The sequence below is a fragment of the Apus apus genome, chromosome 25 (assembly GCF_020740795.1).
Source record: "Apus apus isolate bApuApu2 chromosome 25, bApuApu2.pri.cur, whole genome shotgun sequence".
In the NCBI taxonomy this organism is placed as follows: Eukaryota; Metazoa; Chordata; class Aves; order Apodiformes; family Apodidae; genus Apus; species Apus apus.
In genome coordinates, this window is record NC_067306.1 from 5,758,609 (window position 1) to 5,828,515 (window position 69,907).

The 69,907-nt window shown below is 50.0% G+C and overlaps 6 protein-coding genes, 4 pseudogenes and 1 gene segment (V, D, J or C); 9 read left to right on the forward strand and 2 right to left on the reverse strand.

The window, feature by feature from the left end:
- Positions 1-6,189: 6,189 nt before the first annotated feature.
- LOC127394481 (feather keratin Cos1-1/Cos1-3/Cos2-1) lies at positions 6,190-6,504 on the reverse strand. Its single transcript, XM_051640496.1, has one exon. The coding sequence runs from the start codon at positions 6,502-6,504 to the stop codon at positions 6,190-6,192; it is 315 nt and encodes a 104-aa protein (XP_051496456.1).
- Positions 6,505-11,329: 4,825 nt separating this feature from the next.
- Positions 11,330-15,462, forward strand: LOC127394257 (T cell receptor alpha variable 4-like). The segment is given in 4 exon segments: positions 11,330-11,333; positions 12,296-12,307; positions 14,418-14,702; positions 15,398-15,462. Coding segments are annotated over 4 exon segments (366 nt in total).
- Positions 15,463-22,049: 6,587 nt separating this feature from the next.
- Positions 22,050-22,849, reverse strand: LOC127394258 (feather keratin Cos2-3-like; annotated as a pseudogene).
- A 19,714-nt stretch (positions 22,850-42,563) lies between these two features.
- LOC127394259 (feather keratin Cos2-3-like) lies at positions 42,564-43,526 on the forward strand (annotated as a pseudogene).
- Positions 43,527-46,521: 2,995 nt separating this feature from the next.
- LOC127394260 (feather keratin Cos2-3-like) lies at positions 46,522-47,330 on the forward strand (annotated as a pseudogene).
- Positions 47,331-50,183: 2,853 nt separating this feature from the next.
- On the forward strand, positions 50,184-51,145 carry LOC127394261 (uncharacterized). The gene is given in 3 exon segments (XM_051640103.1): positions 50,184-50,441; positions 50,444-50,539; positions 50,816-51,145. Coding segments are annotated over 3 exon segments (684 nt in total).
- A 3,166-nt stretch (positions 51,146-54,311) lies between these two features.
- On the forward strand, positions 54,312-54,960 carry LOC127394486 (feather keratin Cos2-3-like). Its single transcript, XM_051640502.1, has 2 exons — positions 54,312-54,354; positions 54,650-54,960. The coding sequence occupies exon 2, from the start codon at positions 54,652-54,654 to the stop codon at positions 54,958-54,960; it is 309 nt and encodes a 102-aa protein (XP_051496462.1). The 5' UTR covers positions 54,312-54,354; positions 54,650-54,651.
- A 3,004-nt stretch (positions 54,961-57,964) lies between these two features.
- Positions 57,965-58,772, forward strand: LOC127394262 (feather keratin Cos2-3-like; annotated as a pseudogene).
- A 2,852-nt stretch (positions 58,773-61,624) lies between these two features.
- Positions 61,625-62,586, forward strand: LOC127394263 (uncharacterized). The gene is given in 3 exon segments (XM_051640104.1): positions 61,625-61,882; positions 61,885-61,980; positions 62,257-62,586. Coding segments are annotated over 3 exon segments (684 nt in total).
- Positions 62,587-65,437: 2,851 nt separating this feature from the next.
- Positions 65,438-66,398, forward strand: LOC127394265 (uncharacterized). The gene is given in 3 exon segments (XM_051640105.1): positions 65,438-65,686; positions 65,688-65,792; positions 66,069-66,398. Coding segments are annotated over 3 exon segments (684 nt in total).
- Positions 66,399-69,249: 2,851 nt separating this feature from the next.
- LOC127394266 (uncharacterized) overlaps positions 69,250-69,907 on the forward strand; it is a 962-nt gene continuing 304 nt past the window's right edge. Inside the window, 3 exon segments of the mRNA XM_051640106.1 lie at positions 69,250-69,507; positions 69,510-69,605; positions 69,882-69,907. The exon segment at positions 69,882-69,907 is cut by the window's right edge and continues 304 nt beyond it. Of these exon segments, the coding sequence (XP_051496066.1) occupies positions 69,250-69,507; positions 69,510-69,605; positions 69,882-69,907 (380 nt within the window).

Genomic DNA, 69,907 nt, shown 5'->3' on the forward strand with positions numbered 1-69,907 from the left:
AGGTAGAGACACGGCAGTGTTTGTGGCTGAGTAACACGACCAGCAGTGCTGTTCTTCTTCTGTGTTATGACAAATATGACAACATCCTGGCTTTTGGCCAGCAGGATTTGGCTGCAGGCCTGGCACTTTTGGCATGGTAGGCACTGATTGTGGCAGGATATGTCATTGGACTGGTTGTGCACCTGGTACAGAGGGCATGGGAATGGAGCATGGGATTTCACAAGGAGCAGCCTGTTAACCCACAATGAGAGATCCAAGTTACCTGCTGTGTGAGGAGGTGAAGGCTATGCAAGGATGGATATATATTTCAGCGTCTGTAAATCCCAATGACTCTGCAGAGAGCAGCCAGGCCCAAGAAGGCTGTCTAACCTAGAGCTCAGCATCCACTTAATTGTATCTTCTGACTCCCTTCATACTATACCTTTATTCTTCAATTCCATTATAGGCAGTCCCAGGCTCTACCATAGGATTCAGGCAAAAATGCATCCTGGAGGGAAAGAATGGAGCTTTCCTGTTTCACAAGGAGAAAAGGGCCAGCATAGTAGATGATGGAGTGAAGAATGTGCTTGGTCCTGCAATGCTCCAGCTCTAAAGGAATCCTTTGTGAAAGTAATTTTCTGAGCAGTTCAGTTGCAAAACATTCCAACTAATTTTATGACCTAGGTTTCAGATTCCTTAATTGCTATCTTTTGATTCTTATGTTTATGCCATGCTCAGTCTTCCATGGATATTTATTTTGAGGGCTGGAATGCGAATTCCAAGAATTCCCATGGCAGGAACACATCATTTCATAGAATCATAGAATCACAGAATCATAGAATGGTTAAGGTTGGAAGCGACCTTAAAGATCATCCAGTTCCAACCCCTCTGCTATGAGCAGGGACTCCTCCCACTAGACCAATCTGCACAAGCCTCATCCAACCTGGCATTGAACACCTCCAGTGAGGGGGCATCCACAACCTCCCTAGGCAACCTATTCCAGTACCTTATTAATGCAATTCTCTGACCAGACATTCAAGGATTCCTGTGTGTGAGGACAGCTGCTGCTCTACCTACAGAACTCTTCCTTCAGAAGAGGTGTCCTAAAAAAGACACATCAGAGAATTAGTCAGAGACTGGTTCTAGTCTCAAGGGATTCAGAGCTTCTGTACTGGGGCATGAGGTTGCCAACTTCTATGTCCCTGCCTGCTCCCATTGTTCTGTTACACAGGACTGGTGCTCTGATACCCTTGTGGTCTGATTCAGTCTAGTTCTGTCTGGGCTTTTCTGACAGAGCCATAAGAGGAGAAGCAAACATTGCCTGGAATGTGACCATGGGGCCCAGAAGATTGCAGACTAACTTCTGTTTTTCTTTCCCATCCTTCTCTTTTTGCTCCCTCTCTCTCTCAACTCACTTTTCTCTATTTCTCTCTTTTAATCCATTTGGGTCATGTTTCACATCTGTGTCCCTGAGGGAATTCTCTACTGTTTGAAATTTCTGCCCTGACAACACATACTCAGTCAATATTTCGAAGATGCAGCCACTCTCAAGCTATTAACATGAATAGGCAGTCCCACTCAGTCTTCTGACTGACAAAAACAATGAAGCATGCTGTGGCCACTGATTTCTTCTTATATGTCAAAGCTGTCAATGACCACTCTTTCCTTCCTTCTGGCTTTGATTTGTGGATACTGCGAAGGCCTAGGACAACAGTCTGCTACCAACAGTCTGCTGCAATGAAGTCTCCACTGGCCAGCTCTCTGCCAGACACTTTTACACTACTGAGTCTCCACTGAAACAACTGTACACTGATCAGCAGATTGCACTCATTCATCACAGTGAAGAGAACATCAGGCAGCAGGCAGGTCTGCTCATAATGTTCTGATTTTTTAAAGGAAACTGTGTATAAATAGCGGGGTTCAAGTTTACGAATCACACCATTTTTAACATGTACTAGCCAGTTAATCTCATGCCTTCTTTATACTTGGCCATCAGAGGTGTCCGTCTTACTCTGCAATTGTTTTCTGTTGTCTCATGATTAGATAAAGGCAATCCAATCAAACAAGAAATTAAAAATACATAATAAGATACTCAATAAAATGTATTATGAATTGCTTGTTTTGGCTTCCAGTCCTGAACAACACTTTGAAAAACTGTGTTTTGATGTCTTTTAATTACATTTGTTTAACATTACTTTTATAAAATATCTCAAATATCTCACATTTGATTGAGTTGCCTTTATCTTATTGTGCCATTCGCACATTTGATTGAGTGACCCATAGTATCTTCAGAGTATTCTTGCTGTGGCATAGACTAATCCACAGCCAGAGGTGCTTTGAGGTGTTCCACTATGGCCTCGTGCACAGCCACTTTTGCTTCAAGGTGTACCTGCTGTGGCATGGACTTTTCCACAGCCACAGATGCTTTAATATGTACCTTCTCCAATATGGACTTATCCTTGGGCCACAAGCCCTTTAGAAGTATACCTGCTGCAGCACTGAAATAACCACAGCCACAGATGCTTCAGAGTGTCCTGCTCCTGCATGGACTCATCCACGGTTCATGGTTCCTTCAACTCACAGGCAAGAGAGTATGCAGTAGCAGAGCAATGAAGATGGTTCCAGGGAAATTTCACCTTGTCTGGTGTTCTGCTGTGTCTGAGCCCTGATTTCAAATACAGCAGTGTCTTCAGGAGTTACTTTTCTGCACCCACAGGACCATGGATGTGTTAGAGCTGCCAGAATTTTAATCATCACCTTGAGGTGAGACAGAAGAAAGGACTTTTCAAAACTATAATAGGAAATAATACCTAGTTATAGGCATTAATAGTGAATCCATAGGACATTACCATAAACAGACTGAATGTGAACAATGGAAGTTGTTCAGAATCTGTTCAGAATCTGTTGCGTGATCACTGTGGAGACAGGGTGTCATGGGACCCCCACAATGCCTATGGTGCCCCCACAGCCCCATACCCCATTACCATCAGCTCAACATGGACAATAAACCATGGGGTAATGTTGCAAAATTGGGAATTCCTGCACGGGCTTGTAGGAGCATATATTCTGGATTTCCAAAGACTGTAGACCACTACTCACAAGACTTACTGGGTGGCTCTCTGGTGCCTTAGAACCTGGAGATTTGTGGGTTGGATTTTTGGGTGTTGAATCATTCACGTAGCTAATCCCAACCTGCCAAATTCAAATTTAGAGGAAAAAAAAATAATGCTGGCCATGTTACTTCCTCTGAATTAACTGAATTAATAAAATTTCTAATGTCTGGACTCAGGCTGCAGCCCCTGAACACAGGCTGTTTTTCTGGTGGTGTGGACAGACAGGAGACATTTGATGTACATATCTCCACGCTCACCCCTAGGAACTAGTCCTGCCTGTGGTGTTAAATGTGTTGTGGAGTGAGGCACAGCTCTGTCAAGGAAAGGCATAGTTTTGACAAAGGGTAGATGTGAAGGACTCAGCAGAATGGGAACCGCTGACAACTTTATGCCCTAAAGAGGGTCATTAGCTCTTTGCCCTTGGACAATGAGCGAGTATTTACTGTCCACAGGATAGGTCAGGTTGTAGAAGAGGGACCTCCATGCAGACGTAAAGATATTCTGGCTTGTTTTTAACTTCTTGCCTAGGGAAAGTTGATTTCCACAGCCCCAGACATGGATACCTACAGTCTTCCCTTAGACACTTGTGGGAAACTGTTCTTTTCTTCCCCACATAAGTCTAAACAAAATGCCTTTCAAGCCAGCGAAGGCCTCTCCTGATTATTCCCAGCTAACGAACTAAAACAGACTTGCTTCTCAAGGACAACTGAACCCAAAACAACAGCTGTGGCCCGGGACAGAAAGGATGGGCGACAATCCATCCTGTGCCCCTGGCAGTCACCGCCCTAACGTGGGGCTCACGGACGCTCATTGGCTCTGGACAGTGACACTGACTGGACCGGTGGGTCAGGGGGTATAAAAGGGGCGAGGGCAGCAGGTGGGTCCTTCCCTCCTCCCTGAGGCCCGTTTTGATGCTTTCTGCGTGGGACACCCCCCTGCTGCGGACACTGGAGCTGGGACCCTGCCTGCCTGCCTGCCCCGGGTCCAGCCTGAGCCTCAGCGCCGAGCGTGCCGGGGTCCCGAGCCCTGGGGTCGGGGCCGGAGCCCCCTCCCCGTGTTGCTGCCGCTGGAGGGGAAACCAGCGGCCGGTGCACCCGCTGCCGAGAGGCTGCCCCTCCGACACCACGGACCTGCCGTCCTGCCCTCCGGCCACCGACCGACGCTGGACAAACCGCCGGAGGGTAACATCACCTCACACACACACACACACACACACACACACACACATATTCCTTTCCTCATACTTGCACACACAGCGCGACCGCTTAAGGAGGACCGGCGTCCGGTTTCCTTCCCTCCTTCCCTCCTTCCTTTGGTCCTTAGCCCTCTCCCTTAAAAGCACCTTTGCATTGCCTCCCTAAAGGACACTTTCTCACTACACACATATTGATATCCCTGGTAGCCATTCACATTTGCATTGTCCCTAAACATCATCCCTCATTTTGTGTTAACCCTTAATAAACCGATCAGTTTGTGGAGTAAATCTTGGCTTTAGAGGCAATTTCTGAGCGTGGTGGGGTGGGGGTGCTTTCTAACTACCCCCCTGAAATACGGTCCCACGGCGGCCGTTCCTCCGTGAGAGGCAGCGCCGCGTGTGACCCTCGGGCTCATTCACAAACTCCTCCAAATCAGGAGGGGGGTCGCAAAAGCACCTGAAGCCGGTAGCCCCCGGTACCGGCTCACGACAACACTCCGGCAGCTCAATTACTCTGATGTACTAGGTCTGTTGTTCCAACCAGTGTTCAAGAACATCAACAAATCTAGAGACCACTTTGAACCTAGACCTGCCCAAAAGAGACAGCTCACAGATGCGGCTGAGTGCAGAAACATGTCCCATGGTAACCTCCACATCTGAAGGAAAGGAAGAGGGATCTGCTCTCATACAGAGCCTTTCAGGACCAGAACTGACTTCTGGAAGTGATGAGGCTTTAGAGGGTCTCTTCCAAAGCAAAATTACTCTTTACTTGAGGAACAGTCAGGTACCACAGAGCAGCTATGAGCATCTGGGAATTGGCTGGGGTGCTGGATTTGCCCTGACCCATGGGGGTCTTGGGTTCTCATGGAACTGTGACTTGAGTCTCCACTGAGACTGTGACCTGGCCAAAACTAACTAGTGGATCCCTTCAGCCCTGCCTGTCTGAGCAACAGCTGGGTAAAGCCAGTTGCTGCACTAAATGATCACGTTGTTGCATGGAGGCATTATCCCTGCTATGTATGCCCATGGAGTTGGCCATGCTCCTAGCTGGGCGTCGTTTCTGAGGCTATTCACCCAATCCCATTCCTGCTATCCTTCAGGACAATGCTCTGTCTGAGCCTATTCCTCCAGCACAGCTCAACTCAGAGCAGAAGGAACTCTCTTCCTCAACAGCTTGTGCAGCCGCTGACATTACTTTATGGCCTTCCTGCAGTCCCCCGGATTCCCACTAGAGGCCAGCAGAAGACACGGTCCAACCCTAGGATGCCACGGTCATTTGGACAGATGTTGACATCTTCATCAGGCCCAAGGGACACTGCACAAAATTTCCCAGTGCACTATGCCTCAACTTCTTCTTCTTCTCTGAATAATGAAGACAGTCCATGTGCCTTTCTGTCACATTTATTTGACCAGCACAATGCTTTTGTCTGTGGGAAGGTTATGAGAACATGCCAAGAGGGAAGGACTACACTGAGGCTCAGGTTGGGTTGCAACAGAATTTTAATGATTTAACAGTGGGAAATGAGATAAACAAGTGGAGGCTCTGATGCAGTGAGCACCAGATCGTCCCAGAGCCTGTGCCCTGAGGCCAGGGTGGAGTTCCCAAAAGGTGTCCAACTGCCTACACCAGCAAGGGAGAGGTGCATCTGATCCCTCCGGGGCTGACTTTGAAAAAAAAAACAAAACAACAGTGGCCCTGGGGAGCAGAAGGCAACAGAGAAAAGGAGAAAAAAGCTGAGAGAAGCAGGCAGAGAGCCCAGGCATGCCTCTTCCTGCCTTGCTTTCCAGGTAGAGCCATCGAAGCTCAGCCCCTCTGAAAGCAATGACCTAACTCTCTGTCTTCAGACCAGCATAATCTTCTGTCTTCCTTGGTGGTCTTTCTGTGTTAAGTCACCTCTGGCTTTAACAGGGGAGGCACCTCCTGCCACAGTAGCGACTGGAAATGCCCGAGAGGTCACAGCACCCAGAGTTGATGGGCACTCCGTCACAGCTGAGGATGCTGCCAACGGCAGCGGAGGTGGAGGAGCCCACCACGGTGTTCTGTGGGAAGGAGCTGAGGATGGGGCCGGGCAGGGTCACCACCACGGGGGAGGGCTCGATGACAACGGTGGAGTCCTGGCACTGCCTGACACAGGGCTCATTGCAGCTGTTGGCCAGCGGGGTGGGGCCGCAGGGCTGGCATGGCAGGCAGGGCTGGCAGCAGGGCTGGCAGGACATGTTGTGGGGCTGGAGCTGCACCTGGGAGAGAAGGCAGAGAGGACGCATGGAGGCGTGTGAGGAGCAGCCTGTCCACCCACCACTGGGGAGCCAAGGGACATTTGGGCATGGAATCAGAGGCAGTGCAGGGAGGCCTGTTTGCCTCTTTTTCTCTTTCCCCAGGCACTGTGCAAAGAGAGCCAGGACCAGGAAAACTCTTTCATACCCAAGAGCCCAAGAGTGTCATTAGCCCAGCTGCAGCCTTTCTCCATGTTAAGATCTTTTCCCTGATTCCCCTTGCAAGACAGGCAGCCCTAAGCCCCAGCATAGCACAAAGCAGGTATTATCAGACATGTCCACTGAGACACTAGTTCATCCCACAGGAACAGAAGAAGAAGAAGGTACCCTGGACTCACCTACTTCCCAAGGTTGAGAAGGACAATGAAGTGGATGAGAGACCAAGAACCTGCATTGGCTTTTATACTGGTCCTGCTCTGCCTAAGGCCCAAAAGTGGCCCTAGCAGGGTTAATAATTTTCTGACAAACTCTTCTGAAACGTAAGACATCCCAGCTAATGATACAGGCTGTGTTTCATTTTCCTGGTGCCTTTTCATTTTCTTGTTTATGCCATACTTATTCTCTCATGGAAGTTTGTTTTAAATGTTGGAATGAGAGTTCCTAAAATTTCTCAGGCTGGAACATGTAATTGCAGGAAGAAGACTCACAGCCATTGCTGGAGGGGTCCAGTACAGACTAGGGACACTATCCTGGGGCACTCCTGGAGGGTTGTTTTCAGCCCAATTTACAGGAACGACAATGCTTCTCTCAGCTCTGCAATTCTTGACCAAACACCCAAGGGATTCTCATATGTTGGGAAGAGCCATGTCCTTTTCCATGTTTCCCTCCTAGCTCTTTCTGATTGCTAACGATCTTTCTGTTCTGAGGCAGGTGGATGGCACTGCTGAGTTTCAATATTACTACTTCTTAACACAAGTTTTCAGAGAGATTCCCCAGGGCTGCTTGGCTTCCTCCACTGTTTAGGTTGTGTCTGTTTTCCAGCCAATGCATATTTTGGGCCTTGAGGTGTATGGGGTGCTCCAGCCCTGCCAGGGTTGTGCCTAGTTAAATCTACAGGTGGTCATGTCTAGATATTTTTTTAATTGACAAATGCACTTACGTGTATGATAGATTTCTTTGAATGCATGATGTAGACAAATTTGCATGCATTTTCATGCAGGTGACAATGAACATGCCTGTTTATATATACCTGGCCCTCATCACAAGAAGATGTGGTGGGCAGGGCAGGGACCTTTTCCACCTCTCTTCATGAATACCACAGAGCTGCAGCTTCTTCAGGCCAGAAAGAGCCTAACTTCAGTAGAGAAGTGACAGCTCCCCAGTGGAGATGTGCCCCAGCAGCAGGCATTGACATGTGGTCCCTGTTTCCTGTGCCCTTTTTTTTGACCCTCAAATGATCATGCTCTACTGCTGCAGATTTCAGAGACTGAAAAGGTCTCTTTCACTCCAGTCTGGAAATTCTGTATAATGCAATATGACAATGGCTGGAGTTCCTCAACACTGCATGTCCCTGCAGGTGTTGTTGCCTCTCACCTCCTCAGTGTTAAGGAGCTCAAAGAACATTAGCTTTGTTTACAGGGAGAAATGACAAGAAATCCTGCCCACCTTGTGCAGGGAAACCTTGAATGGATTTGTTTCCAGTGCAGTACTGGTAGTCCCTTCTAATGGAGACAAGAACTTTAGCTACACAGCAAGGAAGGCAGGACAGAGGCCACAGCAGACCAGACAGAAGAGAGAGGCCGTCAAGGTGGGGAAGACTGGAAGTTGGTGGTTTCTGGCAATAGAAAAAAGGCTCCTGCTTCATCTGCAGTCTTTATCTTCAGAACAGATTCTGATCTGTTGGGGAACTGATGGGGACAAAAAGAAAGATCAGGGAATTCATCACAGGGAACTGTGCTCAGACAATTTTTCCTTCATGAAGGAGCAAAGTCCTATAACATCTTCAGGAGATTCTCTTAGGAATCTGTACCAGTCTGCTAACCTGGCCTGATGTCTCAGGAGATTTTTTTGTTTGCCAGAGGATATATGCAATATGCAGCAGAAGGACTTTTCATGGCTTTGGAGTATTACCCTTTGCTGCTTTTCATGTAGTACCCATGCTGCTTTTCATAATGCCCAATGTGTTTTGAGAGTGACTGGGGAGCTCTGAGGTTAAGCAGGGTTGTGAGGGCCCAAACTGGAAAGGCTTGAGTAGAAAAGATCTTATCCAGTCATTCAACACCTGGATGCATGCTCTGTGTTGCAGACAGGACTTTGATTTTGATTGCCAGAGATCTGTTTTTGATGAATGAGGACTACTAATCAAGGATGGGAAATACTTGACAGTCATGCAAGAGGGTCTTTGCAGTCAGGCATGGTAACAAGGAGAGGAGAGCTCTAAAGTAGGTATGACAGGGGAGGTTTACCACAAAGAAAAGAGAAGTGAGACCATAAGGGTAGAACAGATAATTAAAAATCTACATCCATGCCTTAATTCTGGTACTGCAATAGTCTCAGTTTTAAAACTTTTTAATGTTCAGGGTTTTTTACTGTTTGTAAATGAAAAAGCCACAACCGACCTGTCCCTTCCTCGTAATTGTAGCAGTTGAGCACATAACAATGAACAGTTGTTCAGTAAGTTATTTCAGTTGAGAGATGCCCCCCACTCCAAACAACTCACAGCTTTGTTTTACCAGCTTGCTTTTATCTCCTTGGCACACACTAGTCAAACTAGAGTATCTAGAGGAACAGCTTCTCCACAGTATCATGAGAAGATGACTCAAGGCTCCCACCAACCAGGTTTTATGTAATGATTTAAAGATATATGCAATCCCCTCCAGGAGACCTAGAGGCTAGCATCACTCAGCCTTGCTCCTGCTGAAGTGTGGAATGTCTTTTACCACTCATTAAGACCTGGAAGAGTCGTCATTCCCATGTGGCTAATTAGGGAGCTTTTCCAGTTTTGTTGGTTTGTTTTAATTGGCAAGGGAAATGGTAAACAGAAGGGTTTTATTAAGCTCTCAAGACAATGGCATTTCTTTCTGTCTTCTTCTGTCTTTTGCTTGCAGTAATGAGAAGACATTCTGATGTTGCAAATTCAAGGTTGCATTATGGGAGATGAAGTTTTTACCTCTGGTGAGAATCTTCTGAGCCTGGATATCTAGTGAATTTTTCACCCACTTTAAACTCCACTTGTCCATCTTGTATCTGCACATTTTGGTCATAAGGATAATCTGGGACAGAGGGCAGAAATTGTAAAGCCAGTGTCAACAAACGCCCACTGATCTAGTTGAATGCTGTGAACCGATTGCATGAAGAATATGCATTGTCAAGTGTGCGGGGCTTGCTTCCTCAAACAATCATAAGTGAACTCATTACCTGCCATACCAGCCTGTACAAGCATCTCCCTCATAAATATGAATCTTGCACGCATGTCCAAAGTACTCTAGGGAGAGAGGTGGCAGGGAGAGGGCTTTTGGTTGCAGGAGAGAAGTTAAGCAGGTTGCTCTGATCAGCTGCATCTGTCACATAAACTACATCACCCTCTCCCTAACTGCACTGAGCCTTTGGACTTGACACAGGGGCTGCAGAAAGTGATTTTGTAATGCACAACATCTCTGTTTTGGTCCTGGACAGTGTGTATACATTACATTCTTGGGTGGAAATCTTCTCAAAAAAAACTGGATGTCTACTGTGCATTTTCTTCTGCCAGTCTTCAAACTCTTCTGACAGCCACTGGGAGAAAAATGGATCCTTCTAAAACATGGCTTGCCTGACCTGTATTGTTACTTTTAGAGGTGAACTAAGGCCTGAGTATATTTTTCTCCCCTGCTGATCAGTGGAGCAAAGAGTAATAAGTCAGATGAAGACACCTTCTCTGGAGTTTTGTAGAGAATGGTCCGTCTTCTCTCCCCCCACATAAGACTAAACAAAATGCCTTTCAAGCCAGCAAAGCCAGAGTGGCGTCATTTTGCTGATTTGGACAATGACAGACTGGAACAGGGCCCTTGCTCTACCAGATAAGTCCACAGCAAGAAAAGAGCATAAGGGTTATGATAACTGTCAGAAAAATGGACAACAGGTTAAAGATGCCTCTGACAGAGTATGTTCCTGACCAATGCTAATTGGTTAATTTGAACAGTGGCACTTTACTTGAACAGTGACTTCTGATCGATAAAAGAGGGCAAGATCTGCAAGCCCAGGGTTCCATGCCTGCCCAGGAGGAGACCCTGCTGCAGCACCAGAAGCCCCTGGAACACCAGCACCACTGTCTGGAGGAGCCAAGAGGGATGGGGGGGCTGCCCCGCGACGGCTGCCCGGAGACACAGAAAGGGGGGCACCTGTGCCCGCTCCATGGTGACCCTGCCTGCTCCATGGGGTTCAAGCCTGCTCGCCGAGGCCTGCCCGCTCCCGAGGGATTGCTGCCTGCCTGAGCCTAAACCAAACCAGACCGCAGTAGGAGCTTCCCCAGCCTGCACTTGCCACCTGCCCCAGGATTAGAGCTGTGTTTGCTGCAGTTGCTGCTGCTGGGAGTGGTCGCCCCTGTGACCAAGACACCGGCCCCCCCACGGATCTCCTGAAGAGCCTGCCAGCCGCATCCCGCATCCACGGGCTACGGAAGGAGGGTAAATACACACACACACGCACACACGCACACATGCACACATACACATTGGTCTAAGTAACAATTTGTGAGTGTGGTGAGAGGGTATTCCAATCTACCCTCTAAGATACGGTCCCGCAGTGGCTGTTCCTCTGTGAGGGGCAAGCTCAGGATCAGAGCGTCCCAATGGGTATGAAATCAAGTAAGGGAGCTAGGAGACCAGCGTGGTTAAACAAGGACTTGCTGGGCAAAGTCAAGTGGAAAAAAAGAATCTATGGATGGGCTGGTCACTTGGGAGGAATATAGGACAGTTGTCAGAGGATGTAGGGAGGCAATTAGGAAAGCTAAGGCCTCCTTGGAACTTAACCTTGCAAGTCAGGTCAAGGATAATAGAAAGGGCTTTTTCAAATATATAGCAAATAAAACTAAAACTAGAGGCACAGGATGGTTGTTGCCCAACCTTTCTGTCCCAGACCACATCTGTTGTTTTGGGTTCAGTTGTCCTTGAGAAGCAAGTCTGTTTTAGTTCGTTAGCTGGGGATAATCAGGAGAGGCCTTCACTGGCTTAAAAGGCATTTTGTTTAGACTTATGTGGAGAAGAAAAGAACAGTTTCCCACAACATCTTACACATATACAGGAGAAAACATACACAACATGCCTGCACAAATATTTCGTCACATGTGAACACACAGATACTGGGTCTCTCTGAGATGGAGTTAACTCGTCCCATGTTAGCACTCATAGTGCTGTACTTCGTATTTTAGCTAGAATGGTGCTGAAAACACACAAATGTTTTGACTAGTGCTGAGCAGTGCTTGCACAGCAGTGAGGCTGTCTCTCCAACTCCCTCTCCCAAAGGTCAGTAGGCTGGAGGTGGGCAAGACATTGGGAGGAGACAGCCAGAACAGCAGATGCAGGCTGACCAAAAGGGTATTCCATAATACATGATGTCATGCTAAGCAATAAAACACAAGAGAAAGAAAGGAGACAGGGGTGGGGCGAGAGGGGATGGGGGAGGGGCACGTGTGTCTCATTTGTTATTTATGTGTTTGTCTTCTGAAGCAAGTGCTACACAAACTCTAGGTGTGCTTCCCAGTTGTGGCTGGACATCACCTGCTGATGAGAAGTAGAGAATAAATGCTTTTATTCAGCTTTACTTCTGTGTACGGACTTTCACTTTCTTCATTTAACAGTCTTTATGTTGACACGAGTTTATCAACTTATTTTCTCCCCTTGTCCCACTGAGAAAGGGCACTGAGAGAGCAGCTTGGTGAGCACCTGATGGCCAGACAAGGTCACCTCACCACAGTCTGTTTGATGTTCAAAGTAGGACTGGAGACAATGGCAGTTTTGCATTAAGCATGCTATAGCTGTAGTAGTTACTACTTGGCAGGCTGGTGCATGAGTCAGGAGTTTGTTTGCTGCAGAGCTTATCTCTGTATTTGGCTGAGCTTGGGAGCATGTTGAAAGAGGCAAAGGCTGTGTGTGCATTGCCCTGGCCTTGAGGCCCTGACTGTGATGGGGGAGCCTTGCTGTGGAGAAGAGGAGGTAATTTTCTTCCCATCTGTGACTGATGTGGGTTGGCACAAACTCCCGAGGCCCTTATCCACCCTAACCTGGGCTGTTTCATGCTATTAATTAGCACTGTTGGCCTATTGCAGGGTTTGTGGAATATGCTGTCATTCTGGTGTAATAGGAGACAAATTTTGGGTAAGGCAACAATGAAATGTGCCCTAAGGTGGCCAGTCCCTGGGTGGCAGTGATTGTGGAAGGGTTTGGGAAGTGCCTAGGGCATTTATCACCTTTCATAACCTGGGATTTTACACTTGAACAGGCTACTAATCCTGGTAAATTGATGTACCACGTGCTAGAAGACTGCCTTGCCTACTTCAGTGGAAACCACTAGCTTTTAGCATTGTGTTGGGGCTTGGCCTGTACCTTTGGAGCCACGATTGAGTTCTACCACAGGACCGTGATGAAGACAGGGTCTCATACCACCTCTGAGAATACCATGATTGAACATGGTGGTTTGGACAGAGACCCAAACCATCTATGAGGACACCATGGCTGAGATAAGGCTCCAGAGCACCACTTCCAACCCAAGCCATTCTATGATTTTAGCATTGTGTTGTCTCCTATGGAAATGTATCTATTTCCATTCCTGGGAGTATTTGGTGTAGACTCAAAGAACAGAATAGGCACCTTGTATCATGGTGGAAGACTTTCTGGTGATAGTTCCTTGGCGTTAAGTGTATTAACACTACACCCACTCACCCCAACTTAAAATCTTAACTTACTATGAAGTATTCTGTCTTGCAAGGCTAAAAAAGTAGTAATTTTATTCAACAATATGTTTCTAAGAAATTAAGCTCATACTCACTGACATCTAAAAGCTGTTGCAACCAAGTCCTTTCTGAGACTTACATTCCTTTGAGAAGTGAATGTCTGATTAGGATCTCCAGGAGGTCCAGATGGCACTGTCATCACGTCAGGCTGCAGTGCTCACAGTCTACCCACCCCCTCTCATTTACCTCATGGTTTCACTGCTTAATTTGTGGAACTGCATGTGTCATTTGTATGAGGTCAAACCAGTCCAGCTGAGCCAATTGAACCATATAATTTGAGTCTTTCTTATAAGGTGAACTCTTAGAGAAATCAGGTTTCTTTCCCCAATCTGCCAATGGAAGTTCAGCTGTTCTAGTACCTTATGAGCTCTGAAGACCAGTAAAGGCAGGGTGCATTAGATTGTGTTGCTGTTCAGATGTGGGTACATGGTCTAGTTTGCCCTGTAAGTTGGGAAAAGTTTCACAGACTCATCAGAAAATGCCATCTGAAAATTGGAAAATATGCTGAACTGTGGTTATCAGAGCTGCTTGCCCTACCACTGGCATGGAATGTGGCCAAGGAGCTGGTGCCCACCTGCATGGGGCCAGGATGAGGGCTCGGCCTGGGATGGCGTTCCCCTCAAATCTACTATGACCTCTGGCTTCTCCACAGACTTCTTTGCCCTGAACTGTCCCCCTGTCCATCCCTGTCTTTGCTCTCCCCCCACCTTCCCTCAGCAAACTCATCAGTCTATTCCTCATCCAACTCTTGCTATTTCTGTTCTTTCCTCTGTGTCTTTCTGTACAATGCTGACATCCTCTAGGAACTCTTCTCCTTATCATCCTCTATGCTCCTGCCTGCTTCTGAGGGATTTGTTCTGGGAAGCAGAAGGCAGGGCTGGGCAGAAAACAGGTTTTGAGGCTATTTTCTTCTTTTTCTCCTCAGCAGTGGCTGCGGGCAGAGCCCAGGTGCAGCAGGAGCCGTCGGCAGAGACCACCGAGGGCATCGGCATCAGCATCAACTGCTCACACCCCAACATCCAAACCGGCGAGTTCATCCAGTGGTACCGTCAGCTCCCGGGCCGAGGACCCGAACGACTCGTGAGCGGTCTCAAAGGGTCCAAAGATGTGGCGGAGCCGCCGGGCCGGCTGTCGGTGGCGGCAGACCGCCGGTCCAGCGCCCTGTGGCTCGCCTGGCCCCGGCTCGGGGACGCGGCGGTGTATTACTGCGCCCTGGGAGACACGGGGAGACGAGCCGGGGCTGCGGCCGCGCAGGAACCGCCGCGGGCGGGGCCGGGCGTGTGGGGCGGGGGGACAGCCCCGGGCGGGCCCGCCAGGGGGCAGAAAGGCAGCTCAGTCCTGCTGCACGATCGGGCATCGCCCCTTACAGTGGGTGGGAGCTTTCTTCGTTGTGGGGTGTTTTGACACCTCTAACATAACCGTGAAAGCCATGAGTGATACTAGAACAAAAAGACCCATCTGACACACTGCTGTTATTTTTTTCCTTAAAGGAAAAAAAAAGGGTTTCTTGTTTAGATATTTTATAAACAAGCTCAGATACACAACATTCGTTTGGTCAGTTGGGTCAGGTGTCCCAGCTGTGCCCACTCCTAACTTCTTGTGCACCTCAAACCTACAGATGCGTGGGGCTGTGTGAAAAACAGAAAAGGCCTTGACTCTGTGTTAGCACTGCTCAGCAGCAGCTAAAACATCCCTGTATTATCAACACTGTTTTCAGCACAAATCCAAAACACAGCCCCAAACAGACTTCTCTGAAGAAGTGTAACTCTATTCCACCCAAAACTAGCACACTCAAGGAGTTATTTCAAGTATAATATCAGCATGAAGAAGGGAACTTAACTTACCAAAACTTTCAAACAATCTTCACAGCACCTAGCTTTTAAGCCAAGGGATTGTTGTCCATGTGCTTCTCAACCCCAAACACAGAACCTTTGGTGTTCACAAAATATTCTGGAGTTTCAGTGAATGCTTGAATGAGAGACTAGTTGTAAAGATCCTTTTTGGGGACTCAGAAAGTTATGTTTATACCTTAAGCTTGAAATATGCTAAGCAGAGATACAGTGTTGAAGACCTGAAAAGCTTGAAAGCTAGAAAGAAGCATTCAGGAGGATAGTCCCGAGTCCTGGCTCCAGGCAGTCCCTGGGAAACCTTGTCTGTGCCTCCATCTGCAAAGTACCTGTAGACAAGGTGGATGTGAATGGCCTTAAAGCAGGCCTTCTCCACTCAAGGATGCAGACCTAATGTCCAGCTGGGTACTATATGGCCAGAGAAAATCATCATGTGTTCCCTGTGGGGTAAGATAAAAGACAAGATGTATACACATAAACCCAAGATTTATTGTAAATAGTTAAAGATCCTAAAAATTGGACTAAAAGGCACAAATGGGTTTACCTGAATGTTAGGATATCAATGTAACAAAACAATAAGGCATCTTAACAACAGAATATCCAAATAACCAAATAACTGGATAACTGTCGTGGTTTGACTCAGGATAGGCAATTAAACCAGTGACAATAATGCTCTTTATCCCCTCCCCTCTCCCACAGGAGGGGAGAAAAGAGACTTTCCAGATTGAAAACTAGACAGCTTTAATTTAATACTAATGATAAAAGAAAATATGTACAAATATATAGAAATATGTTCAGGAATGTGCAAAAGCCTCTTGCCACCCCCCATCTCCAGCAACTCCCACGGCATCTCCTGAGCTGTGAGCAGTTGTTCCAAAATGTCCTGGAGCATTGCAGGAGAGAGTGGCAGAGCAGACAGGAGCTGAAAGCAGAATGATGAGGGTGGGTATGCACAAGCCGAGGGGTTGATGGTGGTGGATAGATGGAGTCCTCCCCAGTCCTCCCATGGCCATAGATGGAAGAGAAAGAGGAAGCAGGAAGGAATTTGACTTCCATGATCTCTGACCTTACACCGAGTTTACGTAGATATATGGAATGGAATACTTTGGTCAATTTTGCTGTCTAGTCAACTCCTCCCTATAGAATGGTTATAGATACAACTCTTCTGCTCCCTGTAGCATCGGAGGCCACAGTTTCAACAAGTAGAGTGAAGTGACCTTGAAGTTCCAGCAGCAACATAAATATTCTAGTGTTATCAGTCCACTAGCTGGAAAACTTGTTGCTAATTTAATGAAAGCTTTCTAAAGAAAAAAATAAAATAAAATAAAAATCAGTAAAAGGAGAATTGGCTTCATCCTGGCTTAAGCCAGGACGCTGTTACACAAAGCCTGTTTTAGTACTAGCAACTTACTCATTAATAGGCTTTATACTAGATCTAGAACAATTATTAATATAATACCTTGAAGGAAGATGTTAAGACAATGATTACAATCTTCCCTCTGACATTTAAAAGTATCCCAAAGTCTTACATTCCAAAGTTTAAAAGCTTAAAAGTTAAAACTTTCTTTAGCATTTAAGGCTAGCTAATGAAGATAGGAATAAGAATTAATATTTAGGGTTATGATATTTCTTATCCTTCCTCTGGATGAGGCCGGGTGTCCCTTTCTCTCAACCTCTTTAAAAGTAACCACTTGAGCAGGTGTCCCAATGGAGAGGAGAAGGTCCAGGAACCAGGCTTTTATAGAATAAAGTGATTGTTTTCAATCCTGAAAGTATCTCTCCTTCATTTTCTCTCTCCTTCCTTACTTGGGGGAGAGGGGAGGGGATCAAGAGCATTATTGTCTCTGGTTTAATTGCCAATCATGAGTCAAACCATGACACCTGGGATAAGCACCAGCCTATCTGGCTCTCTAGAGAGCTTCCCTGGTTCAGCAGTGTTGGGGTTCAAGGAAATCTGCCTGGAGCAGCAATTAAAAGGATTTTCTCTAGTCTCCACAGTGCAGTTCCGAGGCTGCTTTGAGCCAGCAGAGGGAAGAGATGATGGGAACCTGCAAGCAGCAACTCAGGCTTTCTTGGAACCTGTGAAAGGGAAAGAATTACATAATCCTGTTGAGGTTGGTTTTTTTGTGGTGCTGTTTTTTGTTGTTGTTGTTTTGGGGTTTGTGGTTTGTTTGGGTTTGGGTTTTTTTTTCCCCTGTCAGTCTTGGTGGGCCTTGCAGTCTTTAGTGAGATGTGTCTTTAAGGCTGGCAAGGATTGGAGCAAGAGAGGAATTGCTGACCCAGGCCTCTCACACGCTTCTGTTGCTGGATAAAACCAAACCTTGTGTAAATTCATGGAGGTCCTCCTCTGTGCTGTCTGTGGAAAACTTCCAGGAGCTTTTCCATGTGTGGAATGCTGAGCTGCAGGACATCACCACCTATCTCTCTCCACTGGGCCCACATTGGTGCTCACAGCATACAGCATCACACAGAAAGAGGGGATGTGTGTATATTTCATCTGGAATGGTTCCCTCCCAACATTGACCTCAGCTTGTCCAGCAATGGTCTGTTGGGGTTGAGGTGAGGTTGGGTCTTTACCTTCCCAGTCTGTGCAGCAGAGGCAAATGTCACTAATACCGTGCTGGTGTGAATTTTCCATTGGAGTTCAAATCTATAGTATTGGGAAAAGATAAAACCAGTTCAATAAAACTGTCAGATTCAATGAGTGCCTGGACTTGTGGGGGGAAGCTATTGAGGGATGTCACACGGACCCCACTAAGCTCCATCAAACCCCCTGCACTGAAACTAATTGTGGCATAGGAGTGAGTATTAAAAATATGTATCTGACTGGCTTGTCCTACTCTTATTGTTCCCTCAGTCTTCTCTGAAGCACACTGTTGCAGAAGGAAGCCCTTGTTATGAGACATAATTGCTCTTGTGGCTTTATCTCCTAGCCAAAATGGCCCAAGGAAGGAAAATCCATTCCTAGGTGTGCACCTGGGTATCAGCCAAACTCTCAGTATCAGCACCAGGCTAAGACTGGACAAGATTTTCTGTTCAACTGGATTCCCACCCATGCCCCAAGCTGTTCTGTTGCTCTATCTCAAGAGAATCAATTTTGCATTGCTGGGGCAAATCTCTGTGCCTCAATTTCCTGACAGAAAACAGTTGCTCACTCCAGCTGCAGAGATGAGCTTTCCCCTCTGTGCACAGTATCATGCAAAAGGCATTTGGTGGAGAAAAGAGCTGGCCTTGGAGAGCAGCTGTGTTGGAATCTGACTAAACAACCTGTGTTGGCTGCAAAGAAGTTTGAACTGAGTTCTCCTTTCTGAAGGAAAGGTGCAGACAGAGGGTCTGCATCAGCCTGCTCAGTTAACATTTTCACATCCTCTGTGCTTCTTTGTCTATATTTACAGCCAGAAAGCTGGATGGATGTTTTTTTCTGTGTGCAGCCCAGGGGATAATTTTTCCACTTGACCATCTGTAGGATCACCCTCAAGATTACCTTCATGAAGAAGTTTATTGGGTGGTTGACTGAAGGACCAAAATTATTCACTGCCAGAGCAGGCAGAACAAGTGTGGGAATACTTCAGGCAAGATAAAAAGAAATCTTTTTTTCTTCCTCACTTCTTCCTTTACCTTCTCCACTGAGTAATTTCTAGAAGCTTTGCTCTTGGGCCTGGGAGGTAGTTTTCTCACACACAAACATGCAGCTTAGCTCAGTGTGGATCCTACTGTGCAAAAACACCTGTCATTTCTTGCCAGAGTGTCCTCAGAGGGGAGCTCTGTGATGCCCCAACTCCCTGCTTTGTCCCAGAGCCTCCAGAGAACAACCTGTTGTGCCTGGTCCTCATCTACTGGGGCCAGGACACCTCCAGCAGGGTGAGGGACCCAAGGAGCCTTATTTTGGTGAAGCCACTGAGGTGAGGGACAGCAGAGCAAAGGATTGTGCCAGTGGATGCTTTCTGCAGCAGTTAAACTTCAAGGAAACCCTCAGCAAAACTGAGGAAGATAAATAAACAGGAAGGGAGGGAGGGAGGGAGGGAGGGATGGACGGACGGAAGGACGGACGGATGGATGGAGGGAGTCCCTCCCTCTTCCTGGGCAGGGGAAAAGGGCCTGACACCCCTCAGTTTTTGACCTTTCAGGCAAAAAGCCATTACTAGGAGGACAGTGGTGACCCAGACAGAGGTCCCTCTCAAGAATACAGCTGTCCAGGTCTCTGGCTGCAGAGAATTCCTCAGCTTGTCACTCCTATCAGAAGACAGCAGAGAGAGCACCTGTGTACACTGTGATCAGTCAATGATTTACTCAGCCTAGTGGCTAAGCTGAAAGAGAAGGTGAAAAGATGAAGGAGTATCTGGGATTCTGAAAGAGAAATAGATTGGTGGAATAATACCCTACCATCCTTGAGACAAAGCCTCAAGGTGGAGGCTTCACAAGAAGTAGAGGATCCTCTGCCCTCCTGTCACCTGGCAGAGGTAGGGGAGCTGAGAGAAGAAGGGAACTGGAAGTGGGTCCCTGCTTGGGGCAACAGGTAAACCCCCTCCTGGCCTCCCTCACCTTCATATGCACCATTACTGAACAAGTATATGGCCCTGGATTGGGAAAACCAGGTAACTGAGGTTACTGACAAAGGTCTGTCCGGGGAGCTGCACTTACATATGAGAAAAAACTTCTTTACTATGAGGATGACCAAGCATTGGAACAGGTTGCCTAGGGAGGTTGTGGAGACCCCTTCTCTGGAGATATTCAAGACCCACCTGAATGCAGTCCTGTGTAATGTGCTCCAGGCAATCCTTCTTTAGTGGGAGAGTGTTACTAGATGTTCTCTAGAGTTCTGTGATTCCATGATTCTGTGACACTAGGACAACTTCTGGCATCTCACAGAAGTGACCCCTGGAGACCTGTCCACTCACAAAATCTTGCCACAAAAACCCAATGCAACCTTTCAACCTGGACAATTCCATGATTCTATGATCCTCTCAGTAATGTCCTTCAAAGGTGATGTCACCATTTGTGAATAATTTCATTACACCAGTGTAATTGCAAGGAAAAACTGCATTATATGAGTGTATTGTAATCAAGACTAACATTTTTTCAAATAAAATGGCATGTTGCATAGCTAATATCCTTTTCATTTCTTAGCATTGTTTACCTAAATAGACATGAACTGCAGGTAGGGAATAGCAAAGACTGCAGTGCTGGGAAGACCCTGGAATGCTTGTGAGGAGAAGTAGAGATATGAGCAGAGCTGAGGCTGGTCCTCCCTCAGAACCTGTGTGGCACTAGGGAATTTGAGCACAGGAAAAGATCATGCCCAATGATGTTGTCATTGTTGCTTTGGTGTCTGTCCTGTACTGTCAATCATGAGGCTGTCATGAGCACAGTGAAGGGAAGGGGGAGATGCCTGGGTACTGAAAACTGACCCCAGTGCTGGGGCAGCAGGTCTCATAAAGAAGGAGGTGAACCTTTGTTTTCTGGGTGCAGCAAGAAAATGACAAGCATCCAGTGAGACAAAGATGGTGCTCCTGCCCCACGCTGTGTGCCGGAAGAGCATGAATGGAACCTCACAAAATCCATTGCATGCTGTCTGCCTGAACTGTTGTTCCGTGCTTTCAGAAGTTCCACTTCTGGATGCAGGAAACCATAGATACCTGAGGATTCCAGGATTTAGAGCATTACACAGGACCGAAGGCCAAGGCCTAAAAAGAAAGTGTCAAGTATCAAAAGCATATGTGAATGGTCGCCTTAATAAGGAAGCCACAAGTCATTTGGGCAGGGAAGATGGGCCTCCGAAACAAGCCGTGAGAAGGCAGGGGTCATCGGATTGCATGGAGCCCAGGTCACTGCTCTGTGCAGTGCTGCGTCTGCCAAGTGTCCATCTGCCTGTAAGCAACGTGGAGGTTGCCTGAAAGTGGGTCTGTGGGCACTGGTTGCTCTCCTGGAGATGCAGTGGCACATGAGGGTGGTGGGTTCACAGGGAATGGGGACTGTTCCATGTAGCATGAGTGTGGCTGATACCAATTGAACGTGTCTGGAGAGCATCTGGGCCCTCTGAGGAGCTGAAGGACTGTATGAGGTACCTATCCCATCTACCTGTGTTCATGTGTGCTGGCCACGGACCCTAGATCAGGTATACTGATGAGAGGGAAAGGCTTAAGTGAGGCTGTGGGCCCTTCTCAGGCATTTTTATTTCTCCTGCCCACTCCTGCCACCCTTTGGAGCCGTCCTCTCACAGATGGCCATTGCCTGTGGAATAGCCAGGGTGTCTTCCTGAGCTCCAAGGAAAAGGCCACAAAACAAAATCCACTGCAGGGAGTACAACCCTCCTGTCCTTCCACCTTTTCCCAGAGTAGAATGGAAGAGTTGGTGCAGGAGGAAGAATGACTCAGAGGCCCAGGCTTGGATGCAGTGCAGCTTTAATGAGTCAAAAGAAGAAAAGGAGGTGGCTCACAGGGAGCATAGGTGCCTATGTTGCCTCTTAGCAACCACTAAGAGACTGTGGTGAAGCTCCTGCAGGTTGTCCATCTGCCTGCCCTGCAAAGGAAGGGAGGCCAAGAGGTACCTGCTAGGATGGCAGAGGGAGGTGATGACAGGAAAGAGAGAGAAGACAGTAAGAAAACAAACAAAGGCTTGAAATTATAAATATAATGCCATTGTGCTCTATCTTATGTCTAGCACAATATTCTGGGGTTTTGAGAAGTTCCTGCCAGAAGACATTTCCAGCAGCTTCAGCAGGGCTGACACCTGTAGCAGCTGGCAATGCAGGAGAGGTCACAGCACCCAGAGTTGATGGGCACTCCGTCACAGCTGAGGATGCTGCCAACGGCAGCGGAGGTGGAGGAGCCCACCACGGTGTTCTGTGGGAAGGAGCTGAGGATGGGGCCGGGCAGGGTCACCACCACGGGGGAGGGCTCGATGACTACAACTGAGTTCTGGCACTGCCTGCAACAGGGCTCATTGCAGCTGCTGGCCAGTGGGGTCGGGCCGCAGGGCTGGCAGCAGGGCTGGCACTGGTTGTAGCAGGACATGCCTCGGGGAGAGAGGTGCACCTGGGAGAGGGGACAGAGGCAAGCAGAGCAGAGGGATGCATGAGAAGCAGCACTGCACCCAACCACCTCTTGGCCCAACACACACTATCCCGCTCAAAGCCCAGGAGCCACCTCAACAAAGTCACAGCCTCTCTCGCTAGGAAAGACCTTCTCCCTCCTTCCCTCAACCATGAGAAGCAGCTCCCAGCCCTGGGCTAGGACAGCCCATGTCCCCCAAGACACACAGTCAGGAGAGCCCTGATCTTGAAGGAGGAGGAGAAGAGGCTTCGCACTCACCTGATTCCCAAGGAGAAGGAGGCGAGAGAAGTGGATGAGAGAGCTTGGACTTGGGCAGCCTTTTATAGTAGCCCTGCACCGCCTGAGGCCCAGAGGCAGCCTGTGTGGAAGTAACAATCTTCTGACAAGCTCCTGACAAATGCAAACCACTTCAGGTAATGGTACGGGCTGTGTCCTGGTTTCCTGCACTGCTGCCTTTTCATTTCCTGGCTTATGCCACGTGTTTTCCTATATGAAATCTTCCAAAAATGCTGGGGTGAGATGTCTGATTATTTCCAGGACTGAAACATGTCACTAGAGGCAGAAGATTCATCTCACGTGCTGGTGCCATCCCTATGCAGGTAGGTGATTTTATAGGAGGGTCATTCCTGTGGGCTTGTGGCAATGTTGTGCAGGAAATGGGCACGACTCTTGTGCTTCTTGTCCAGATACCCAAGTTCTCCCATGTGAGAAGACATGCCATATCCTGTTGTTCACTAATGCCTGTTAATGTTTGTGTGCAGGTGGGTTTCTGCTGGTTAGCTTTGACTCTATTCCAATAGTAACAATGTTTTCAGGAGAATGTTGCTGGGCTCCTTTGCCTTACTCCCTCTCTGTGTAGTCTCTGCACGTCTTCTGGGAACATGATGAGTGTGCCTGGCACCTAGTCCTTCCCTGAGCTATTGAGGCCTGTTCTGCCAGTATAGGCCTTGACATCTCCTCAGCAGATGCCACAGTAGCTGATGTTCTCATGGCTTCATGTGAGCACAGAGAGTTTTGCATGGTTCTATGCAGGCATGTAAAGCCATTTTGCATCATATTTGAAAAGTTGTGGCACCATGGTGAAGTTCCCACTAACTGGAAAAGGGGACACATAGCCCCTTTTTTGAAAAAGGGACAGAAGGAAGAATAAGGTACTACATGCCAATTAGTTTCACCTTTCTGCCTGGCAAGATCATGGAGCAGATCCTTTTGAAGGCATTGCTAATGCACGTGGAGAATGTGGAGTTGGTTGCTGGCAACCATCATGGCTCCACCAAGTGCATATCTTGCTTGACAAATTTGGTGGCCTTTTACGATGGTGTCAGAATATCAGTGGACAAGGGGAGAACAACTAAAGTCATCTACCTGGACTTGTGCAAAGCTTTTGACACTGTCCCACATGACATACTGGTGTCTAAATTGTAAAGATATGGATTCATTGGATGGTCCACTTGGTGCATAAGGACTTGGCTGAATGGTCACACTCAAAGAGTTGTGGTTAATGCCTTGATGTGTCCAAGTGCAGATCACTGACAAGTTGTGTTTCTCCAGGGAACAAACCCTTTACCAGCACTGGAAGCAGTGTTGTTTAATATATTTGTTAGTGATATGGATGGTGGGATTGAGTGCAGCCTCAGCAAGTTTGCTGTTGACGTCAAGCCACCAAGCTCTGTGATGTGGTTGACATGCTGGAAGAAAGGGACATCCAAAGGAATCTTGACCGGATTGAGAGGTGGCCCATGATAACCTTCTGAAGTTCAGTAAAACCAAATTCAAGGCTCTGCATCTGGGTTGGGGTAATCCCAAGCACCAATAACAGGTTGGGCAGAGAATGGATTGAGAACAGCAGAATAACTTGGGGGTATTTGTTGATGAGAAGCTCAACTTGACTAGGCCATGTGTGCTGGAAGCCCAGAAACCAACTATATCCTGCCCTGCATCAAAAGCAGCACAACCAGCAGGTTGAGGGACACAATTCTTCCCCTCTACTCAGCTCTCTTGAGACCCACATGGGGCACTTTTTCCAGTTCTGGAACTTCCAACACAAGAAGGACAAGGAATTATTGAAGAAAGTCCAGAGGAGTGCCACAAAGATGATCAGAGGGCTGGAGCAGCTCTGCTTTGGAGACAGGCTGAGAGAGTTTGGGTTGTTTAGCCTGGGTAAGAGGAGGGTCTGGGGAGACCTTAGAGAGCACCTTCCAGTACCTGAAGGGGCTACAGGAAAGCTGGGGAGGGACTTTTGACAAGGGCATGTTGTGATAGAATGAGGGGGAATGGTTTAAAGCTGAAAGAGGGGAGATTTAGGTTAGACCTTAGGAAGAAATTCTTGAGTGTTGAGGCGGTGAGACACTGCAACAGGCTGCCCAGGCACATTGTGGATGCTTCTCTGAAAGTGTTTAAGGAGAGCAACCTAATCTAGTGGAAGGTGTCCATGCCCATGCATGGGGGTTGGAACTAGATTATATATCCTGTGTGACATACTCTAGGTGATGCTGCTTTGGCAGAGGCGTTGGACTAGATGATTTTTCAAGGTCCCATTCCAACCCCTAACATTCTGTGATTCTGTGATATTTAAGGTCCCTTCCAACCCAACCCATTCTATGATTCTATGCTTGAGTACAAACGTGTTTGTCTGTATTTGTGTGACCCTCCTCATGAGGGCATGTGCAGGGAGACTCTCCTCTTTCTTCCTGAGCTCTGCATCATGGTGGCTGGTTGCCCTTGCCAGGAGCCCACCTACCACTGAACAGTGGTGCCTTTGGCCTGTCAGGGAAGTGAAATGCAGACTCTGCCTCCATTTCTTGCTGTATATACTGGAAGAAAGACCAAGAAAGCCTGGCCAGTCATGCAGGCTGTTGTCTCTGAACTAGTCCCCTTATGGTGCAGTGTTGCTGGTGACTGGGATGGGGCACAGGCAGCTCATGTCCAGGCCAATGCCAGATGCATTGCTACAGCTCCTCAGCCTTGTGCTGAATGAGGCAGGGGCCAAGACCTTGCACCCAGTGTGTATTGGACTAAAGGGACCAGAATCCAGATATTACTCTGTGTGAGATATAGAACAGACCCTCTGGGTCTCACCAGTAGACTCAAACACCTTTGAGTGAAATTCTTTGATGTTTAAGCATCAGGACTTCCGTACACTCCCAGAAGCACCCTATGTGGAAGGTGTAATTTTAATTAATAACTGTGTCTGAGGACACAGCAACTGTGTCTGTCAAGGCAGGGATAAATGTTTCAGAGCAAACATCTAAAGCTTCACTGCATGTTCAAAAGCAGGTAATGAAAAATCCTGCTTTGCTCAGAAAGGAACTGTTGTAAACTGACCGCATCCCCTCATTCCTCATCTCAATGCACTGCTTGGGGGTGGAAGAAATCAGACAATGTATAATTTTGGTTTAGAAAGACCTTTAAGATTAATTCCAACCATTTGTAAACTATGTTTACAAATATATTTACAAATATTACATAAAGGCGAGTGTCTGGAGGACAGAGCCAAGATTTTTACAGTGATGTCCAGTGATAGGACAAGGGGCAATGGGTACAAACTGGAACATAGGAGATTCCACGTAAATATCAGAAAAAACTTCTTTACTGTGAGAGTGACAGAGCCCTGGGACAGGCTGCCCAGAGAGGTTGTGGAGTCTCCTTCACTGGAAACATTCAAAACCCGCCTGGACACGTTCCCGTGTGATGTGCTTTAGGGGATCCTGCTCTGCCAAAGAGGTTAGACTAGATGATCTTTCGAGGTCCTTTCCAACCTCTAAGATTCTGTGATTCCATGATTAACACAGCACATTGCTAATCTACCACAAACCATTTCCCTAAACACCACAGAGGCATTTCTGCAGCTTTTCAGCCTGGTGTTGAGTGAGGAACTGGCCAAGGGACATTGGGAGCAACAAGGAACACTTTTGTTGGTATGTCGGTGATAACAGGAAGAATATGGAAAGTGTTGGCCCTCTCTAGAAGAAAATGGGAGACCTGGTTACCTGGGATATGGAGAAGGTTGAGTTAGTCTATAATATTTTTGTCTCAGTCTTCATTGACAAGTGCTCAAGTTGCACTTCTCAAGTGACAGAATGCAAAGGCAGGAACTGGGAAAATTAAGAGCCACTCATGGTAGGGTTAGATCAAGTTTGAGATCATCTACAGTACCTCAAGGTGCACAAGTCCATGAGACCTAATTTTATATATATATATATATATATAAATATATATATATATGCCAAACTCATGAAGTGCAAGGCTCTGCACCTGGGTTGGTATAATCCCAAGCACAAATATAGGCTGGGTGAAAAATGGATTGAGAACAGACCTAAGGAAAAGAACTGGGGGGTGATGGCTGAAGAGAAGCACACCATGAGACTACAAGGTGTGCTTGCAGCACAAAAACTAACCATGTCCTTGGCTGCATCAAAAGAAGCGTGACCAAGAGGTTGAGGGAGGCGATTCTTCCCCTTTACTCAGCTCTTGAGAGATCCCACCTGGAGCACTTGTGTCCAGTTCTGGAGTCCCCAGCACAGGAAGAAAATTGAGCTGTTGGGGTGAGTTCGGAGGAGTCCACAAAGATGATCAGGGGCCGGAGCACCTCTCCTATGAAGACAGTCTGAGAGAATTGGTGTTGGAGTCTAGGGGAGACTCCAGGGAGACTTATAGTAATCTTCCAGTACCTGATGGGGCTACAGGAGAGCTAGAGGGGGAATTTTTGCAAAGGCATGCAGTGATAGGAAAATGGAGAACAGTATTAAGCTGAAAGAGGGGAAATTTAGATGAGATATTAGGAAAAAAATCCTTTCCTGTGAGGGTGAGGAGACAGAGGATGCCACCTCCCTGGAAGAGTTAAAAGCCACCTGCTCTAGTTGGAGGTATGCCTGCCCATGGCAGGGGAGCTTGGAACTAGATGATGTTTAAGGTCCCTTCCATCTCAAACCATTATTTGATTTTACAACCTGAAACACCCCGGGTCACTGATTGGGCTTTTGGCTGTCCTCACCAGAAAAGGAAAAGGAACCCTGAGCAGGGAGTTTGTTCCACACAGGGATCCCACTTGCAAGTTGCTAATGTAAAACTTGACCTTGAAAAGCACAACCATAAGATAGAGAGCAGTCCTGTGGAAAGAGACCTTGGGGCACTAGTGGATGAAAAGTTGGACATGAACAATGTCCCAGAGGGCTAATCACATCCTGGGGTTCATAAAAGAAGCGTGGCCAGCAGGTTGAGGGAGGTGATTCTTCCCCTTTACTTGGCTCTTATGAGACCCCACCTGGAGTACTGTGTTCAGTTCTGGAGCCCTCGAGACAAGAAAGACATGAACCTGCTGGAGGGAGTCCAGAGAAAGGCCACAAACATAATCCCAGGGCTGGAGCAACTCTCCTGCAAAGGCAGGGTGAGAGAGTTGAGGTTGTTCAGCCCGGAGAGGAGAAAGCTCCAGGGGATCTTATAGTGGCCTTCCACTACATGAAGAGGGCCTAGAGGAAAGATGGGGAGGGACTTTTTAAAAGGGTGTGTAGTGAGAGGATGAGGGGCAATGGTCTTAAACTACAGCAGGGTAGATTTAGGTTAGGCATTAGGAAAAAGTTCTTTATAATGAGGGTGGTTATGCACTGGAACAGGTTGCCCAGATAGGTGAAGGAGGCCCCATCCTTGGAAACAGTCAAAGTCAGGCTTAACCAGGCTCTGAGCAACCTGATCTAGTTAGAAAGGTCCCGGCACAGTGAGGGGTGGTTGGTCTGGATGACTTTCAAACGTCCCTTCAACCTGACACATTCTGTGATTCAATCTGTGTCCAGACACGTTTTGATTGTCTCCACAGATGAAGATTCCACAATATCTTTGAACAACCCTTTTCAGTGTTTGACCAAATTCCCAGCAAAAAAAGTTTTCTTCATGTTCAGGTGGCATGGTACATGTTTTAATTTTTACCCATTGCCTCTTGTCCTGCCAGTGGGCACTACTGAGAAGACTCTGGCTACAGAAGTCAGAACGTCTGTGCTTCCTGGTGCCCCTGAAGCTGAGGATTGTGGTGTTGCAGACCCACTCACCAATCTGCTTTACAGTGGTCAGCTCCAGTCAACATTGTTCTTGTTTCAATTGCCAGTGCAGCAGGCTGGTACAATCTGGCAGTTTCTGATCTTGCCTACTGGGCAGTGAGTGGAGACAGTCAGATACCTTTTAGTCGTGGTACAAGTCCAGTGAGTAAGGATGGTGAGACACTGCCTTAACTGCATCCAGAGCTCTTGTTTCCTGGGAAACATACCTGAGACTCTTCCTGCCCACAAGCCCACTCTAAAAGATCATCCGGCAGGAACTCTGGCCACAGTGGAAAAGTACTGACCAAAGTCAAACATCTTGGGGCCTGACAAATACTGAGCCTAAGTGAGGCTCTTTGGAGCTCTCTGGGATTGCAGCAGACTGCTACCCCATATTTCCTGACATAGGATTGATGCTGACAAAGATCGAAAGGGTGTGTAATCCCCTATAACTTCACCTTGTGACATTCCTAAAGAATAAGTCATATGTTTATTTTCTTTATTTATTTTTTAGTAAATTTAAGATTCATTCTTCAAGTGACCTGAAATCCTTCTCTCATCCATGATAAATTCATATAATGAGCAGAATGGCAAATCAGTTTATGTGACTGTTTTGAGTGAGATGCCTTCTGCTCATCCACAACAGGGATGCCCTATGCTATGCTTTGATGACCTTTCACCAACTGCGAAGGAGGCAAAGCTTCAATAGGAATGATGGAGAATTTGGCTTTGCAGACTGAAGGCATTAGGGAGCAATCTAATATGAAGAGGTGGGTGCTCCCCTGTGCACAGAGCTCCAGGATCATGCCACATAGCTGCTTCCCTATGCCACTCAGGAGCTGCTCAGTGGTACCCAGATGGGGCATGTTTCAGTGCTGTCAGAGCAGGCAGCAGCAGCACTGATGGAGCTGGCTTGAGGAAAGGGTACAACATATGTGGGTAGTGGTGTGTCCAGGAAAGCAAGTCTGCTGGGAAAAGGAGGCTGGAACAGCCTGGAAACACTGACAACAACCAATAGAACTCGGCAGGAATCACACTGGGGGAGTCAGAGTAGATGGCTGCAGCTTCTCCAAATGACAGGCTTCATTGGGCAAATGCCAGACCATTTTGCCTACGTGTGTTTTAAGAAAAAGCTTTTCAGAGAAGAACCCATGGGGTCATGATGCTATGTCTTCTGCATCTTTGCTCTCATTCCTTTTCCATAACTTCTCGCTCTGTCAAGGGTCAGTGTGGGACCATCCCCACAATGCCAACAGAAGACTGTAACCCTAGAGCTTTTATACGAGTCAGAAGCAAGGACTCTAGGAAGCAGCTCAGCTTCTTGCATCTGCCTGGAGGCAGCATGAAAAGACTTGGTTGCGGTTCAAGGATCTCTTCAGTGAGACCTCAGTACCATGGACTGTGTCTATGTGACCTCAGGCAATTAGGGGCTGAGGCTTTGTCAGTGCCTGGCACTGTAATTGAAAGATGTCACTACAGGCCTTAGGAACTGGTATGAGTCCAGGCATGAGATCAGGCATGAACATGCACACATACATGCACTGACACATACCAAACATGCACATATGTGCACACGGATATACACAGATGCACAGACAGAAAAAAAAAAAAGTGCACAAGGAGAAAGACAGATGTCGCTTCTTACAACCACTGATACCTGTGCAAAAAGCCCCACATTTGCTTAGAAATCTGATCTCACCAGAGGCACAGCGATGTGTGTACACACAAGCATACAAGCACTTAGATGTGCATGGAAATAATTGCACAGGCTGGTAGACAGTCACACTTCTATGCATGTTATTGCAGATGGGCACACAAAGGCAGATATGACATGAAGGGATATGACTGAGGAGCTGCTGGGCAGCTCCCTGCTAGAGCAAGAATGGGGCACTCTAAGCAGGAACAGGCACTGGCAGCCTTGCTAGAGAGATCTCTGGGACTGTCCAGAGAGAGGAGGAGGCCAAAGAGGTTGGCATTTTCTTCTTGAGTGGAGCTTATGATGAAGGAGAGTTGAAAAGCTGAAGTGCAGCCCATCTTCCTGGGAAGACAAGAGCCACTGAGTGTTGGAGTGAGCCAGGAGAGAAGGAAGGAGTGGTACAGAGCATATAGTCAGAAGAGTCCTTGAGGAACAAGCCAAGGACTACAGGACTGGAAAAAGCTTAGGCCCTTCCTGCCATAAGGATCATTAGAAAGCCCACCAGAGTACCCCATGCTGACATTACATGCCTCCATTGGAGCCCTCTGGCACTTAATCCGTGTCCTCTGTCCACACTGGTGCATCCTTGCCCCAGAAATTCTGGGGCCTCTCATCCTAGCACTCAAAATGAATGGGCACAGTATAAAGCAGGAAATGCAAAGGCAGTGTAGAGAGAAAGAGCAACATATCCCTAGCATGTTTCCGTTCACTACAAACGTACAGGAAAAGTAGTATCTATGCAGCAGCTGCCTTTGGGCCTCAGATAGTGTGAAGACAGTACAAAATCCAGGTCAGGTTGTTTTTATCTCTACCATTTATTTCACCTCCTTCTCCTTGGGAATGAGGTGAACAGGAATCTTTTTACCTTCCCCACATCCTCCTCTAGAACAGGGTTTTACCTTGAAGGACAGTTGAATTGATACCTGTTCCCTGTTCTTATTTTTGTACTCTGAGACCATGAACATGGGAGAGAGAAGAGGAGAGAAGGTCTGTCATAGAGAGAGGCTGAGTTTGGGCTGAGGTGGCTCTTTGCTGCAGGCTAGTCAGGAGGATCCCTGGGCCTGGCTGCTATCTAAAGGACTCAGATGAGCTCAAAGAAGCCCTTTTTACCTTGTGTACATACTATACCTCCCCAACAAGCAGGTACTTTGTCTTCCTTTTTGTGGCATTGCAAGTTGTTCCTCATGTGTCCCTACTCTGAAGAATGCCAGCCTTGCCTGCCCTGCCAGACCTGCTAGACCTGCTACCCAACCCTGCTGACCAACAGCTTCAATGAGCCCTGTGTCAAGCAGTGCCAGAACTTCACTCTAATCATCCATACCTCCCCTGTGGTCATGATCCTTACCAGCCTGGTCCTCAGCTGCTTCCCATAGAACACTGTTGAGTGCCCTTCAGCTCTGGGTGCTGTGACCTCTTCTGAATGACCAGCTGCTACTGTGTCAGCATAAAATGCCCCTCTTTCTTAAGCCAATGGTGAAAGATGAAGAAGATGATGATGTCCATCAGAAAATGAAAATTGTGGTTATTACTTTGAGAAGGAGTGGGCCTTTAGAAGGAGCCAGCATGAACTCTCTGAAAACATGGCCAGTGCCTCTCATTCCATGCCTACACTCTCTCTTGTTCTGCCTTTTCCTTGGTAGTTTTCCACTCTTCTGGGCCATGAGGCCAACCAAAGCCAGGTCAGGGGGACCAGCCTGCCCACTCCCTTAGTGCTCCTGATGAACAGAAGCAGCCCAGGTAATGACATGGCATGTGCTGCTTTTTCCTTCTATACTGCATGTGCATTTCCTGGTGAGGAAAGCAGGTCACCAGCACAGCAGCTCCCATTCACTTCTTTCTTCCCACATGGCCTTTGGGGTCTCTTTGTTCATTTGAGGCTATGTCAGGAGGGTTGGTGGGCTGTGCTGTAAACCTGCCCCCAGTTCCCAGGTACACCAGCAGAAAGGTCAGTTGACCTCATTGCCCACCATCCACTGAGAGGAATAATTATTACTATAATTTGTGTCTAGAACAGTCAGCCGCTAACTGTTGATCACCAAGTCTCCATTGGCAGATGGTGCTCACTCAGCACCATTAGCATACCCTTGGGAAGCAGGGGCTCTGCTCATGCTGCTCTGAGTTTTGCAAGGAAAGTGTACAGCCTCTATCTCCCCAAAGAGCAGGTACCTTGATTTCCTTTTAGTGGTGTTGCAAGTTGTACAGGGGAGTTGCGTGTATGCACAGGGGAGTTCAAGTGTGTGAGTCACTACAGTAGCACAACTTACAACACAAAAACTTAATGACATGATAAAAGCAACTTCATCAAATGTGAGAAGGACTTAGGGGCTGTTCAAAGTTGCTGATAACCATCCTGTTCATGGTGATAAGTGAGGTTCTGTACATGGTGCAGAATGAATACTGCTTGCCACTTTGTGCACAGTTGTCCCAGAGAAGAGTCAGTGGTGTAGGAGTGTCAGATAGACAGTTGGCAGCATTCAGATTCTGGCATTCAGTCAGCAGTGTACAGTTGTCCCTTTCTATCAGTTACCTTGATGGGCCAAAATCCTAGACTTTGAGAAGATTAATTTAACTTCTTGCTGATGAAAAGTAGAGCAGGATGGTGAGAGCAACATAAACATGAAATATCTTTACTCCATCCACACCTCTTCTCCACAGACTCAGTTTTCCTGCTTCTTTCATGACTCTTCTATTTCCTCCACCTCCAAGCAGTGAAGTGGGATGTGGACTGGGGGGCTGTGGTCAGCACACAACAGTTTCTTTCTGCTGCTCATTCCTCCTGACACTTTCTCTCTCCTCCAGCATGAATCCTTCCTACAGGCTGCAGTTTTCAATACTAGCTCCAGGGTAGATCCAGTCCACAAGCTGCACTCCTTCTGGACAAGAGTCCTCCAGCATGGGTCCTACAGGCACCACAGTTCTGCCAGGAGCCTGCTTCACCATGGGCCCTGTGCAGAGGCCACAGATCCTGCAGGGGATGTCCCTCTGCTGCACTGGGGGATCCTCCATGGGCTGATCCCATCTTTGAAATGTTCTGGCCTGGAATGTCTACCCCATTGCCTGGAAGACCTCCTACTCCACACTCTTCTCTGACCTTGGAGTATTCAGGATTCTTATTCACCCTTTATTTTTAGTTCATTCCTCACTTTCTGTGCATTGTTTTACACCTTCTCAGGTATGTTTCCAGTGAGGCACCAGCAGCATTCCTCATCAGCTCAGCTTTGGGCAGCAGCGGATCCATTTTTGAGCTGCCTGTATCTGACTCTTTTAGACAGGTGGGCAGCCCAGGAGTCTTCTCATACTGACAGCCCCTGCAGCTTCCTCCCCCCACTAGAAAATCCTTGAACGTACAACCAATACAGGGGGTCCAGTGGAGTATGAGGCACAATTAGATGAATAAAGATTTAAACAGAGAAGATCCAGTCCAGGCTTCACTAACAGACAAATTAAGCTTCAAATAATCTTGAGAAAAATTGTATTGTAGTCATACTTAAAAATTTTTTATAAGTGTTTCAGAAATCTAGACATCCAATGCCTTTGGTACATCCTTTATCAAGTGGAGGAGATGGAGCTAGTTATGCCAAATTCCTTATTGTTATTATAATCAGATATTTACTGCTGTACTTACCATTGCACCTGGGAGTCTTTGACTATCTCAGAGACCTTTCTCAAAAGATTCTGCCTGCCCTGAGGGGAAAAACATCTGCTCTTACAGAGTGCAGGGTTGCAACTCTGCCTTCTATTTTGCAGAGCCACTGCATGCTCAAAATACAAAAGCTATTCCAGCTTTTCCCCAAAGTCCCAGTGAGATCATAGGTTTGCTCCTTACATGGAGTTTTAAATCATCCTGCTTGTGTTGTCCTACATATGTCAGGGCTCAAGCTGGAAAGGAAAGTCAGTGACTATTGTTGTTTTGCCTGGGATTGTGTTATGTTAGTTCCAAGTAGCAAATTTGGGGCTGTGTTTTGGATTTGCACTGAAAACACTGTTGATAATTCAGGGATGTTTTAGCTGTGTCTGAGCAAAACTAACACAGAGCCAAGGCCTTTTCTGCTTCTCACACCATTCCACGCACGTGCAGGCTGGGGCTGCACAAGAAGCTGAGAGGGGGCACAGATGGGACAACTGATCCCAACTGGCCAAAAGGATATTCCACAGAATATAATCTCATGAGTTGCAATAAAACTGAGGGGATTAAACTTATGGGGGCTGCCATTACCTGGGGACTAGCTGAACATCCGTGGTAGGTGGTGAGCACATGTTTTCTTTTGAACCTCTTTTTTTCCTTGGTTTTATTTACATTCCTTAAAACATGTTTAAGCTTAAAAGCTGGTTGTATGTGAAGGGGAGGTGGATCTGTCTGAAGCTTCCTCTCAGAAGTACAACCTTGAGATCTATGACCCCCTGTAGGAGGCTGAATTAGACAGACAGCAAAATTGGCCAGAGATATTCCATTCCATAAATCTACAAAAGCTCAGCGGAAGGTCAGAGATCACAGAAGACAACTTCCTTCCTGCTTCTTCTTCCCTTCTCTTCCATCCATGTCCGGCATCCGGGGAGGACTCTGTCCATCCATCACCATTGACCTCTAGGCTCAAGCTCTCCTGACCCTCATCACTCTACACTATCTCTGGCAGTGCTCCTGGATTTTCGGGACAGTTCACAGCTAAAAAGAGTGCTGTGGGAGTTGCTGGAGCTGGGAGGAGGCAAGTGGCTTCTGCACAGTCCTGAACACATTTGTATATAATTGTACGTATTTTCTTTTATCATTAGTGTTTAATTAAAGCTGTCTAGTTTAGTTTTCAATCAAGAGAGTCTCTCTCTTATTCTCTCTCTCCTTCTCTACCTGAGTGGAAGGGGGAGGAGATAGAGAGCATTGTTGTCTCTGGTTTGCCAATCCTGAGTCAAACTGTGACATGGGTGTATCTGCCCTTATAGCTACCAAAAGTCAGCTCCATAGGGTGGTAGTTCCTGGCATTCTCCCAATCACTCTATTGATACCAGCATCTCTGGACAGGGATCCCAACTGCCTGGCTTCTGTTTCATCTACTTCATGTGTATCAGCTTCACCATTAAAGCATCAGAGCAACTAAGAGAGAAGCGGTTCACCTTCATGGAAGGTAAAGTCATTTCTCATGAGATGCAAGTGGGAAAGGCTGGACAAGATTCTTGTCCCCATTTGCTTGAGAGGTGACAGCTCTTCTATGTGCTTGAGAAGGGCCTGCTCCTCCATCTCCTTCAGAAGGATCTGCCTTATCATTCTCTTCATGGTCTTATGAAAAACTTCGGAAATTTTGAATGTGACTGATGGCTGGGACATTTTGTCCTTCCTTTACCTCTGGTCACAGGATTAACTTTTGCCCATATGGATCAAAGGGAAGTGGCCATAGCATTGGCAGCAGGAGCACTGGTGGCAGCAACTATGCCTGTGGGGCAGTGGTAGTGAGTGGTGCAACAACATTGCAATCTGTATATCCACAATACATTATAAACATCCAGGAGAGAAGCATCCTTAGTGACACAATGCTATGTAGATCAAAAGCTGGGAGACTCAGCCCAAGATAAAATGTAGAGTTAGAACTGAATCTACTATTACCAACACAGACCTTTCTATTCACATGAGAATTCATACTATGCAGATACAGTGCCACCATACAGATCAGTACCAAAACACCTGTTATCACTAGATTGGTTATTACGTAGTTGATTATGGCTACTGCCTTGTCGATAAACCATAAAAAATAACAAGAGCAGGTCTTTGACCTTCAGCAATGCCACTACAGAAGGGTCATCTGAAAGGCCAGCTGCAAAGTATGCCACTGTTCAGTGTCCTCAGTCTCTACAGCTGCTATAACAAAGGCTCACCTGTAACCTTTCAGGTCCTGGAAATATCCTCTCTCTCAGCAACTTTTCTGATGACACAAAGCTGTAAGGATTGGCTGATTCACCTGAAGGCTCTGTGGCCATTCAACAAGGTTTGGACAGGCTGGAAAGCTGGGCAAAGAGGAATATAATGAGGTTCAACAAGAGCAAATGCAGAGTCCTGCACCTGGGAAGGAACAACAAAATGCACCAGTACGGGCTAGGAGGTGATCTGCTAGAGAGCAACTCTGTGGAGAAGGACCTTGGAGTCATGGTAGACAACAAATTATCCATGGAACAACATTGTGCCCTTATGGCCAAGAAGGTCAATGGTATCTTGGGGTGCATTAAGAGGACTGTCTCCAGCAGATTAAGGGAGGTGGAAGGCCAATATAAGGTCTCCCTGGAGCCTTCTCTTCTCTAGGCTGAACAGCCCCAGTTTTCTTAGCCTGTATTCATAGCAGAGGTGCTCCAGGCCTTTGATCATCTTGGTGGTCCCTTCTCTTTCCCCTCTCCAACAGGTCTATATCTTTTTTTGTGCTGAGGGCACCAGAACTGCATGCAGTATTCCGGTTCCAGTCTGACCAGAAGAGAGTGGAGTGGCAGAATCACCTCCCTGGCCCTGCTGGCCACACTTGTTTTGATGCAGCCCAGGATGCAGTTGGCTCTCTAGGCTGCAAGGGCACACTGTCAGCTCATGTGGAGCTTCTCATCTATTACCACCCCAAGTCCTTCTCCTCAGGACTTCTCACAATTCATTTTCCCCATTGCCTGTATTTATGCCTGGGGTTGTGCTGACCCAGGTGCAAGACCTTGCACTTGTCCTTGTCGAACTTCATGAGGCTGGCATTGACCCACCTCTCCAGCCTATCAAGGTCATTCTGGATGGCATCCCTTCCCTCTTGGCTGTGAACCATGTCACACAGCTTGGTATTGTCAGCACACTTGCTGAGGATACACTCAATCCCACTGTCCATGTCTCCAATAAAGATATTAATCTGCACTGGTCCCAGTACTGACCCCTGAGGGACACCGCTCATCACCTGCCTCCATTTGGATATTGAGCCATTGAGCACAACTCTCTGGGTGTGGCCATCCAGCCAAATAATTATCCACCTAGTGGTCCATCTGTCAAATCCATGCCTTGTCCATTTGGAGACCAGGATGTCATTTGGGACATTGTCAAATGCCTTGCACAAGTCCAGGTAGATGGCATCAGCTGCTCTGCCACCACCCACCATCTCTGTAGCCTTGTTTTAGAAGGCCACCAGAGGGTTCAGGTATGACTTGCCCATAGTGAAGCCATGTTGGCTGTCACCAATCACCTCTTTGTTTTCCATGTGCCTTAGCAGACTTTCCAGGAGGATCTGCTCCATGATCTTGCCCAGCACAGATGAGAAACTGACCAGCCTGTAGTTTCCTGGCTTTTCCCCTTTTTAAAAACAGGGCTATGTTCCCTATTTTCCAATCAGCAGGAACCTCAACAGACTGCCATGACCTCTCAAATATGATGGATAGAGGCTCAGCAATCACATCCACCAGCTCCCCCAGGACCCATGGGTGAACTCCATCAAGTCCCATAGACTTATCCACCTTCAGGTTCTTTAGGTGGTCACAAACCTGCTCTACTCCTACAGTGGGGGGTAATTCACTCTCCCAGTCCCAGCTTTCACCTGTTGTGGCCTTTGTGTTGAGGCTGGAGCACTTGACAGATAAGACTGAAGCAAATAAGTCATTGAGGACCTCAGCCTTTTCAATATCCTGTGTTGCCATCTTACCCGTTTCCTTCAGGAGAGAGCCTACACTCTCCTTGGATGTCCTTTTCCCCCCCCAACATACCTAAAGAAGCTTTTCTTATTGTTCTTAAGATCCCTGGTGAGATTTAATTCTAGCAGGCTTTCCTAACATCATCCCTAGCTACTTGGACAACCTCTCTGCAATCCTCCCAAGACACGTGCCCTAGCTTTCACCCCCTGTATGCTTTCTTCTTCAGTTTGAGCTTTTCTAGGAGCTGCTTGCTCATCCATGCTGGCCTCCTGGAGTTTCTACCTGACTTTCTCTTAGTTGGGATGCAACACTCTTGGGCCTGGAGAAGGTGATCCTTAAATATCAGCCAGCTTTCATGGGCCCCTCTTCCCTCCAGAATGTTATCTCATGACACTCTTTTGAGCAGATACCTGAAGAGGCTGAAATCTGCCCTTCTGAAGTCAAGGGCAGTAAGCTTACTGTGAGCCCTCCTTGCTGTCCTAAGCATCTAGAACTCCACCATTTCATGGTCCTAGGCTGCCCTTGAGCTTAACAGCCCTCACGCACCCTTCCTTGTTGTTGAGGACAAGGTCCAGCATAGCACCTCTCTTTGTTGGTTCCTCAGTTATTTGGAAAAGGAAGTTATCATCCTTGCACTCTAGGAACCTCTTGGATTGATTGTATTTTGCAGAGTTGTTCTTCCAAGAGATGTCAGGGTGGTTGAAGTCTCCCATGAGGATTATGGCATGTGAATGTGAAGGCGATTATATCTGTCTATATAGTGCCTCATCTATATTATCCTCCTGCTCAGGCAGCCTGTAGCAAACCCCCACCATGATGTCCCCTTGGCCTTTCTTCCCCTTAATCTCAACCCAGAAGCTCTGTTGGCTCCTCGTTCATCCCCAGGGAGAGCTCCATGCACTTCAGCTGGTCTTAGACATAGAGGGCAACATCCCCACCCTGTCTCCTTTGTCTGTCCTTCCTAAAGAGTTTGTAACCCTCCATTCTGACACTCCAGTCATAGGACCCATCCCACCAGGTCTCAGTGATGCCAATGAAATCACAGCCCTGCATGCTCACTCTCATGTCTAATTCCTCCTGTTATTCCCCATGCTGCATCCATTTGTATAAAGGCATTTAAGCTGCGACTCCAGTGAGGTTGCCTGACTAGCTGACCCGACCACTTGCACGGTTACTAACCTGTTAGTGAGCCCTGTGTGCAAACACAGGGCTTCCTGCTTTTAGGTTTTGTTTCCCATGCTGCGTGTACTGGTGTAAATGCACTTGAGCCGGGTTACCAAATTAATCCCTGACATGGGCACACCACCCCTAGGCTCATCTGTAGTAAGCCTGGCTTTATCCCTCACCCCCTTCCAACCTAGTTTAAAGCCCTGCTTTATGAATGAGCCCACTAACTCCTGCCCTAGTGCCCTATTTCCCCTGCAGAACAGGGTCTTGCCATCCAATGCTAGCCTGGAGTCCTGTAAATAAAACTGTGATCAAAAAAACCAAAGCCCTTTTGGTAGCACCAGTTTTGGAGCCAGGCATTGATCTATCTGGTCTTTTTGTTAACCCATTCAACATTTCCCATGACTGGAGGGACAGAGGAGAACACAACTTGTGCTCCTGTGCTCTTGATCAGTTGCCCCAGTGCCCTGAAATCAATCTTTATTATCCTCAAACCTCTTTTCTCCACCTCTTCACTACCTACCTGAAAGATCAAAAGAGGGTAATTGTCTGAGGACTGTATCAGACCGGGAAGTTTCCTAATTATATCCCTTACCCTGACCCCAGGGAGGCAGCAGACTTCCCTGTGGGAAGGGTCTGGCCAGCATATGGGACCTTCAGTTCCTCTCAGAATGGAATCTTCTATCACCATCACCCTCTTCTTGCTCTTCTCAGAAGCAGTCTTAATACGAGGAGCTGGTTGCTTCGACATCTTCTTAGGAGCAGTCCTATTGTGTAGATCTGGCTGCATTGGCAGCTGCCTAGATGGGGCTTTTTCAGCATCCTCGTTTATCTGGTCCCCTATCTCCAGAGCCCTGTATCTTTTCTGTAAGGGCACTTGGAAATGTGGGTAGGGTATGGTGAGAACTCTCCTGCTACCCATAGCAGGGACTTGCTTCCATCCCCCCCCATCCTCTCCTAGTTCCCATCCTTCCACCTGGTGACCAGAGGGCTGGGGATCCTCTACATCTCGTTGGGCTACCCCCTGCTGCCTTTTACCTAAGGATGGCAGGTGCAGCTCCACTACTCTATTTCTCTTTCATGTTCCCATATGGTCTTTAACCTCTCCACTTCCAGCTTAAGCTCAGCAACCAGGCTGAGCAAATAATTTACCTGATCACAGCATACACAGATGTTGTCTTTACTGTCATCCTGTAAGAGTAACAGACTCAGACATTCCTTGCAGCCCATCACCTGGATAGCTGCATGTCTCTGAGGCAACGCCCCCTGCCATGTCACTCTCTCTCAAAAGAGCTGGTGAGCACTTCTGGCTCTCCCACGAGCTTCCCTGGCTCCAGGAACCCCCCTGTACATCTTAAATAAGTCTTTCAAATTCTTCAAAACATCCTACGAAGGAATATGTACAGGCATGTGCTGCTGGTACAGCCAGCATAAACTTATGGAATATAGGTGTGTCGCACAAGACGTCATCAGGATTTATAATCCAGTGGTCACCATAGATGGCATCTCGCACAGCTAATTCCCTCAAATACCTCATGGCTCTTTCAAGAGTGGAGCTCTGTTTTGGTGACAATCGATTTCACCCTTAGGATCAGGCTTATCATTCTCTTCATGGTCTTGTGAAAAACTTTGGAGATTTTGAATGTGGATAATGGCTGGGACATTTTCACTTTCCCTTACCCCTGGTCACAGGATTAATTTTGCCCCTGTGGATCAAGTGAGAGAGGCCATAGCATTAGCAGCAGAAGCACTGGTGGCAGCGACTTTGCCTGTGGGGCAGTGCCAGCAAGTGGTACAACATCCACAATACATTATACACATCCAGGAGAGAAACATGCCTAGTGACACAATACTATGTAGATCAAAAGCTGGGAGACTCAGCCCAAGAGAACCTGCCATTACCAACACACACCTTTCTATTCACATGAGAATTCATACTATGCACATACAGTGCCACCATACAGATCAGTACCAAAACACCTGTTATCGCTAGATTGGATACAACGTGGTTAATTATGGCTACTCTCTTGTCAATAAACCATAAAATGATAACAAGAGCAGATACACAGAGCAGTACACTCCCGGCTGCATACCACATACAAAACTGCATAGGGGCAAAGTTGCCTAAGTGTCTGAGCAGTGAATATAAATATATGAGCATTATAAGACCTCTGGCTGGAAAAACAGCGGTTACTTTCAGTAAGTATGCTGTTTCAAAGAAACTTCAATGACGAAAAAAAATAATTAAAAAAAAAATTATCTCATCCTGGATCAAACCAGGACATCTGCAGATATCACAAGGGAAATAGGTGGGCCAGGGACAATATGAGGGCCCTTTCCCATGAGCTTCCACAGTGACGGAAAAAGCAAACTTCTAATCTTCCAAGAAGCTGCTTTCTGATCACTGCTGCCCCATCCCAGCCAGCAGCAACACTGTGCCAGAAGTGCACTGATGCAGGGACACGGGGCTGCATGGGCAGGCAGGCTGTCTTGGTCATTCTCCCAGTACATACAGCAAGAAATGGAGGGCACGGGGGACAGAGACGGCGTTTCACTTCCCTGCCAGGCCAAATTCAGCTGTAGACGGGCTCCTTCTGGCAAGGGCAATCAGCCACCATGAAGCCCAACAGAAGTAAGACGTGGAGCTCTTGGAGGGAGTCCAGAGGAGTGCCACAAATTTGTTCAGAGGGCTGGAGCACCTCTGCTACGTAGACAGGTTGAGAAAGTTGGGCTTGATCAACCTGGAGAAGAGAAGGCTCAGGTGACACCTTATAATTGCCTTCTGGCACCTAAAGGGGAACTACAAAAAGCTGTGTGGGGACTTTTGTAAGGGCATGTAGCGACAGGACAAGGGCAAATGGCTTTAAAATGGAAGAGGGTAGATTTAGGTTTGATGTTAGGACAAAATTCTTTGTTGTGAGGGTGGTGTGACACTGGCCCAGGTTGTCCAGAGAAGCTGTGGCTGCTCCATCCATGGAAGTGTTCAAGGCCAGGCTGGGTGGAGATTTGAGACACACGGTCTAGCGGAAGGTGTCCCTGCCCATGCAGAGTGGCATAAAAAATAGAGGATCTTTAAGGTCCCATTCCACCCAAAGCATTCTATGATTCTATGCAATGCTCATGCATACACGAGGGGGGAGGGGGGAGTACCCCCCTCTATGACCTGTACGTGCCGCCGTGAGAAGGGTCACACCAGTTCAGTCTGATACACATGTGCTCATGCCCGCCTGCGTGGAACCATGCAAAACTGTCCGTGCTCACACAGAGCCAGGAAAACATCAGCAACCCGGGCCTCTGCTGAGGAGATGCTGAGGCCCACACTGGCGCTAAAGGACTCAATATGCCAGGGAAGGAACAGGCCCCAGACATGCTCATGCTGTTGCCTGAAGACCTGCAGAGACGGAAAAGAGAGGGATTAAGGCAAAGGACTGTTAGCAACACTGTCCTGTCAGCACCGTTAGTATTGCAGTGGGGTCCAACCCTCCCAGCTGAAGGCCATCTGCGTGCAACAGCGAGCAAACACAAGAGACAGATGAGGGCAGTGGGAGAGCAGGACCTGGAATGTCCTCTCACAGGGGAGAACTTGGGTGTCTGGACAAGAAGCATGAGAGTTGTGCTCATTTTCCTGAAAAGTGCACCAAAAACAAGCCCACAGGAATGACCGACGTGCACATCACCAGCCTGCAGAGGATATCACCGGCTCTTCTGCCTCTGCTGACGTGTTCCAGCTCTGGAAAACCTCAGGCCTCTCATCCCGGCACTTACGGAAGGTGTCATACGGCAAAAAATACACGTGGCGTAAGCCAGGAAATGAAAAGGCAGCAGTGCAGGAAACCAGGACACAGCCCGTACCATTACCTGAAGTGGTTTGCATTTGTCAGGAGCTTGTCAGAAGATTGTTACTTCCACACAGGCTGCCTCTGGGCCTCAGGCGGTGCAGGGCTACTATAAAAGGCTGCCCAAGTCCAAGCTCTCTCATCCACTTCTCTCGCCTCCTTCTCCTTGGGAATCAGGTGAGTGCGAAGCCTCTTCTCCTCCTCCTTCAAGATCAGGGCTCTCCTGACTGTGTGTCTTGGGGGACATGGGCTGTCCTAGCCCAGGGCTGGGAGCTGCTTCTCATGGTTGAGGGAAGGAGGGAGAAGGTCTTTCCTAGCGAGAGAGACTGTGACTTTGTTGAGGTGGCTCCTGGGCTTTGAGCGGGATAGTGTGTGTTGGGCCAAGAGGTGGTTGGGTGCAGTGCTGCTTCTCATGCATCCCTCTGCTCTGCTTGCCTCTGTCCCCTCTCCCAGGTGCACCTCTCTCCCCGAGGCATGTCCTGCTACAACCAGTGCCAGCCCTGCTGCCAGCCCTGCGGCCCGACCCCACTGGCCAGCAGCTGCAATGAGCCCTGTTGCAGGCAGTGCCAGAACTCCACCATTGTCATCGAGCCCTCCCCCGTGGTGGTGACCCTGCCCTGGCCCCATCCTCAGCTCCTTCCCACAGAACACCGTGGTGGGCTCCTCCACCTCGGCTGCTGTTGGCAGCATCCTCAGCTGTGACGGAGTGCCCATCAACTCTGGGTGCTGTGACCTCTCCTGCATTGCCAGCCGCTACTGTGGCAGCAGATGTCGGCCCTGCTAATGCTTCTGGAGTCCTCGCCTGGCAACAACCTCCCAAGACCACAGGACATGGTGGTGAACATGCAACAGACCCTTGTGTCGTTAGTTTTTTTCTCCAGTCTTCTGTCTCTCTCATTCATTTGCTGCCTCAAGCTCCCACTGCCAGCCTAGCAGGGACCTGTGTGCCTCCCTCCTCCGCAGGGCAGGCAGACGGACACCGCGCGGCATCTGCACCACGTCTCACGGCTGCCCCTGGTGCCTCCCACGCGGCTCATTGGAGCCACCTCCTTTTCTTCTTTTGACTCATTAAAGGCGTTCCGCATCCAAGCCTGGGCCTCTGAGTGCTCTTTACTTCTGTGGCAAGTCTTTGAACCTGGTTAAGGGAAAAGGTGGAGGAAGGGGTGGGTGGGACTCCTAGCAGTGTATTTTTCCATTTGGAAACATGGTGAAAAGAGAGGCATTGAGGACGGATATTCGGAGCATGAGATGCAGGGGAAGGGGTCTGTGACATCCAAGGGAGCAGGTGTTTCTTCTCGGTCATCAATTCTGATGTGGGACCTCTGGGAGCAGGGTCAGAAAGAACTGGCTGAAGAAAGCAGGTCACCAGCACAGCAGCTCCCATTCACAGCTTTCCTGCCACATGCCCTTTGGGGTCTCCTTGTTCATTTGAGGCTATGTCAGGAGGGTTGGTTGTTGTAACTCTGCCCCTACTTGCCAGCTACACCTGCAGAAATTCCATTTGACATCACTGACCATTGTCTCCCGTGGGAAGTACAGTGGGAGAAAGAGTCTGCTCCTGGTGACATGGGAAGAAATTTGAAATAACCCCGTAGGTGACTAACACTCACGGCACTTTTGGTGATAGGGTGGTTGCAAAAGCAACGGAGATCACGGTTGGCTTCAAGAAACCTACCTAGCAACTTCATTCCTCTCCCTCCTCTATGGGACAGGAGGAGAAAGTGACAACTGTTGTGGGCTGAGATAAAGAAAGGGGATTCCTTATCACTTGCCATCAGTGGCAAAACAGTCTTCACTTGGGGAAGATCCATTGACATTTTGCCGATGAAAAATATGGGGAGAAACAGCCTCCAAGACCTCAGAGATAATGACTTCATCCCCACCCCTTTTTCCACGGCCTCGCCGTGGAAATTCCATCATTCACAGCTCTTCTGTTTCCTCCTCCCCTAAGAAGTGCCGTGGGATGTGGAACGGTGGGTTGTGGTCAGTACAGGAGAGCTCCTCACTGAGCAAATAGGGATTTCTTGTAACCACTTAGGAAAATGCAACGGAGTTGGAGAGGTTTCGCAAAAGAGCGGGTGCCTTCCTTGACACACACAGTTTCTAGGCCCTCAGGCTGATTTTTCTTTTAATTTTGATATATTTTTTTTTTTTCTGCATTAGGGCATGTGAAAGACCTGGTGCTTGAAGAGCAAGGGAGTTTCACTCAAAGCTGTTGGATTCTACCGGTGGCACAGGAAAGCGTCTGTCCTACGTCTCCCAGCAGGGCAACAGCTGGAGCCCAGACGCTTGTGAGGTCTTGGCCCCTGCCTGATTCAGCACAAAGCTGACAAGCTGCAGCACTGCATCTGGCATTGGGGTGGACATAAGGAACCCGTGCCCCATCCCAGCCAGCAGCAACACTGTGCCAGAAGTGCACTGATGCAGGGACACGGGGCTGCATGGGCAGGCAGGCTGTCTTGGTCATTCTCCCAGTACATACAGCAAGAAATGGAGGGCACGGGGGACAGAGACGGCGTTTCACTTCCCTGCCAGGCCAAATTCAGCTGTAGACGGGCTCCTTCTGGCAAGGGCAATCAGCCACCATGAAGCCCAACAGAAGTAAGACATGGAGCTCTTGGAGGGAGTCCAGAGGAGTGCCACAAATTTGTTCAGAGGGCTGGAGCACCTCTGCTACGTAGACAGGTTGAGAAAGTTGGGCTTGATCAACCTGGAGAAGAGAAGGCTCAGGTGACACCTTATAATTGCCTTCTGGCACCTAAAGGGGAACTACAAAAAGCTGTGTGGGGACTTTTGTAAGGGCATGTAGCGACAGGACAAGGGCAAATGGCTTTAAAATGGAAGAGGGTAGATTTAGGTTTGATGTTAGGACAAAATTCTTTGTTGTGAGGGTGGTGTGACACTGGCCCAGGTTGTCCAGAGAAGCTGTGGCTGCTCCATCCATGGAAGTGTTCAAGGCCAGGCTGGGTGGAGATTTGAGACACACGGTCTAGCGGAAGGTGTCCCTGCCCATGCAGAGTGGCATAAAAAATAGAGGATCTTTAAGGTCCCATTCCACCCAAAGCATTCTATGATTCTATGCAATGCTCATGCATACACGAGGGGGGAGGGGGGAGTACCCCCCTCTATGACCCGTACGTGCCGCCGTGAGAAGGGTCACACCAGTTCAGTCTGATACACATGTGCTCATGCCCGCCTGCGTGGAACCATGCAAAACTGTCCGTGCTCACACAGAGCCAGGAAAACATCAGCAACCCGGGCCTCTGCTGAGGAGATGCTGAGGCCCACACTGGCGCTAAAGGACTCAATATGCCAGGGAAGGAACAGGCCCCAGACATGCTCATGCTGTTGCCTGGAGACCTGCAGAGACGGAAAAGAGAGGGATTAAGGCAAAGGACTGTTAGCAACACTGTCCTGTCAGCACCGTTAGTATTGCAGTGGGGTCCAACCCTCCCAGCTGAAGGCCATCTGCGTGCAACAGCGAGCAAACACAAGAGACAGATGAGGGCAGTGGGAGAGCAGGACCTGGAATGTCCTCTCACAGGGGAGAACTTGGGTGTCTGGACAAGAAGCATGAGAGTTGTGCTCATTTTCCTGAAAAGTGCACCAAAAACAAGCCCACAGGAATGACCGACGTGCACATCACCAGCCTGCAGAGGATATCACCGGCTCTTCTGCCTCTGCTGACGTGTTCCAGCTCTGGAAAACCTCAGGCCTCTCATCCCGGCACTTACGGAAGGTGTCATACGGCAAAAAATACACGTGGCGTAAGCCAGGAAATGAAAAGGCAGCAGTGCAGGAAACCAGGACACAGCCCGTACCATTACCTGAAGTGGTTTGCATTTGTCAGGAGCTTGTCAGAAGATTGTTACTTCCACACAGGCTGCCTCTGGGCCTCAGGCGGTGCAGGGCTACTATAAAAGGCTGCCCAAGTCCAAGCTCTCTCAGCCACTTCTCTCGCCTCCTTCTCCTTGGGAATCAGGTGAGTGCGAAGCCTCTTCTCCTCCTCCTTCAAGATCAGGGCTCTCCTGACTGTGTGTCTTGGGGGACATGGGCTGTCCTAGCCCAGGGCTGGGAGCTGCTTCTCATGGTTGAGGGAAGGAGGGAGAAGGTCTTTCCTAGCGAGAGAGGCTGTGACTTTGTTGAGGTGGCTCCTGGGCTTTGAGCGGGATAGTGTGTGTTGGGCCAAGAGGTGGTTGGGTGCAGTGCTGCTTCTCATGCATCCCTCTGCTCTGCTTGCCTCTGTCCCCTCTCCCAGGTGCACCTCTCTCCCCGAGGCATGTCCTGCTACAACCAGTGCCAGCCCTGCTGCCAGCCCTGCGGCCCGACCCCACTGGCCAGCAGCTGCAATGAGCCCTGTTGCAGGCAGTGCCAGAACTCCACCATTGTCATCGAGCCCTCCCCCGTGGTGGTGACCCTGCCCGGCCCCATCCTCAGCTCCTTCCCACAGAACACCGTGGTGGGCTCCTCCACCTCGGCTGCTGTTGGCAGCATCCTCAGCTGTGACGGAGTGCCCATCAACTCTGGGTGCTGTGACCTCTCCTGCATTGCCAGCCGCTACTGTGGCAGCAGATGTCGGCCCTGCTAATGCTTCTGGAGTCCTCGCCTGGCAACAACCTCCCAAGACCACAGGACATGGTGGTGAACATGCAACAGACCCTTGTGTCGTTAGTTTTTTTCTCCAGTCTTCTGTCTCTCTCATTCATTTGCTGCCTCAAGCTCCCACTGCCAGCCTAGCAGGGACCTGTGTGCCTCCCTCCTCCGCAGGGCAGGCAGACGGACACCGCGCGGCATCTGCACCACGTCTCACGGCTGCCCCTGGTGCCTCCCACGCGGCTCATTGGAGCCACCTCCTTTTCTTCTTTTGACTCATTAAAGGCGTTCCGCATCCAAGCCTGGGCCTCTGAGTGCTCTTTACTTCTGTGGCAAGTCTTTGAACCTGGTTAAGGGAAAAGGTGGAGGAAGGGGTGGGTGGGACTCCTAGCAGTGTATTTTTCCATTTGGAAACATGGTGAAAAGAGAGGCATTGAGGACGGATATTCGGAGCATGAGATGCAGGGGAAGGGGTCTGTGACATCCAAGGGAGCAGGTGTTTCTTCTCGGTCATCAATTCTGATGTGGGACCTCTGGGAGCAGGGTCAGAAAGAACTGGCTGAAGAAAGCAGGTCACCAGCACAGCAGCTCCCATTCACAGCTTTCCTGCCACATGCCCTTTGGGGTCTCCTTGTTCATTTGAGGCTATGTCAGGAGGGTTGGTTGTTGTAACTCTGCCCCTACTTGCCAGCTACACCTGCAGAAATTCCATTTGACATCACTGACCATTGTCTCCCGTGGGAAGTACAGTGGGAGAAAGAGTCTGCTCCTGGTGACATGGGAAGAAATTTGAAATAACCCCGTAGGTGACTAACACTCACGGCACTTTTGGTGATAGGGTGGTTGCAAAAGCAACGGAGATCACGGTTGGCTTCAAGAAACCTACCTAGCAACTTCATTCCTCTCCCTCCTCTATGGGACAGGAGGAGAAAGTGACAACTGTTGTGGGCTGAGATAAAGAAAGGGGATTCCTTATCACTTGCCATCAGTGGCAAAACAGTCTTCACTTGGGGAAGATCCATTGACATTTTGCCGATGAAAAATATGGGGAGAAACAGCCTCCAAGACCTCAGAGATAATGACTTCATCCCCACCCCTTTTTCCACGGCCTCGCCGTGGAAATTCCATCATTCACAGCTCTTCTGTTTCCTCCTCCCCTAAGAAGTGCCGTGGGATGTGGAACGGTGGGTTGTGGTCAGTACAGGAGAGCTCCTCACTGAGCAAATAGGGATTTCTTGTAACCACTTAGGAAAATGCAACGGAGTTGGAGAGGTTTCGCAAAAGAGCGGGTGCCTTCCTTGACACACACAGTTTCTAGGCCCTCAGGCTGATTTTTCTTTTAATTTTGATTTTTTTTTTTTTTTCTGCATTCGGGCATGTGAAAGACCTGGTGCTTGAAGAGCAAGGGAGTTTCACTCAAAGCGGTTGGATTCTACCGGTGGCACCAAGAGCGTCTGTCCTACGTCTCCCAGCAGGGCAACAGCTGGAGCCCAGACGCTTGTGAGGTCTTGGCCCCTGCCTGATTCAGCACAAAGCTGACAAGCTGCAGCACTGCATCTGGCATTGGGGTGGACATAAGGAACCCGTGCCCCATCCCAGCCAGCAGCAACACTGTGCCAGAAGTGCACTGATGCAGGGACACGGGGCTGCATGGGCAGGCAGGCTGTCTTGGTCATTCTCCCAGTACATACAGCAAGAAATGGAGGGCACGGGGGACAGAGACGGCGTTTCACTTCCCCGAGCACCTCCCTGCCAGGCCAAATTCAGCTGTAGACGGGCTCCTTCTGGCAAGGGCAATCAGCCACCATGAAGCCCAACAGAAGTAAGACGTGGAGCTCTTGGAGGGAGTCCAGAGGAGTGCCACAAATTTGTTCAGAGGGCTGGAGCACCTCTGCTACGTAGACAGGTTGAGAAAGTTGGGCTTGATCAACCTGGAGAAGAGAAGGCTCAGGTGACACCTTATAATTGCCTTCTGGCACCTAAAGGGGAACTACAAAAAGCTGTGTGGGGACTTTTGTAAGGGCATGTAGCGACAGGACAAGGGCAAATGGCTTTAAAATGGAAGAGGGTAGATTTAGGTTTGATGTTAGGACAAAATTCTTTGTTGTGAGGGTGGTGTGACACTGGCCCAGGTTGTCCAGAGAAGCTGTGGCTGCTCCATCCATGGAAGTGTTCAAGGCCAGGCTGGGTGGAGATTTGAGACACACGGTCTAGCGGAAGGTGTCCCTGCCCATGCAGAGTGGCATAAAAAATAGAGGATCTTTAAGGTCCCATTCCACCCAAAGCATTCTATGATTCTATGCAATGCTCATGCATACACGAGGGGGGAGGGGGGAGTACCCCCCTCTATGACCCGTACGTGCCGCCGTGAGAAGGGTCACACCAGTTCAGTCTGATACACATGTGCTCATGCCCGCCTGCGTGGAACCATGCAAAACTGTCCGTGCTCACACAGAGCCAGGAAAACATCAGCAACCCGGGCCTCTGCTGAGGAGGATGCTGAGGCCCACACTGGCGCTAAAGGACTCAATATGCCAGGGAAGGAACAGGCCCCAGACATGCTCATGCTGTTGCCTGGAGACCTGCAGAGACGGAAAAGAGAGGGATTAAGGCAAAGGACTGTTAGCAACACTGTCCTGTCAGCACCGTTAGTATTGCAGTGGGGTCCAACCCTCCCAGCTGAAGGCCATCTGCGTGCAACAGCGAGCAAACACAAGAGACAGATGAGGGCAGTGGGAGAGCAGGACCTGGAATGTCCTCTCACAGGGGAGAACTTGGGTGTCTGGACAAGAAGCATGAGAGTTGTGCTCATTTTCCTGAAAAGTGCACCAAAAACAAGCCCACAGGAATGACCGACGTGCACATCACCAGCCTGCAGAGGATATCACCGGCTCTTCTGCCTCTGCTGACGTGTTCCAGCTCTGGAAAACCTCAGGCCTCTCATCCCGGCACTTACGGAAGGTGTCACACGGCAAAAAATACACGTGGCGTAAGCCAGGAAATGAAAAGGCAGCAGTGCAGGAAACCAGGACACAGCCCGTACCATTACCTGAAGTGGTTTGCATTTGTCAGGAGCTTGTCAGAAGATTGTTACTTCCACACAGGCTGCCTCTGGGCCTCAGGCGGTGCAGGGCTACTATAAAAGGCTGCCCAAGTCCAAGCTCTCTCAGCCACTTCTCTCGCCTCCTTCTCCTTGGGAATCAGGTGAGTGCGAAGCCTCTTCTCCTCCTCCTTCAAGATCAGGGCTCTCCTGACTGTGTGTCTTGGGGGACATGGGCTGTCCTAGCCCAGGGCTGGGAGCTGCTTCTCATGGTTGAGGGAAGGAGGGAGAAGGTCTTTCCTAGCGAGAGAGGCTGTGACTTTGTTGAGGTGGCTCCTGGGCTTTGAGCGGGATAGTGTGTGTTGGGCCAAGAGGTGGTTGGGTGCAGTGCTGCTTCTCATGCATCCCTCTGCTCTGCTTGCCTCTGTCCCCTCTCCCAGGTGCACCTCTCTCCCCGAGGCATGTCCTGCTACAACCAGTGCCAGCCCTGCTGCCAGCCCTGCGGCCCGACCCCACTGGCCAGCAGCTGCAATGAGCCCTGTTGCAGGCAGTGCCAGAACTCCACCATTGTCATCGAGCCCTCCCCCGTGGTGGTGACCCTGCCCGGCCCCATCCTCAGCTCCTTCCCACAGAACACCGTGGTGGGCTCCTCCACCTCGGCTGCTGTTGGCAGCATCCTCAGCTGTGACGGAGTGCCCATCAACTCTGGGTGCTGTGACCTCTCCTGCATTGCCAGCCGCTACTGTGGCAGCAGATGTCGGCCCTGCTAATGCTTCTGGAGTCCTCGCCTGGCAATAACCTCCCAAGACCACAGGACATGGTGGTGAACATGCAACAGACCCTTGTGTCGTTAGTTTTTTTCTCCAGTCTTCTGTCTCTCTCATTCATTTGCTGCCTCAAGCTCCCACTGCCAGCCTAGCAGGGACCTGTGTGCCTCCCTCCTCCGCAGGGCAGGCAGACGGACACCGCGCGGCATCTGCACCACGTCTCACGGCTGCCCCTGGTGCCTCCCACGCGGCTCATTGGAGCCACCTCCTTTTCTTCTTTTGACTCATTAAAGGCGTTCCGCATCCAAGCCTGGGCCTCTGAGTGCTCTTTACTTCTGTGGCAAGTCTTTGAACCTGGTTAAGGGAAAAGGTGGAGGAAGGGGTGGGTGGGACTCCTAGCAGTGTATTTTTCCATTTGGAAACATGGTGAAAAGAGAGGCATTGAGGACGGATATTCGGAGCATGAGATGCAGGGGAAGGGGTCTGTGACATCCAAGGGAGCAGGTGTTTCTTCTCGGTCATCAATTCTGATGTGGGACCTCTGGGAGCAGGGTCAGAAAGAACTGGCTGAAGAAAGCAGGTCACCAGCACAGCAGCTCCCATTCACAGCTTTCCTGCCACATGCCCTTTGGGGTCTCCTTGTTCATTTGAGGCTATGTCAGGAGGGTTGGTTGTTGTAACTCTGCCCCTACTTGCCAGCTACACCTGCAGAAATTCCATTTGACATCACTGACCATTGTCTCCCGTGGGAAGTACAGTGGGAGAAAGAGTCTGCTCCTGGTGACATGGGAAGAAATTTGAAATAACCCCGTAGGTGACTAACACTCACGGCACTTTTGGTGATAGGGTGGTTGCAAAAGCAACGGAGATCACGGTTGGCTTCAAGAAACCTACCTAGCAACTTCATTCCTCTCCCTCCTCTATGGGACAGGAGGAGAAAGTGACAACTGTTGTGGGCTGAGATAAAGAAAGGGGATTCCTTATCACTTGCCATCAGTGGCAAAACAGTCTTCACTTGGGGAAGATCCATTGACATTTTGCCGATGAAAAATATGGGGAGAAACAGCCTCCAAGACCTCAGAGATAATGACTTCATCCCCACCCCTTTTTTCCACGGCCTCGCCGTGGAAATTCCATCATTCACAGCTCTTCTGTTTCCTCCTCCCCTAAGAAGTGCCGTGGGATGTGGAACGGTGGGTTGTGGTCAGTACAGGAGAGCTCCTCACTGAGCAAATAGGGATTTCTTGTAACCACTTAGGAAAATGCAACGGAGTTGGAGAGGTTTCGCAAAAGAGCGGGTGCCTTCCTTGACACACACAGTTTCTAGGCCCTCAGGCTGATTTTTCTTTTAATTTTGATTTTTTTTTTTTTTTCTGCATTCGGGCATGTGAAAGACCTGGTGCTTGAAGAGCAAGGGAGTTTCACTCAAAGCGGTTGGATTCTACCGGTGGCACCAAGAGCGTCTGTCCTACGTCTCCCAGCAGGGCAACAGCTGGAGCCCAGACGCTTGTGAGGTCTTGGCCCCTGCCTGATTCAGCACAAAGCTGACAAGCTGCAGCACTGCATCTGGCATTGGGGTGGACATAAGGAACCCGTGCCCCATCCCAGCCAGCAGCAACACTGTGCCAGAAGTGCACTGATGCAGGGACACGGGGCTGCATGGGCAGGCAGGCTGTCTTGGTCATTCTCCCAGTACATACAGCAAGAAATGGAGGGCACGGGGGACAGAGACGGCGTTTCACTTCCCCGAGCACCTCCCTGCCAGGCCAAATTCAGCTGTAGACGGGCTCCTTCTGGCAAGGGCAATCAGCCACCATGAAGCCCAACAGAAGTAAGACGTGGAGCTCTTGGAGGGAGTCCAGAGGAGTGCCACAAATTTGTTCAGAGGGCTGGAGCACCTCTGCTACGTAGACAGGTTGAGAAAGTTGGGCTTGATCAACCTGGAGAAGAGAAGGCTCAGGTGACACCTTATAATTGCCTTCTGGCACCTAAAGGGGAACTACAAAAAGCTGTGTGGGGACTTTTGTAAGGGCATGTAGCGACAGGACAAGGGCAAATGGCTTTAAAATGGAAGAGGGTAGATTTAGGTTTGATGTTAGGACAAAATTCTTTGTTGTGAGGGTGGTGTGACACTGGCCCAGGTTGTCCAGAGAAGCTGTGGCTGCTCCATCCATGGAAGTGTTCAAGGCCAGGCTGGGTGGAGATTTGAGACACACGGTCTAGCGGAAGGTGTCCCTGCCCATGCAGAGTGGCATAAAAAATAGAGGATCTTTAAGGTCCCATTCCACCCAAAGCATTCTATGATTCTATGCAATGCTCATGCATACACGAGGGGGGAGGGGGGAGTACCCCCCTCTATGACCCGTACGTGCCGCCGTGAGAAGGGTCACACCAGTTCAGTCTGATACACATGTGCTCATGCCCGCCTGCGTGGAACCATGCAAAACTGTCCGTGCTCACACAGAGCCAGGAAAACATCAGCAACCCGGGCCTCTGCTGAGGAGATGCTGAGGCCCACACTGGCGCTAAAGGACTCAATATGCCAGGGAAGGAACAGGCCCCAGACATGCTCATGCTGTTGCCTGAAGACCTGCAGAGACGGAAAAGAGAGGGATTAAGGCAAAGGACTGTTAGCAACACTGTCCTGTCAGCACCGTTAGTATTGCAGTGGGGTCCAACCCTCCCAGCTGAAGGCCATCTGCGTGCAACAGCGAGCAAACACAAGAGACAGATGAGGGCAGTGGGAGAGCAGGACCTGGAATGTCCTCTCACAGGGGAGAACTTGGGTGTCTGGACAAGAAGCATGAGAGTTGTGCTCATTTTCCTGAAAAGTGCACCAAAAACAAGCCCACAGGAATGACCGACGTGCACATCACCAGCCTGCAGAGGATATCACCGGCTCTTCTGCCTCTGCTGACGTGTTCCAGCTCTGGAAAACCTCAGGCCTCTCATCCCGGCACTTACGGAAGGTGTCACACGGCAAAAAATACACGTGGCGTAAGCCAGGAAATGAAAAGGCAGCAGTGCAGGAAACCAGGACACAGCCCGTACCATTACCTGAAGTGGTTTGCATTTGTCAGGAGCTTGTCAGAAGATTGTTACTTCCACACAGGCTGCCTCTGGGCCTCAGGCGGTGCAGGGCTACTATAAAAGGCTGCCCAAGTCCAAGCTCTCTCATCCACTTCTCTCGCCTCCTTCTCCTTGGGAATCAGGTGAGTGCGAAGCCTCTTCTCCTCCTCCTTCAAGATCAGGGCTCTCCTGACTGTGTGTCTTGGGGGACATGGGCTGTCCTAGCCCAGGGCTGGGAGCTGCTTCTCATGGTTGAGGGAAGGAGGGAGAAGGTCTTTCCTAGCGAGAGAGGCTGTGACTTTGTTGAGGTGGCTCCTGGGCTTTGAGCGGGATAGTGTGTGTTGGGCCAAGAGGTGGTTGGGTGCAGTGCTGCTTCTCATGCATCCCTCTGCTCTGCTTGCCTCTGTCCCCTCTCCCAGGTGCACCTCTCTCCCCGAGGCATGTCCTGCTACAACCAGTGCCAGCCCTGCTGCCAGCCCTGCGGCCCGACCCCACTGGCCAGCAGCTGCAATGAGCCCTGTTGCAGGCAGTGCCAGAACTCCACCATTGTCATCGAGCCCTCCCCCGTGGTGGTGACCCTGCCCGGCCCCATCCTCAGCTCCTTCCCACAGAACACCGTGGTGGGCTCCTCCACCTCCGCTGCTGTTGGCAGCATCCTCAGCTGTGACGGAGTGCCCATCAACTCTGGGTGCTGTGACCTCTCCTGCATTGCCAGCCGCTACTGTGGCAGCAGATGTCGGCCCTGCTAATGCTTCTGGAGTCCTCGCCTGGCAATAACCTCCCAAGACCACAGGACATGGTGGTGAACATGCAACAGACCCTTGTGTCGTTAGTTTTTTTCTCCAGTCTTCTGTCTCTCTCATTCATTTGCTGCCTCAAGCTCCCACTGCCAGCCTAGCAGGGACCTGTGTGCCTCCCTCCTCCGCAGGGCAGGCAGACGGACACCGCGCGGCATCTGCACCACGTCTCACGGCTGCCCCTGGTGCCTCCCACGCGGCTCATTGGAGCCACCTCCTTTTCTTCTTTTGACTCATTAAAGGCGTTCCGCATCCAAGCCTGGGCCTCTGAGTGCTCTTTACTTCTGTGGCAAGTCTTTGAACCTGGTTAAGGGAAAAGGTGGAGGAAGGGGTGGGTGGGACTCCTAGCAGTGTATTTTTCCATTTGGAAACATGGTGAAAAGAGAGGCATTGAGGACGGATATTCGGAGCATGAGATGCAGGGGAAGGGGTCTGTGACATCCAAGGGAGCAGGTGTTTCTTCTCGGTCATCAATTCTGATGTGGGACCTCTGGGAGCAGGGTCAGAAAGAACTGGCTGAAGAAAGCAGGTCACCAGCACAGCAGCTCCCATTCACAGCTTTCCTGCCACATGCCCTTTGGGGTCTCCTTGTTCATTTGAGGCTATGTCAGGAGGGTTGGTTGTTGTAACTCTGCCCCTACTTGCCAGCTACACCTGCAGAAATTCCATTTGACATCACTGACCATTGTCTCCCGTGGGAAGTACAGTGGGAGAAAGAGTCTGCTCCTGGTGACATGGGAAGAAATTTGAAATAACCCCGTAGGTGACTAACACTCACGGCACTTTTGGTGATAGGGTGGTTGCAAAAGCAACGGAGATCACGGTTGGCTTCAAGAAACCTACCTAGCAACTTCATTCCTCTCCCTCCTCTATGGGACAGGAGGAGAAAGTGACAACTGTTGTGGGCTGAGATAAAGAAAGGGGATTCCTTATCACTTGCCATCAGTGGCAAAACAGTCTTCACTTGGGGAAGATCCATTGACATTTTGCCGATGAAAAATATGGGGAGAAACAGCCTCCAAGACCTCAGAGATAATGACTTCATCCCCACCCCTTTTTCCACGGCCTCGCCGTGGAAATTCCATCATTCACAGCTCTTCTGTTTCCTCCTCCCCTAAGAAGTGCCGTGGGATGTGGAACGGTGGGTTGTGGTCAGTACAGGAGAGCTCCTCACTGAGCAAATAGGGATTTCTTGTAACCACTTAGGAAAATGCAACGGAGTTGGAGAGGTTTCGCAAAAGAGCGGGTGCCTTCCTTGACACACACAGTTTCTAGGCCCTCAGGCTGATTTTTCTTTTAATTTTGATTTTTTTTTTTTTTTCTGCATTCGAGCATGTGAAAGACCTGGTGCTTGAAGAGCAAGGGAGTTTCACTCAAAGCTGTTGGATTCTACCGGTGGCACCAAGAGCGTCTGTCCTACGTCTCCCAGCAGGGCAACAGCTGGAGCCCAGACGCTTGTGAGGTCTTGGCCCCTGCCTGATTCAGCACAAAGCTGACAAGCTGCAGCACTGCATCTGGCATTGGGGTGGACATAAGGAACCCGTGCCCCATCCCAGCCAGCAGCAACACTGTGCCAGAAGTGCACTGATGCAGGGACACGGGGCTGCATGGGCAGGCAGGCTGTCTTGGTCATTCTCCCAGTACATACAGCAAGAAATGGAGGGCACGGGGGACAGAGACGGCGTTTCACTTCCCCGAGCACCTCCCTGCCAGGCCAAATTCAGCTGTAGACGGGCTCCTTCTGGCAAGGGCAATCAGCCACCATGAAGCCCAACAGAAGTAAGACGTGGAGCTCTTGGAGGGAGTCCAGAGGAGTGCCACAAATTTGTTCAGAGGGCTGGAGCACCTCTGCTACGTAGACAGGTTGAGAAAGTTGGGCTTGATCAACCTGGAGAAGAGAAGGCTCAGGTGACACCTTATAATTGCCTTCTGGCACCTAAAGGGGAACTACAAAAAGCTGTGTGGGGACTTTTGTAAGGGCATGTAGCGACAGGACAAGGGCAAATGGCTTTAAAATGGAAGAGGGTAGATTTAGGTTTGATGTTAGGACAAAATTCTTTGTTGTGAGGGTGGTGTGACACTGGCCCAGGTTGTCCAGAGAAGCTGTGGCTGCTCCATCCATGGAAGTGTTCAAGGCCAGGCTGGGTGGAGATTTGAGACACACGGTCTAGCGGAAGGTGTCCCTGCCCATGCAGAGTGGCATAAAAAATAGAGGATCTTTAAGGTCCCATTCCACCCAAAGCATTCTATGATTCTATGCAATGCTCATGCATACACGAGGGGGGAGGGGGGAGTACCCCCCTCTATGACCCGTACGTGCCGCCGTGAGAAGGGTCACACCAGTTCAGTCTGATACACATGTGCTCATGCCCGCCTGCGTGGAACCATGCAAAACTGTCCGTGCTCACACAGAGCCAGGAAAACATCAGCAACCCGGGCCTCTGCTGAGGAGGTGCTGAGGCCCACACTGGCGCTAAAGGACTCAATATGCCAGGGAAGGAACAGGCCCCAGACATGCTCATGCTGTTGCCTGAGACCTGCAGAGACGGAAAAGAGAGGGATTAAGGCAAAGGACTGTTAGCAACACTGTCCTGTCAGCACCGTTAGTATTGCAGTGGGGTCCAACCCTCCCAGCTGAAGGCCATCTGCGTGCAACAGCGAGCAAACACAAGAGACAGATGAGGGCAGTGGGAGAGCAGGACCTGGAATGTCCTCTCACAGGGGAGAACTTGGGTGTCTGGACAAGAAGCATGAGAGTTGTGCTCATTTTCCTGAAAAGTGCACCAAAAACAAGCCCACAGGAATGACCGACGTGCACATCACCAGCCTGCAGAGGATATCACCGGCTCTTCTGCCTCTGCTGACGTGTTCCAGCTCTGGAAAACCTCAGGCCTCTCATCCCGGCACTTACGGAAGGTGTCATACGGCAAAAAATACACGTGGCGTAAGCCAGGAAATGAAAAGGCAGCAGTGCAGGAAACCAGGACACAGCCCGTACCATTACCTGAAGTGGTTTGCATTTGTCAGGAGCTTGTCAGAAGATTGTTACTTCCACACAGGCTGCCTCTGGGCCTCAGGCGGTGCAGGGCTACTATAAAAGGCTGCCCAAGTCCAAGCTCTCTCAGCCACTTCTCTCGCCTCCTTCTCCTTGGGAATCAGGTGAGTGCGAAGCCTCTTCTCCTCCTCCTTCAAGATCAGGGCTCTCCTGACTGTGTGTCTTGGGGGACATGGGCTGTCCTAGCCCAGGGCTGGGAGCTGCTTCTCATGGTTGAGGGAAGGAGGGAGAAGGTCTTTCCTAGCGAGAGAGGCTGTGACTTTGTTGAGGTGGCTCCTGGGCTTTGAGCGGGATAGTGTGTGTTGGGCCAAGAGGTGGTTGGGTGCAGTGCTGCTTCTCATGCATCCCTCTGCTCTGCTTGCCTCTGTCCCCTCTCCCAGGTGCACCTCTCTCCCCGAGGCATGTCCTGCTACAACCAGTGCCAGCCCTGCTGCCAGCCCTGCGGCCCGACCCCACTGGCCAGCAGCTGCAATGAGCCCTGTTGCAGGCAGTGCCAGAACTCCACCATTGTCATCGAGCCCTCCCCCGTGGTGGTGACCCTGCCCGGCCCCATCCTCAGCTCCTTCCCACAGAACACCGTGGTGGGCTCCTCCACCTCGCTGCTGTTGGCAGCATCCTCAGCTGTGACGGAGTGCCCATCAACTCTGGGTGCTGTGACCTCTCCTGCATTGCCAGCCGCTACTGTGGCAGCAGATGTCGGCCCTGCTAATGCTTCTGGAGTCCTCGCCTGGCAATAACCTCCCAAGACCACAGGACATGGTGGTGAACATGCAACAGACCCTTGTGTCGTTAGTTTTTTTCTCCAGTCTTCTGTCTCTCTCATTCATTTGCTGCCTCAAGCTCCCACTGCCAGCCTAGCAGGGACCTGTGTGCCTCCCTCCTCCGCAGGGCAGGCAGACGGACACCGCGCGGCATCTGCACCACGTCTCACGGCTGCCCCTGGTGCCTCCCACGCGGCTCATTGGAGCCACCTCCTTTTCTTCTTTTGACTCATTAAAGGCGTTCCGCATCCAAGCCTGGGCCTCTGAGTGCTCTTTACTTCTGTGGCAAGTCTTTGAACCTGGTTAAGGGAAAAGGTGGAGGAAGGGGTGGGTGGGACTCCTAGCAGTGTATTTTTCCATTTGGAAACATGGTGAAAAGAGAGGCATTGAGGACGGATATTCGGAGCATGAGATGCAGGGGAAGGGGTCTGTGACATCCAAGGGAGCAGGTGTTTCTTCTCGGTCATCAATTCTGATGTGGGACCTCTGGGAGCAGGGTCAGAAAGAACTGGCTGAAGAAAGCAGGTCACCAGCACAGCAGCTCCCATTCACAGCTTTCCTGCCACATGCCCTTTGGGGTCTCCTTGTTCATTTGAGGCTATGTCAGGAGGGTTGGTTGTTGTAACTCTGCCCCTACTTGCCAGCTACACCTGCAGAAATTCCATTTGACATCACTGACCATTGTCTCCCGTGGGAAGTACAGTGGGAGAAAGAGTCTGCTCCTGGTGACATGGGAAGAAATTTGAAATAACCCCGTAGGTGACTAACACTCACGGCACTTTTGGTGATAGGGTGGTTGCAAAAGCAACGGAGATCACGGTTGGCTTCAAGAAACCTACCTAGCAACTTCATTCCTCTCCCTCCTCTATGGGACAGGAGGAGAAAGTGACAACTGTTGTGGGCTGAGATAAAGAAAGGGGATTCCTTATCACTTGCCATCAGTGGCAAAACAGTCTTCACTTGGGGAAGATCCATTGACATTTTGCCGATGAAAAATATGGGGAGAAACAGCCTCCAAGACCTCAGAGATAATGACTTCATCCCCACCCCTTTTTCCACGGCCTCGCCGTGGAAATTCCATCATTCACAGCTCTTCTGTTTCCTCCTCCCCTAAGAAGTGCCGTGGGATGTGGAACGGTGGGTTGTGGTCAGTACAGGAGAGCTCCTCACTGAGCAAATAGGGATTTCTTGTAACCACTTAGGAAAATGCAACGGAGTTGGAGAGGTTTCGCAAAAGAGCGGGTGCCTTCCTTGACACACACAGTTTCTAGGCCCTCAGGCTGATTTTTCTTTTAATTTTGATTTTTTTTTTTTTTTCTGCATTCGAGCATGTGAAAGACCTGGTGCTTGAAGAGCAAGGGAGTTTCACTCAAAGCGGTTGGATTCTACCGGTGGCACCAAGAGCGTCTGTCCTACGTCTCCCAGCAGGGCAACAGCTGGAGCCCAGACGCTTGTGAGGTCTTGGCCCCTGCCTGATTCAGCACAAAGCTGACAAGCTGCAGCACTGCATCTGGCATTGGGGTGGACATAAGGAACCCGTGCCCCATCCCAGCCAGCAGCAACACTGTGCCAGAAGTGCACTGATGCAGGGACACGGGGCTGCATGGGCAGGCAGGCTGTCTTGGTCATTCTCCCAGTACATACAGCAAGAAATGGAGGGCACGGGGGACAGAGACGGCGTTTCACTTCCCCGAGCACCTCCCTGCCAGGCCAAATTCAGCTGTAGACGGGCTCCTTCTGGCAAGGGCAATCAGCCACCATGAAGCCCAACAGAAGTAAGACGTGGAGCTCTTGGAGGGAGTCCAGAGGAGTGCCACAAATTTGTTCAGAGGGCTGGAGCACCTCTGCTACGTAGACAGGTTGAGAAAGTTGGGCTTGATCAACCTGGAGAAGAGAAGGCTCAGGTGACACCTTATAATTGCCTTCTGGCACCTAAAGGGGAACTACAAAAAGCTGTGTGGGGACTTTTGTAAGGGCATGTAGCGACAGGACAAGGGCAAATGGCTTTAAAATGGAAGAGGGTAGATTTAGGTTTGATGTTAGGACAAAATTCTTTGTTGTGAGGGTGGTGTGACACTGGCCCAGGTTGTCCAGAGAAGCTGTGGCTGCTCCATCCATGGAAGTGTTCAAGGCCAGGCTGGGTGGAGATTTGAGACACACGGTCTAGCGGAAGGTGTCCCTGCCCATGCAGAGTGGCATAAAAAATAGAGGATCTTTAAGGTCCCATTCCACCCAAAGCATTCTATGATTCTATGCAATGCGCATGCATACACGAGGGGGGAGGGGGGAGTACCCCCCTCTATGACCCGTACGTGCCGCCGTGAGAAGGGTCACACCAGTTCAGTCTGATACACATGTGCTCATGCCCGCCTGCGTGGAACCATGCAAAACTGTCCGTGCTCACACAGAGCCAGGAAAACATCAGCAACCCGGGCCTCTGCTGAGGAGATGCTGAGGCCCACACTGGCGCTAAAGGACTCAATATGCCAGGGAAGGAACAGGCCCCAGACATGCTCATGCTGTTGCCTGAAGACCTGCAGAGACGGAAAAGAGAGGGATTAAGGCAAAGGACTGTTAGCAACACTGTCCTGTCAGCACCGTTAGTATTGCAGTGGGGTCCAACCCTCCCAGCTGAAGGCCATCTGCGTGCAACAGCGAGCAAACACAAGAGACAGATGAGGGCAGTGGGAGAGCAGGACCTGGAATGTCCTCTCACAGGGGAGAACTTGGGTGTCTGGACAAGAAGCATGAGAGTTGTGCTCATTTTCCTGAAAAGTGCACCAAAAACAAGCCCACAGGAATGACCGACGTGCACATCACCAGCCTGCAGAGGATATCACCGGCTCTTCTGCCTCTGCTGACGTGTTCCAGCTCTGGAAAACCTCAGGCCTCTCATCCCGGCACTTACGGAAGGTGTCACACGGCAAAAAATACACGTGGCGTAAGCCAGGAAATGAAAAGGCAGCAGTGCAGGAAACCAGGACACAGCCCGTACCATTACCTGAAGTGGTTTGCATTTGTCAGGAGCTTGTCAGAAGATTGTTACTTCCACACAGGCTGCCTCTGGGCCTCAGGCGGTGCAGGGCTACTATAAAAGGCTGCCCAAGTCCAAGCTCTCTCAGCCACTTCTCTCGCCTCCTTCTCCTTGGGAATCAGGTGAGTGCGAAGCCTCTTCTCCTCCTCCTTCAAGATCAGGGCTCTCCTGACTGTGTGTCTTGGGGGACATGGGCTGTCCTAGCCCAGGGCTGGGAGCTGCTTCTCATGGTTGAGGGAAGGAGGGAGAAGGTCTTTCCTAGCGAGAGAGGCTGTGACTTTGTTGAGGTGGCTCCTGGGCTTTGAGCGGGATAGTGTGTGTTGGGCCAAGAGGTGGTTGGGTGCAGTGCTGCTTCTCATGCATCCCTCTGCTCTGCTTGCCTCTGTCCCCTCTCCCAGGTGCACCTCTCTCCCCGAGGCATGTCCTGCTACAACCAGTGCCAGCCCTGCTGCCAGCCCTGCGGCCCGACCCCACTGGCCAGCAGCTGCAATGAGCCCTGTTGCAGGCAGTGCCAGAACTCCACCATTGTCATCGAGCCCTCCCCCGTGGTGGTGACCCTGCCCGGCCCCATCCTCAGCTCCTTCCCACAGAACACCGTGGTGGGCTCCTCCACCTCGGCTGCTGTTGGCAGCATCCTCAGCTGTGACGGAGTGCCCATCAACTCTGGGTGCTGTGACCTCTCCTGCATTGCCAGCCGCTACTGTGGCAGCAGATGTCGGCCCTGCTAATGCTTCTGGAGTCCTCGCCTGGCAATAACCTCCCAAGACCACAGGACATGGTGGTGAACATGCAACAGACCCTTGTGTCGTTAGTTTTTTTCTCCAGTCTTCTGTCTCTCTCATTCATTTGCTGCCTCAAGCTCCCACTGCCAGCCTAGCAGGGACCTGTGTGCCTCCCTCCTCCGCAGGGCAGGCAGACGGACACCGCGCGGCATCTGCACCACGTCTCATGGCTGCCCCTGGTGCCTCCCACGCGGCTCATTGGAGCCACCTCCTTTTCTTCTTTTGACTCATTAAAGGCGTTCCGCATCCAAGCCTGGGCCTCTGAGTGCTCTTTACTTCTGTGGCAAGTCTTTGAACCTGGTTAAGGGAAAAGGTGGAGGAAGGGGTGGGTGGGACTCCTAGCAGTGTATTTTTCCATTTGGAAACATGGTGAAAAGAGAGGCATTGAGGACGGATATTCGGAGCATGAGATGCAGGGGAAGGGGTCTGTGACATCCAAGGGAGCAGGTGTTTCTTCTCGGTCATCAATTCTGATGTGGGACCTCTGGGAGCAGGGTCAGAAAGAACTGGCTGAAGAAAGCAGGTCACCAGCACAGCAGCTCCCATTCACAGCTTTCCTGCCACATGCCCTTTGGGGTCTCCTTGTTCATTTGAGGCTATGTCAGGAGGGTTGGTTGTTGTAACTCTGCCCCTACTTGCCAGCTACACCTGCAGAAATTCCATTTGACATCACTGACCATTGTCTCCCGTGGGAAGTACAGTGGGAGAAAGAGTCTGCTCCTGGTGACATGGGAAGAAATTTGAAATAACCCCGTAGGTGACTAACACTCACGGCACTTTTGGTGATAGGGTGGTTGCAAAAGCAACGGAGATCACGGTTGGCTTCAAGAAACCTACCTAGCAACTTCATTCCTCTCCCTCCTCTATGGGACAGGAGGAGAAAGTGACAACTGTTGTGGGCTGAGATAAAGAAAGGGGATTCCTTATCACTTGCCATCAGTGGCAAAACAGTCTTCACTTGGGGAAGATCCATTGACATTTTGCCGATGAAAAATATGGGGAGAAACAGCCTCCAAGACCTCAGAGATAATGACTTCATCCCCACCCCTTTTTCCACGGCCTCGCCGTGGAAATTCCATCATTCACAGCTCTTCTGTTTCCTCCTCCCCTAAGAAGTGCCGTGGGATGTGGAACGGTGGGTTGTGGTCAGTACAGGAGAGCTCCTCACTGAGCAAATAGGGATTTCTTGTAACCACTTAGGAAAATGCAACGGAGTTGGAGAGGTTTCGCAAAAGAGCGGGTGCCTTCCTTGACACACACAGTTTCTAGGCCCTCAGGCTGATTTTTCTTTTAATTTTGATTATTTTTTTTTTTCTGCATTAGGGCATGTGAAAGACCTGGTACTTGAAGAGCAAGGGAGTTTCACTCAAAGCGGTTGGATTCTACCGGTGGCACCAAGAGCGTCTGTCCTACGTCTCCCAGCAGGGCAACAGCTGGAGCCCAGACGCTTGTGAGGTCTTGGCCCCTGCCTGATTCAGCACAAAGCTGACAAGCTGCAGCACTGCATCTGGCATTGGGGTGGACATAAGGAACCCGTGCCCCATCCCAGCCAGCAGCAACACTGTGCCAGAAGTGCACTGATGCAGGGACACGGGGCTGCATGGGCAGGCAGGCTGTCTTGGTCATTCTCCCAGTACATACAGCAAGAAATGGAGGGCACGGGGGACAGAGACGGCGTTTCACTTCCCCGAGCACCTCCCTGCCAGGCCAAATTCAGCTGTAGACGGGCTCCTTCTGGCAAGGGCAATCAGCCACCATGAAGCCCAACAGAAGTAAGACGTGGAGCTCTTGGAGGGAGTCCAGAGGAGTGCCACAAATTTGTTCAGAGGGCTGGAGCACCTCTGCTACGTAGACAGGTTGAGAAAGTTGGGCTTGATCAACCTGGAGAAGAGAAGGCTCAGGTGACACCTTATAATTGCCTTCTGGCACCTAAAGGGGAACTACAAAAAGCTGTGTGGGGACTTTTGTAAGGGCATGTAGCGACAGGACAAGGGCAAATGGCTTTAAAATGGAAGAGGGTAGATTTAGGTTTGATGTTAGGACAAAATTCTTTGTTGTGAGGGTGGTGTGACACTGGCCCAGGTTGTCCAGAGAAGCTGTGGCTGCTCCATCCATGGAAGTGTTCAAGGCCAGGCTGGGTGGAGATTTGAGACACACGGTCTAGCGGAAGGTGTCCCTGCCCATGCAGAGTGGCATAAAAAATAGAGGATCTTTAAGGTCCCATTCCACCCAAAGCATTCTATGATTCTATGCAATGCTCATGCATACACGAGGGGGGAGGGGAGAGTACCCCCCTCTATGACCCGTACGTGCCGCCGTGAGAAGGGTCACACCAGTTCAGTCTGATACACATGTGCTCATGCCCGCCTGCGTGGAACCATGCAAAACTGTCCGTGCTCACACAGAGCCAGGAAAACATCAGCAACCCGGGCCTCTGCTGAGGAGATGCTGAGGCCCACACTGGCGCTAAAGGACTCAATATGCCAGGGAAGGAACAGGCCCCAGACATGCTCATGCTGTTGCCTGGAGACCTGCAGAGACGGAAAAGAGAGGGATTAAGGCAAAGGACTGTTAGCAACACTGTCCTGTCAGCACCGTTAGTATTGCAGTGGGGTCCAACCCTCCCAGCTGAAGGCCATCTGCGTGCAACAGCGAGCAAACACAAGAGACAGATGAGGGCAGTGGGAGAGCAGGACCTGGAATGTCCTCTCACAGGGGAGAACTTGGGTGTCTGGACAAGAAGCATGAGAGTTGTGCTCATTTTCCTGAAAAGTGCACCAAAAACAAGCCCACAGGAATGACCGACGTGCACATCACCAGCCTGCAGAGGATATCACCGGCTCTTCTGCCTCTGCTGACGTGTTCCAGCTCTGGAAAACCTCAGGCCTCTCATCCCGGCACTTACGGAAGGTGTCACACGGCAAAAAATACACGTGGCGTAAGCCAGGAAATGAAAAGGCAGCAGTGCAGGAAACCAGGACACAGCCCGTACCATTACCTGAAGTGGTTTGCATTTGTCAGGAGCTTGTCAGAAGATTGTTACTTCACACAGGCTGCCTCTGGGCCTCAGGCGGTGCAGGGCTACTATAAAAGGCTGCCCAAGTCCAAGCTCTCTCAGCCACTTCTCTCGCCTCCTTCTCCTTGGGAATCAGGTGAGTGCGAAGCCTCTTCTCCTCCTCCTTCAAGATCAGGGCTCTCCTGACTGTGTGTCTTGGGGGACATGGGCTGTCCTAGCCCAGGGCTGGGAGCTGCTTCTCATGGTTGAGGGAAGGAGGGAGAAGGTCTTTCCTAGCGAGAGAGGCTGTGACTTTGTTGAGGTGGCTCCTGGGCTTTGAGCGGGATAGTGTGTGTTGGGCCAAGAGGTGGTTGGGTGCAGTGCTGCTTCTCATGCATCCCTCTGCTCTGCTTGCCTCTGTCCCCTCTCCCAGGTGCACCTCTCTCCCCGAGGCATGTCCTGCTACAACCAGTGCCAGCCCTGCTGCCAGCCCTGCGGCCCGACCCCACTGGCCAGCAGCTGCAATGAGCCCTGTTGCAGGCAGTGCCAGAACTCCACCATTGTCATCGAGCCCTCCCCCGTGGTGGTGACCCTGCCCGGCCCCATCCTCAGCTCCTTCCCACAGAACACCGTGGTGGGCTCCTCCACCTCCGCTGCTGTTGGCAGCATCCTCAGCTGTGACGGAGTGCCCATCAACTCTGGGTGCTGTGACCTCTCCTGCATTGCCAGCCGCTACTGTGGCAGCAGATGTCGGCCCTGCTAATGCTTCTGGAGTCCTCGCCTGGCAACAACCTCCCAAGACCACAGGACATGGTGGTGAACATGCAACAGACCCTTGTGTCGTTAGTTTTTTTCTCCAGTCTTCTGTCTCTCTCATTCATTTGCTGCCTCAAGCTCCCACTGCCAGCCTAGCAGGGACCTGTGTGCCTCCCTCCTCCGCAGGGCAGGCAGACGGACACCGCGCGGCATCTGCACCACGTCTCACGGCTGCCCCTGGTGCCTCCCACGCGGCTCATTGGAGCCACCTCCTTTTCTTCTTTTGACTCATTAAAGGCGTTCCGCATCCAAGCCTGGGCCTCTGAGTGCTCTTTACTTCTGTGGCAAGTCTTTGAACCTGGTTAAGGGAAAAGGTGGAGGAAGGGGTGGGTGGGACTCCTAGCAGTGTATTTTTCCATTTGGAAACATGGTGAAAAGAGAGGCATTGAGGACGGATATTCGGAGCATGAGATGCAGGGGAAGGGGTCTGTGACATCCAAGGGAGCAGGTGTTTCTTCTCGGTCATCAATTCTGATGTGGGACCTCTGGGAGCAGGGTCAGAAAGAACTGGCTGAAGAAAGCAGGTCACCAGCACAGCAGCTCCCATTCACAGCTTTCCTGCCACATGCCCTTTGGGGTCTCCTTGTTCATTTGAGGCTATGTCAGGAGGGTTGGTTGTTGTAACTCTGCCCCTACTTGCCAGCTACACCTGCAGAAATTCCATTTGACATCACTGACCATTGTCTCCCGTGGGAAGTACAGTGGGAGAAAGAGTCTGCTCCTGGTGACATGGGAAGAAATTTGAAATAACCCCGTAGGTGACTAACACTCACGGCACTTTTGGTGATAGGGTGGTTGCAAAAGCAACGGAGATCACGGTTGGCTTCAAGAAACCTACCTAGCAACTTCATTCCTCTCCCTCCTCTATGGGACAGGAGGAGAAAGTGACAACTGTTGTGGGCTGAGATAAAGAAAGGGGATTCCTTATCACTTGCCATCAGTGGCAAAACAGTCTTCACTTGGGGAAGATCCATTGACATTTTGCCGATGAAAAATATGGGGAGAAACAGCCTCCAAGACCTCAGAGATAATGACTTCATCCCCACCCCTTTTTCCACGGCCTCGCCGTGGAAATTCCATCATTCACAGCTCTTCTGTTTCCTCCTCCCCTAAGAAGTGCCGTGGGATGTGGAACGGTGGGTTGTGGTCAGTACAGGAGAGCTCCTCACTGAGCAAATAGGGATTTCTTGTAACCACTTAGGAAAATGCAACGGAGTTGGAGAGGTTTCGCAAAAGAGCGGGTGCCTTCCTTGACACACACAGTTTCTAGGCCCTCAGGCTGATTTTTCTTTTAATTTTGATTATTTTTTTTTTTCTGCATTAGGGCATGTGAAAGACCTGGTGCTTGAAGAGCAAGGGAGTTTCCCTCAAAGCTGTTGGATTCTACCGGTGGCACCAAGAGCGTCTGTCCTACGTCTCCCAGCAGGGCAACAGCTGGAGCCCAGACGCTTGTGAGGTCTTGGCCCCTGCCTGATTCAGCACAAAGCTGACAAGCTGCAGCACTGCATCTGGCATTGGGGTGGACATAAGGAACCCGTGCCCCATCCCAGCCAGCAGCAACACTGTGCCAGAAGTGCACTGATGCAGGGACACGGGGCTGCATGGGCAGGCAGGCTGTCTTGGTCATTCTCCCAGTACATACAGCAAGAAATGGAGGGCACGGGGGACAGAGACGGCGTTTCACTTCCCCGAGCACCTCCCTGCCAGGCCAAATTCAGCTGTAGACGGGCTCCTTCTGGCAAGGGCAATCAGCCACCATGAAGCCCAACAGAAGTAAGACGTGGAGCTCTTGGAGGGAGTCCAGAGGAGTGCCACAAATTTGTTCAGAGGGCTGGAGCACCTCTGCTACGTAGACAGGTTGAGAAAGTTGGGCTTGATCAACCTGGAGAAGAGAAGGCTCAGGTGACACCTTATAATTGCCTTCTGGCACCTAAAGGGGAACTACAAAAAGCTGTGTGGGGACTTTTGTAAGGGCATGTAGCGACAGGACAAGGGCAAATGGCTTTAAAATGGAAGAGGGTAGATTTAGGTTTGATGTTAGGACAAAATTCTTTGTTGTGAGGGTGGTGTGACACTGGCCCAGGTTGTCCAGAGAAGCTGTGGCTGCTCCATCCATGGAAGTGTTCAAGGCCAGGCTGGGTGGAGATTTGAGACACACGGTCTAGCGGAAGGTGTCCCTGCCCATGCAGAGTGGCATAAAAAATAGAGGATCTTTAAGGTCCCATTCCACCCAAAGCATTCTATGATTCTATGCAATGCTCATGCATACACGAGGGGGGAGGGGAGAGTACCCCCCTCTATGACCCGTACGTGCCGCCGTGAGAAGGGTCACACCAGTTCAGTCTGATACACATGTGCTCATGCCCGCCTGCGTGGAACCATGCAAAACTGTCCGTGCTCACACAGAGCCAGGAAAACATCAGCAACCCGGGCCTCTGCTGAGGAGATGCTGAGGCCCACACTGGCGCTAAAGGACTCAATATGCCAGGGAAGGAACAGGCCCCAGACATGCTCATGCTGTTGCCTGAAGACCTGCAGAGACGGAAAAGAGAGGGATTAAGGCAAAGGACTGTTAGCAACACTGTCCTGTCAGCACCGTTAGTATTGCAGTGGGGTCCAACCCTCCCAGCTGAAGGCCATCTGCGTGCAACAGCGAGCAAACACAAGAGACAGATGAGGGCAGTGGGAGAGCAGGACCTGGAATGTCCTCTCACAGGGGAGAACTTGGGTGTCTGGACAAGAAGCATGAGAGTTGTGCTCATTTTCCTGAAAAGTGCACCAAAAACAAGCCCACAGGAATGACCGACGTGCACATCACCAGCCTGCAGAGGATATCACCGGCTCTTCTGCCTCTGCTGACGTGTTCCAGCTCTGGAAAACCTCAGGCCTCTCATCCCGGCACTTACGGAAGGTGTCACACGGCAAAAAATACACGTGGCGTAAGCCAGGAAATGAAAAGGCAGCAGTGCAGGAAACCAGGACACAGCCCGTACCATTACCTGAAGTGGTTTGCATTTGTCAGGAGCTTGTCAGAAGATTGTTACTTCCACACAGGCTGCCTCTGGGCCTCAGGCGGTGCAGGGCTACTATAAAAGGCTGCCCAAGTCCAAGCTCTCTCATCCACTTCTCTCGCCTCCTTCTCCTTGGGAATCAGGTGAGTGCGAAGCCTCTTCTCCTCCTCCTTCAAGATCAGGGCTCTCCTGACTGTGTGTCTTGGGGGACATGGGCTGTCCTAGCCCAGGGCTGGGAGCTGCTTCTCATGGTTGAGGGAAGGAGGGAGAAGGTCTTTCCTAGCGAGAGAGGCTGTGACTTTGTTGAGGTGGCTCCTGGGCTTTGAGCGGGATAGTGTGTGTTGGGCCAAGAGGTGGTTGGGTGCAGTGCTGCTTCTCATGCATCCCTCTGCTCTGCTTGCCTCTGTCCCCTCTCCCAGGTGCACCTCTCTCCCCGAGGCATGTC

Bases quoted from the DNA above. Each gene is read 5' to 3' on its own strand.
- LOC127394481 (XM_051640496.1), bottom strand. From the start codon at position 6,504: ATGTCCTGCCAGCCCTGCTGCCAGCCCTGCCTGCCATGCCAGCCCTGC.
- LOC127394486 (XM_051640502.1), top strand. From the start codon at position 54,652: ATGTCCTGCTACAACCAGTGCCAGCCCTGCTGCCAGCCCTGCGGCCCG.